A 72089-nucleotide genomic window follows, 5' to 3' on the forward strand; every position below is an offset into this window, starting at 1 on the left:
TCCAACACCAGAGTCACCAATCAGGAGCAGCTTGAATAAATAGTCACTGTGAGGGAAAGATACAAATGTTTTTAACTATAGTTAGAGGAGATTCAGAAATTGTTAACCAAGTGAGTGAGTTACAGAATTGAATTTGACACAGAAAATCCAAGAATTTGCCAAAATGAGGATACAATTTAGAAATATCAGGGTACAGAAAAACTATGCAACTATGTTTTGGCGTCATTAACAGCCGCACTGCTTCTGCTTCTTTGTCTGTAACGAGAGCAGGGCTCAGCTCCTTCTCCACACACACTAGTGCTCCCCCTGAACCTCAACACAACTCCCACCCCCCACCTCCAAGCCACTCACTTTATCGTCACCAGCATGAAGTCCTCAACCTGTCCTCTCGACCCTATCGAGACCTACTCTACCTTTCTTGTCAAGACCTGCCTCCCCTCATCACCAACATAATCAACTCTTCCTTGGCCACTGGCCTCGTCCCCTCATCCCTCAAGCTCGCCGCTGATATTCCTAACAACTACCGGCCCATCTCCAAACTCCCCTTTCTGTCCAAAATCCTCGAGCGAGTTGTCCGGCTTCCGTTCCAAACACAGCACAGAAACTATCCTACTGAAAATCACGGCATACTTCTATCCGCAGACAGCGGCTTCATCACCATCCTCATCAACCTCAAACAACTGCAAATCCTCCACCACCCCATTCACTCACGGTGTCCCTTAGGGTCCAGTACTCGGTCTCCTCCTCTGTACTCTGTACATCCTTCGCCTCAAACTAATTCTGCGCCAACATGGCCTCCATTTCTACTGCTATGCCGATGACACTCAAGTTTACCTCTTCTCCAAGACCATCACACCAACCACCCACTCAACCCTCACTACACGTCTTACTGAAATTAAATTATAGATGCAACAAAAGTTTCTTCAACTGAAATAGAAAATACTTTACGGCTCACCCAACAAAATCCCAAATAAACTTCAATACATCCAGAATTCCGCTGCCCGCCTGCTAACCGCCGCCAAGACCACATCACCCCGCCCTCCACAAACTCCACTGGCTCCTTGTCAAATACAGAATTGACTTCAAAATACAACTCACCCCCTACAAAGCCTTAAACAACCTGGCCCCTCCCTACCTCTTCAGACACTTCCCCCGCCACATCCCTATCCGCTGCCCTGAGGTGGTCTTTAGAGTGTTAGACCAAGATCCTGGGGTGACAGGTCCTTCTCAGTTGCTGCACCCTCCTTCAGGAATACCCTCCCCAACCACATAACCCACCTCTTCAAGATTACCTTCTCCTGCTAAACTCCTTCACCCATCTTATGACTCTACTACTTCCTACTTTTAAATGCCCTCTGTTCTGGTTTGGTTTTGTTCAGTTTTTTGTTTCATTTGTTTCTATTTTGTGTGTACGACTTTGTATGCATGTCTGTTTTTATGCTTTATCATTTTTCTCTATTGTAAAGCGTCTTTGTGTACCTTGAAAATAACTATATAAATGAAATGTATTATTATTTTTATCATTATAACTGTCGGCTACAGCACATTAGTTCCATATTTCACACCGTGAGTCTGCTTTATCATCCAGTCGCTGACAGTAGTCAAGAGCATGTATTTGCAGCGAGCATATGAAAGAAAAACACGGACATTCTTCCTGCAGCGATAGGAAGCTGAGCACTGCAGACACACCGTCGGAAATCGACGCAACTCTTGAATACGGCTCTTAATAAAACAACGTCATTCTTAAAGTATTATATACTTATACAATAATAAAATGGAGTATTGTACTGTTTTTAACTGCAGGGTATCGCCATACCTTTCTACTATCCATATAGATAGTGTGCAAACACGTGACAAAACTGTGTGACGTATGCGTGCAACGCCATGTTGGATGATATACAAATCAACAATGGCGTCTAAAGCGAACAGCAGCAGCAATACAACTCCGACTTCTTCAAAGTATTCTGACTCTCTGGAGTCAGAGGAAAAAGTCCAAATTTGCGGCCGTGACCCGTACACGCTAAAGCCGTCGGACTATATTGAGGATTTGGAGTCATTACCGCCGATTGAATATCCGGATATTGTGAACTACTTTGTGCTACAAATGTCGTGGGCAACCAACGCACAAATGAAGGCATACAAGAGCTTAGATGCTTATAATTTCTTTATTTCTGGCTGGGTTGGTAGTCTTCTTACCAAACCAGTGAAAGATGACAGGGTGCTCGTCCATGCCCGTGTAAATCACTCTCAAAGATCTTGAGATACACCGCTCAAGCCGTGGTTTGTGAGTGAGAAGAGCGGCGATGTTATCCTCGCACACTGTGATTGTATGGCTGGATTAAGCGAAGCATGTTCTCACATTGGTGCTTTGCTTTTCGCAAGTGAAGTAGTCTCAAGAATAAGCAAAACAAAAACATGCACAGAAGAAAAGAGCAAATGGCTGCCATCACATGTGAAGAAAGTTTATTTACCAGTCAGCGATATGGAGAAGGTAGGTCTTACAGTGTTCGGGTATATCATAAGCACAAATGTTTAACGTAAATATTGAAAACATAGCTTTAGCATGAGCCCTTACCAGATATAAAGTGGACGCCACACACACGGGTGAATTGTGCTTTTTCTTCTGTTAAATCCTTACGAGTTATGTTGCTAATCCACAGCTTACGGCGTTCGGTAGACAGCAATTCATCCCTCTTTTGTGGATCGTTGTTTTTGATGATCTTAGGAAATCTAAAGAACCGTTTCTCTGGGTCACAAGTAGCGTTATTACCACAATTATACACTGCGCACATGATTGGCATTTTCTTTCAATCTTAGACGTTTAAATACAGAGAAAATAAATAAATAACTCCCACGCGAACGGGCGCCGTCTTGGTTGTGTATATCATCCAACATGGCTGATTTACGGGTTGGGACGTAAGCGTGACGTCACATGCACACGATCTATACCCTACCACACACATGTGCGCATTAGCTCTGCGCTTGTAAACTTGCATTCAGATGGAAAACTGGGTTAGTCACTCACAAAAAGTGAGCTATTCCACACTAACAGCTAAATTTAGAGCACTTAATTTTACAAAAGGATGGAATGTTTTTGTTCTATAACTGTATTGTAGCACTATCTTTGATTAAAAAATAAATAAAGTGTAATGTTGTGTTCCATCAAATTATTGATTATTATTCAATTAAAACAATTGTTTTTATTGAATTGTTGAAATTGTATTCATCCACCACATGATTAGACACTCTTTCTGATGACAAAATGTGCTTGAATCATAAAACAGAATTCAGAAAGTTTAAAAGCGTAAATAAACACAGAATTTCGAGGAAAATAAAACAGAATCGGGGGAAAATAAATATGGATTTCATAGGGCCCTACATTTAACTACATAAATATATTTGATGTAGAGGCTGCCATATTAAGGGCCTTGGAACAAGATAATTCAAGATCTCACACTGCTCATTCATAGAGGCCCATTTACTTCTAAAATATTCAAGCTCTTTGGTTTAATGTCTCTTTCATTTAGATGCAAATATGGTCATCAGCATTAGTGTCATTGCATAATTTGGCAGAGTGGCTGAAAAGTCTGCCTTTTACAAGCAAAGGAAACATTCAGGACAATGAACCTGCTGAGCTTAGGCCTTTTTTCAGAAAGAAGAGCAGGAAACCCCCATGGGTTTGGACATGAAGCCAGCTGTGACACGTGTTGTACCTCTACTCCCTATAGGTAGTGTGCAAACACGTGACAAAACTGTGTGACGTATGCGTGCGACGCCATGTTGGTTGGAAAACAAATCAACAATGCCGTCTAAATCGAACAACAACAGCTCCGACTTCTTCAAAGTATTTTGACAATGGAGTCCTCTGCAAAGGCAAGATTCAGAGAAAAAGTCAAAATTTGCGGCCTTGACCCGTACACGCAAAAGCCGTCGGACTATATTGAGGATTTGGAGTTATTACCGCCGATTGAATATCCGGATATTGTGAACTACCTTGTGCTACAAACGTCGTGGGCAACCAACACACAAATGAAGGCATACAAGCGCTTAGATGCTTATAATTTCTTTGTTTCTGGCTGGGTTGGTAGTCTTCTTAACAAACCACTGAAAGATGACAGGGTGCTCGTCCATGCCCGTGTAAATCACTCTCAAAGAGCTCGAGATACACCGCTCAAGCCGTGGTTTGTGAGTGAGAAGAGCGGCGATGATAAGCCATAAAGCTTTGCCGCTTCTCCTAGTGACGAGAAGGTCTTACAGTGTTCGGGTATATCATAAGCACAAATGTTTAACGAAAACATAGCTTTAGCATGAACTCTTACCAGATATGAAGTGGACGCCACACACACACGGGTGAATTGTGCTTTTTCTTCTGTTAAATCCTTACGAGTTATGTTGCTAAACCACAGCTTACGGCGTTCGGTAGACAGTAATTCATCTCTCTTTTGTGGATCGTTGTTTTTGATGATTGTAGGAAATCTAAAGAACCGTTTCTCTGGGTCACGAGTAGCGTTATTACCATAATTATACACTGCGCACACGATTGGCATTTTCTTTCAATCTTAGACGTTTAAATACAAAGAAAATTACGAAGCGTTGCAGCAACTTACACGCGAACAGCCGCCGTCTTAGTTGTATATACCGTCCAACATGGCTGAATTTGACTAATCTTTCAAAAAAGGGGGTGAGTCAGCAAGAGAACTGGGGAAAGAAACTCCTCAAACTAAGTTTACTGATTGTTTCAGAATGGTAACTTACCTTCCACATGATCTTTACATCAGGCACACAAAAGCTGCTGCTTTTTAATGCATTACCAGTCTACTATGCTTAATCTTAAAACTGTTTTCAAGATTTAGAGTGATGGTATTTTCGGTTCCTAAAAGTATGTAGTCAACTGTGGGATGTGACTGACAGATGCTCAGTTTTCCTTCTCAAAGAGCATTGTTGAGGCATATGACAACTTGCATACTTAAGCTGCCTTCACATGATCAGCTGTAAATCCACTCACGGCTGGCTGTGCCATCATTTTCCTATGGATGGGGTTTGGCAAAAAATTGCCACTGTGCACTGCGTTCAAATTATTTAAACTTTGACCTTGGATGTCGCTGAACTTTCAAAGCGCAACCAGTTGTATGTGGCATAGCCCGAAGCAACGCAGGGGAGGTAACCATAGAAACAAAACCGAATAGCAGCTCTGCACCCTACCTTGCTGTGAGTGAAGGTCATGTGAAGGCAGCTTAAGGGTAGAGCGTTCTACTATTACATTAAAATTACCCAATCCAATGACCACCCTAAATACTGTTGATGCGCAAGGCGGGTCCAAAGAGCTAGCAGCCAACATACAAGTTTTTAACTACACCATGCATCACATACAATTACACCAATATAAAATTGGGCAAAATAATGATAAGCAATTTCTGAGTTTGCAAGTATATAAATGTCAAACAGACTGTTTGCCTGTCTAATATATGGCTTGTCAACAAGTCAACCTGCTAGTGTTCAGTCTTTTTCTGCTTCTTCCCTTTCCTACTGATCCTCTGCATTAGGAGATCCCCTCTTAAAAAGCCCAAGATATCCAGTACCCTGGTGAAATAACAAATGCAACTCTTTTCTTTCCATTTCAAGGAAATCTCATGCATGTTATGACCCCCCAGTATGAACCCTGCGCAAGTACATGGACTCCTTGAGTTGCATTAAAGGAGAATGTGCTGCTTCTTGGTTTGAATAGGATGCTGGTGTCCTGGTTACAAATAAATCCCAGCAAATAAGCTTGATCGGTTTGTATTTTTCACACACAGGCTAATGACAGCCTGTGTGATACTGGGAATAACCCAAAACTAACAATCAAATTATGTAGTAAAAGCAGCAACTGGCACTTGGCAGTGAACCTACTGATGTTGGTGGTGCAAAGGAAGAAAGGAGGAAAAGCAGTAATGTACAACTCAATTCTTTTAGCTATATTTATTCAGGGGGAGGTTACTGAGAGCAACCCTCTCTTTTTCATGGATGCGCTGATCACATTCGCATAGCTACACATTCACACCTGGTACAACCTCAGTGTGGTCTGCTGCTACTGAGCAGCTCCACCGGAGCGGTCGGGGTTAAGAGCCTTGCTCAAGGGTACATTAGCCGAGCCTGGTTGTCTGAGTATTATCCTGCCTCCATGGACTCTCTCAGTTCCTCTCCAACTCATTTTAATACATTTTGGTCAATCCCTTTTCAAAAAGCCTGTCACTGTGTACAATGCAAGGCGGACATCTCACTGCTCAGCTAAACACTTACAATGATTACAATAACATGTGTTTGAACTAGGCAAGGATTCAACTTTGCAACCTCACTAAAGGTTTCTCTGGTCTGTCAATTCCAATTACCACTCTCCTAACTCTGGTATATTCACCATGGCACCCACTTTAACAGAAACATCCAAAATATGCAATTGACAAGACCTGTAGGCCCACAATTGCTTGTTTATCATGTGTTTTATTAAGTGTTGTATATAAACATACTGAATTTTATTTAAACCCTAATATGGGCTAAATATGCCTCCTTTCCATTTTGACAATGAGACTCATTGAGTAAGAAGGTATTGGACCTTGCCTTGGAGTATACCAAGGAGGTGAATCATTAATACAAGATCAAGCAGCCCAAAGAGGGGAATATGGATCGAATAGGACAAGATACAAAAAAAAAAGCATTTTTAGATTTAAGAGTGGTACTGTGTAACAGCTTGTCAAACAAGGAAAAACTACTCTATTCTACACTCCATCCATATCAACATTTATGCATTAATGCAAAACCAAAGCCAGCTGAAATAACTGATTGCTCAACGTTGCTGTGGTGAAATCGAGGGCTTGTCCCAGTGGCATAGCTAGGCCTATTTTAGGTGGGCTTCAGCTAAAACACTATAAAGATATTTTAAAATATTGTTTCCAAATCGCCCCAAAACTCCCTTTCATACTTTACAATGTAATAAATCATTGTTTAAACTTATTTTAAGGGTCATGCAGAAGGAGAGGCAGACATATTTTTGAGAGTTGTGCCCCCTCCCCTTACCAAGACCACAAAGTTCTATTAGATCTAGCATCTTAATTTTGCTCTCAAGTGCACCAGATGCATACAATTCACTTTAAAATGTTAAAATAATTCTGCCGACCCCCCTAAAAGATGTGAAGTTCACCCTACTCCTAAGACATGTCAACATGACTAAGGCCAGGTAACATGGACCTGGTTAACATGACTAATATATTGACGACGCAACCAGCACATAACACTATGGGTGTGTAGTGGTTTTGCTCAGTGCAAAACTCCCAGACTTACTTATCCATCATCATGCCATCTGAGTTCCTTTAATGGTAATTGTACTACCATGCAGCTCCACCTCACTTCTGGGCTAAGCCCACCTAAACTTGAAAACCTAGCTACACCCCTGGCTTGTCCTATAGCATGTGACCTACACATGACTGAGAGGCTGCTTTCATCACTACTAGAGCACATGACTGAAAACTGAGTCATGCTCAACTCCAGTCAATGTAACAGGGGAAAAACAATTACCTGGATGCAGGGTGCAACATTTACTTTTTTGTCCATCGGCCAAATGGCTAATGCATGTTCAAAAATGTCACCAGCCACTCAATAGATTATATTTTGGGCTGGTGAGTGACTCAATCTACTAACCACTTGGATTTGCTCAGCATGTGGCTGGTAAATGGTAACGTTAATAATGCTGTGCCCTGCTGGGCGTAAACAACAGATACTGCTGCTACAGTATGTTAGCTCATAGTGGCCAGGAAATAGTAACGTTGGATTATCACAATGACACACACCGACTGAAGTAAAACCATCAGCAAAAAGGCATTTTCATTATGGTTGTATGCATTCAATTAACTCATTCTAGCTATCTGATAGTTTCATGTTAATCTGTAACATGAAAACAACTGTTAAACACTAGTGTTATAATTCAACAAGGCGCCTTGTCATGCAACCTTAACGTTACATATGAGCGTGAAACCTGTCACCAGAGTTGCTGCCGCTGGCCGGGCAGCTGGATACTAATGTTAATAAGCACATAGCTTTTACACATATCTATCCACTGATTCGTGTTTAACACCAACATCCCACCGACATCCCTGGAAATGTTTACAGTATCTCAGGTAAGCACAGGTGGATATTATGGCTAATGTCAGCTGATGTTAGTTCAACTGCTAATATTAAGTTATTTGCAAACGCTAACTTACTTGTTAGCACATAGCTTTAGTTTAGCCTTAGTTAGCTGGACAAAATGTAAAACAGCGTTCTCGAGTAAGATACTTACTATTCAGGATTCATTGTTGACTCGTTGTTTAATGTATTCCCTCTATTGAAACGTCTCCTTTCCCGTCTGCAGATAAACAGCGGTGTAGTTAGTGACTAGCTTACACTGCTCCCAAAATCACGACCGGCTAATTATTTCTCGGTAAAAATCCAAAATGGCTGCACCTCCAACCAGGAAACAGCTACCATTAGCCAGCTGGTAAACCAAGTCAGGAATAACACAAGTGCTTTAACGACTGCCTTGTCTGTTAAATGAGATTGTTAACCGGTCTACAGCCGACTAACATATCTCTCTCTCTCTCTCTCTCTCTCTCTCTCTCTCTCTCTCTCTCTCTCTCTCTCTCTCTCTCTCTCTCTCTCTCTCTCTCTCTCTCTCTCTCTGTCGTTACCGCAACAGAGCTGTCACTGGGATTACGTCATTAGTGAAACGTGGCAAAGAGCAGTCAGCTAGTGCTCGTGGTGTCAAACTACACGTTATACACAACTTCCGGTCAAACCCTTCAACATAAACCTAAATAAACAAAAGTGTTATTTCCGGTCATTTAGTGTACATCCAGTTCACTGCAGGCTACACTTTGGTTCCCTGTTGATAACATCCCAGATTGACATATTTATTGACACCGCAGTGTTTATTAGTGAAAATAAATGACCACAATAGAAGTGATTTCATTAATAATAATGTAGATTTGTATAGCACTTTTCTAGAAACTCAAAGACACTTGAGCATTACAGGTTATTTAGCAGACACTCTTATCCAGAGTGACTTACAGTGAACTAACTACAGGCAAGGGTTAAGTACCTTGCTCAGGGGTACAATGGAGGCATTGAACTCACAACCATCTGATGTTGTAATTGGAAGCCATACCACTAGACCACTAGGCCATCACCACCAAGTGATGAATATAATGTAATAGCTCTGATGACTGTAGCTGTAGGCTACACAGAACATGATCCAACTAATAAATCAAACAAAGGAAAGGGCAGGTAAATCAAACACTGAGGAGGATTGTGACTCTCCTCACGTCTCCCTCCAGCTCTTCTTTGCTGGGTTTTTAAATTGTAACTAATCTATTTCCATTTAAAACTATTTCTCACCTTCATTCTCAGTCATCTTGATTGATGCCTAATTATGTTGCAAATTGTCGAAGAACTGATGACACTCGACGGGCATGACATGTTTCATGGACTGAAGGTCCTGGAACTTCCTCTCCTTGATTGGCAGAGCGTGTGGAAACATTCCGATCCATGCCAGCAGCTTATTTGGCACCTGTAACCTCTGTGACAGTGCATCCCACGCAGAGTTCTCCGAAAAGGTGGTAAGGTCCATTGACCTTACCACCTTTTCGGAATTCATCATGCTTGACCACCTTCACATAGTAGTGTGATGGTCTGATTCTTGCAGTGTGGAGTATGATCATGTAGTCTCTCGGGGTGATGATATCCGTTACCATTTTGCATTCAATGGTACTATGCATGCTGTCACCCTCAATGTGTGTGTGACCTGCAACAAGGTACTTCTGTGTTATAAGTACCCCATATTTCCTGGCAAGCTCACAAAATGCATTTGCCACATTTGCATTGCGTTTCTGATAACTGCAACCATCGCTCCACACTACTATTTCCTTGATTTGTGGATGGTCTTTGATCACACCTTCAAAATGGCGATATTTAAGGTGTGCTAATACCTCGCTACTGAGGTCGCCCTCTGACCAAATATAGCACTACCCTTCCTTTGATTTCAAGTCGAAGAGGGTAAAGTTAGGGACCTGCAGTTTCGTTTTGTAATACAGGCAGCTGGCTTGGGTTTTTGGATACATCAGCACGGCTTGCAAGTCCATTGTCCAAACGGACTTCTCATTGTTCGCAGAATCCTTGTTGTGGGATTTCTCTTGCCTCGCTTCATCTTTCTGCATCACATGTGCATCATATTCGGCCTAACTGATATTCCCATGTCTGATCTTTTCGCGGAATGAATACAGAATACTTTCCTTCATGGAATACGTGTGTGAAATGTTGTATCCCAACGGCCCTCACTCCAGCAGTTGCAGCTGCTTGTTGATATTCCCAATGTCGAAGAAAGGTGACAATAAGTGTGGATTAAATATAGTTTGAAGAGACAAAATATTAAGAATTGAAGCCGACAAACGCAAAAGTTACTTTTCTTATTAAAATTAGAATTATATAGAAAATATGCAGTAATTGTTAAGTAACTGTTACTTTTTGAAAGATTAGATTAGTTTTTAGATTAGTTTTTATTGTCCCAGATGGAAATGTGTTCATGCTTCATGGAGCTACAGGAGCTATTTAGTGTCTGTAACCCACTGGGATAATTAAACTATAACTTGTGAAAGTAAAACACAAAATAACTACACAACATTTATAGCCTAGACTATATTACAGTAAACATTATCACTTACCAATAGGGGACGAGCCCTGAACCATGGAAATAACTTCATTTATCTGGTAGTTTTTCTTTCTTCTTGATGCAACAAACAAAGACATTCAATGAACAACTGGAACACCAAATGATCAAACATATCGATCCTCTAAAAACATAGCAAGGAAACACCCAGCCATGCACAAAACAAAACCATAGGCCATCACGGGTCACCCTCGACCCATGCCGCGTGCCAGAAGGGGTTTGCATAGCTTGTGTATCAAAGGGTTAAAATAAAATTATTAAAAACTATCCAATAAGAACTTGTGTAAAGTGTAATTCGTCATCACTGATGGAACAGATAATATTTTCTAAACACCAACATTGTTTAAAAGTGTCTATGTCTCCTATATGTTTATAAAACCTGAACTCGAGCCATAGTCTTGCTCTAATGTTGCACAGCCCCTTCTCTGTTTTCCACTCTGTTCTCTGTAAAATCTTCCACTGAAGGTCGGCAGTCTGCTTTTTGAGGGGAGGTTTGTATAAAATCCTCCACTGTGGGCCTGGTCCGCTTTCTCCACCTAGTCTGTTGCTCCACACCAGTGATCTGCACTATTGATAGGACAAGTCAAGATTCAAGATTTTTATTGCCATATGCACAGATAACAGACAGTTATACTGTACAATGAAAAACTTACTTTACTAATCCTCCAACAACAACATTTTGAAATTAGAACTAAAAGTAAGAGATATACACAATATACAATATAAAAATAAATAAATAAAGAGGTAAAAAGGTATTGCACATACCTATGTGCAATACCTTTTTACCTCTTTATTTATTTATTTTTATATTGTAAATAAATAAGGCGGACACTTTGTTGTTGTCCGCCTTATTTGTGCAATATTTCAAATTTCACAGTACTAACACTGTACTGTGAACCACAGTACAGTGTTAGTGTTAATACACAAATATTGCACAAATAAGGCGGACAACAACAAAGTGCACCATGCATAGTTCAAGTTGTGTTGTGTTCACAGTTCAATCAGTTGGGGTGGGGGTGGGGGGAGCATATTCACAAGCCTGATGGCCTGCGGGTAGAAACTGTTCGTTAGTCTCGTAGTCCTGGATTTTAGACTCCTGAAGCGTCTGCCTGATGGCAGGAGAGTGAAGAGTCTGTGCTGGGTGATGGGTATTGTCCCTGATAATGTTTTGGGCTCTCCTGGTGACCCTGGTAGTGTAAATGTCATGAAGTGAGAGGAATGCTGCTCCTGCGATGTACTGTACAGTTTTTATCACATGCTGGAGTGCCTTCCTGTCCCGGGCAGTGCAGTTTCCATACCAGACCTTGATGGCACTGGTAAGGACGCTCTCAACTGTACATTTGTAGAAGTTGCTGAGAATTTTGGATGACATGCCAAATTTTCTCAGCCTCCTTAGGAAATACAGTCGCTGCTGGGATTTGGGCCGAGGAATTTAAAGGTTTTCACCCTGTCCATCTCAGTCTCGCCTCAAAAGTGCTGTGTGCTGCACACTCTTCCTCCGTGGATCAATAATCATCTCCTTGGTTTTTTCTGCGTTCAGGGAGTGATTATTATCCTGACACCAGGTCACCAGGTCCGCCACCTCTCTTATAGGAGAGCCACTTTCATAAAAAGCATGTCTGTTTATTAATCTGTCATCCCACCCGAAACATACAATATGCAATGTAGTCAACCAATAAATTAATTAAAAGCAGGATTACCTTAATAATAATAATAATAATAACCTTAAAAAAATATTTTTGCTGAGGCCAAAAAGCAGTCTTTCACAATTTCTGAGTCTGAGAAGGTTCTTTTTTTTTTTGCCCCAGCCAAAATCCATGCGATCTCAAAAGATGTCTCAGTTAATTGTTCAGCTGTATTAATTGTCGTGTGTATGAGCCTTTGTTGTCCAGAAAGAGAAGTGGAAAGCTGCTCTAGTCTTCCTAATTTCCCTTCCAGGTGCGTAAATATCGTTGAATTTTGGATGCGTTGTTTGGAAATGCCGTTCCAAATTACTTCGCTTGAAACCAGAGTGGGTTTTTTTTGCATATTAAGCACAAAGGGTTCGACTCGTGGAGGACAAAGAAAGATTCCTGTCCACTTTTCTTGAATGTTCCTATGCTCGTCTTGTATGGTTCGTACCTTTCTTTTTTTTTTAACGGGAGTAGCCAAGCTAAGGCAAGTATGAAGTGTCAGGTTGGTCGTAGTATCCTCCAATTTAAATGCTCCAATTTAGCGATATAAATAAGTTTTTAGCAAATGTCCATATTCATAAGCACGTTTATGATAACATATTTTTAATGACTGCAAGTTAATTTTTTTCTATACTAGACCACCATTAGCAATCGTCCAATAGCACATTCACCATTGTAGTGCTGGATAGACCGCCAAAACTGGCAACTCTGCAGTGAGTCAGTGTAGGGCCAAGCAAGTTTAAATATCTTGTTTCTAGTCTTTATTTCCATCTTTTATCAATCATTATTATATATTATTTGTAGGCTAATAGAGCAGACACTTTCAGTGTTTTAATGGGTTGTATGTAATAGCCCTGCTTGTTTTTAGTGTTTTTATGAAATCTGTATTGACTACATAATCATATCTATCACCCCTTTATTTAGCCTCCTGCTTGCGAGGCGCGCAATGAGTAACACTGCTCCACACAGCCTTTTCTATTGATGCTTTTTATACAGTTCGCATAGAAAGTTGTTTTGTCCGGTCTGTGCAGCGACAGTTTTGCCGGGTTAGTGACCTAGAGCAGGGGGCCGATCATTTCCCCCATCCCTGGGCTCAGGTAGATTTTTGGAAACGGGTCTGCTGGGTCTGGAACAGTCTTTCCCTGACTGTATTTGATGAGGAGGCTCCTCTCCTCTCCTGAGACTCTCTGGATCCTCTGAGCCACCCGGCTAGAGGTTAGACCCAGCAGAGAGCCCAGGGCCCGGGCATCGTTCAGCGCCGGCCCCACTGCATCCACCAGCTGTTGTAAGCACAGGGTCCTTGACCTGCACAGCGCCACCATCAGGCCGGCTGCTGCTGTTGTCCAGCCTGGCCCTGTGAATGTCACGGTGGGGAAAAGGTGAGGACCCAAATGCAGTACACTGGACGAGGTTATAACAAAAAGAGAGCTTTATTTTATAAAAGCTGGCAAAAATACAAAGTAACAAATAAAACTGAAAACACAAAACAGGATGACACGAGGAGCACGAGGAGACATCAACAACAGGGGTGACACTTCGATGACGAACAGACAAGGAACACTGGAACAGACAGGGATATATACACACCGACACTAAACGAGGGGAACGAGACACAGCTGGGGAGAGAAGCAAAAACACAAGGGCAAGGTGAACGGACACATGAGGAACAAATCAACAATCACAGACAGGGAAAACACACAGACAGGAAGTACAACTAGACACGACACAAGGGGGAGTGCACATTACAAAATAAAACAGGAAATATATACAAGATCGTGACAGTGAATTGGAGGCTTCATCAACAACTAGTGCAGAGAGTCAGAATTTGGGCACCTTTTATGGTTAAAAAGGGCCAAACACTTAAAAACACTCTGATAAAACGGAGGCAGATCACTTACCCTTACAACATTTGAGTATCCAGCCTCAGGTTACTCACGCGTCTGAGGATACAGCTGGCCACGTCTCTCCACACCAAATCAGCCGGACATTTCTGTAAAAACTGGAGTCTAAACGTGGCTGTTCGGCTGGCCAGGTGGACTAGGCCCTGTCCCCCCTCCTCTCTGGATAAAAACAGCACCTCTTGTGGCACCCAGTGTAGACCATCCCAAAATAAATCTACCATTTCTTTCTGTATTTTAGCTAAAAGGTCTGAGGGAGGGTCTACACAAGTCAAATGGTGCCACAGTTGGGACGCCACAAGGTTGTTTAAAACCAAAACCCTGCCTTTAAAAGACATCTGAGGGAGCAACCATTTCCATTTGGAAATCCTTCCCTCATTCTTTTCAGTGATGTTCTCCCGGTTCTTCTGGACTATATTTCATTTTAGAAATCTTAAAAACATCAACACAGACATCATGACATTGGACCTCCAGCAAATCCCCTCTGCAAATTTCACAACAGTCAGTGAATCAGTGGATTTCTACAATAGAACACAGCAATATCCAGGATTTCCACGCTCCGGTGAAAACTTGGACAGTCACCTTCTCACGCTCAGCCCCCTGGTTCACTTCAGAGCTATGGAACATGAAGGCAGCTGGGCTTGTACTGGAGAGGCGTTTCTCAAAATCTGGACTCAGTGTTCATAGATTAGCCTATCCAGAACACCAAAAAACTCAGAGTCACTCAGAAACGCATGGACACAGTTCTACTCCAATATCATCAATAAAAACCCTAGAAAATCCAAGCAGTTGTTCTCCACCATAAATCATCTCCTCAGGCCACAAACTCTTTCACACACCGATACCACAGAAGAGCAGTGCAATAGCTTTATTACTTTTTTCAAAGCTAAAGTCGACACCATCCGCTCTTTTCTCTCAGCTCCTCCGCTCGGTCTATCCCTACTGTCAACCCACAGCCTGGAATTTTCCCGCCTCTTCGCGTCTTGGAGATCTCTCAGCAAGACATCATCATCCGTAAGATGAAACCTTCCACCTGCGCACTGGACCCTTTTCCCACAGCCCTGGTAAAATCCAACATTTATGCTCTAAGCCCCCTGATCACCCAAGTCATCAGCCACTCGCTCCAGACTGGTCATGTCCCATCTGCTCTAAAAACTGCCGTCATCAGACCACTTCTCAAAAAACCCACCTTAGACCCGGATGTCCTCACCAACTACATGCCCATTTCCAACCTGCCATTTGTATCAAAGGTATTCTAAAAAATAGTTGCAGCCCAGCTTCAGGACCATCTCAAGCCAACTGAAATTCCAGTCCAGTTTCCTTTCCGCCCACAGCTCTGGTCAGGGTCACAAACGACCTGCTGATGGTGGCTGACACTGGCTCCCCATCTCTACTCATCTTCCTGGATCTGACTGCAGCGTTCGACACGGTTGACCATCAGATCCTCCTTCAGCGCCTCCACTACACCATCGGACTCTCTGACTCCGCCCTGAGCTGGTTCCAGTCCTACCTCTCTGGAAGAACAGAATATGTATCCTTGGGAGGTGCAAGTTCCCAGATACTCCCAGTAACCTATGGTGTCCCTCAAGGGTCGGTTCTCGGTCCCACTCTGTTCACCCTCTACACTCTGCCCCTTGGCCGTGTCATCAGCCAGCATGGGATACCATTCCATTGCTACGCTGATGACACACAGCTATATATAAAAACCGACCCGATGCCACTGTCGACATCTTCATCATCATCATCATCATCAATAAACACCTGCCTTGAGGAGATAAAGGCTTGGATGAAAGAAAATTTCCTTCAACTAAATAGCTCCAAAACAGAGGTTATTTTAGTTGGCACACCATACCAGGTCCCCCCATAACCCATATCACTTGTTCTGCCCAAAACATCCTCCTATCACCATCAGTTACCAACCTGGGTGTAAGATTTGACCCTCATCTGACCTTTGACACCCACATTAGACATACATGGAAATGCTCCTCCGTACCTCAAGGAACTCCTCCCTCAACAAACCTCCACATGCAACCTACGCTCCTCTAAAAAAACTTTGCTCCACCCCCCGAGGACCAGGCTCCACCGACTCACCGGCCTAAAAACCTTTCTTTTCAAAAAAGCCTTTCCGTAAAATCTTAGATCTTTTTGTGTTGTTGTTGTTGTTGTTGTTGTTGTTGTTGTTGTCGTCCTGCATTGTAGTGCCTTGAGATTGCTTTTAGCTTGGAAAGGCGTTTACAAATAAAATGTATTATTATTATTATTATTATTATTATTATTATTATTATTATTATTATTATTATTATTATTATTATTATTATTATTATTATTATTATTATTTTCTTTTCCAAAAACACACCTAGATATTTTATTCCATCTCTTCTCCAGGTGAGGCTCTGGGGAAGAACTGGGAGACTGCCATGTTACTCCCCGACAGCAAGGGCTTCACCTTTCTTCCAATTCACCCTTGCTGCCGATGCCGTGCTAAAATCTTTTACAATATTGGTTAAAATATCTGCTTCCTTCTGGCTTCCAATGACAACAATGACTTCATCCGCATAAGCTGATAAAACAATGCTGCTACTAAAACCAGGTAAAAACAGACCCTGTAGGTTGGAGCATATTTTCCTGAGGAGAGGTTCAAGGGAGAGCACATAGAGCATTCCTGACAGAGCACAGCCCTGCCTGACCCCTCTACACACTCTAAAAGGAGCACACAGACTACCATTAAACTTCAGCATACTCTCAACTTCACTGTACAACACCTTGATCTTAGCTATGAAACCAGGGCTGAACCCAAACTTCTCCGTCACTTTCCAGAGGAAGTGTTCAAACCGGTCAAAAGCCTTTTCCTGATCTAGGGAAATCAGACCAATATTAATGCCCAGGGCCTTGGTCAGAAGCTTGTAATCCACACACAGCAAAGACACAGGACGCCAATTACAGATGTCCTGCGGGTTTTCCTTCTTAGGCAGAAGTGTTATTACGACATCGGCATGGAACCAGAGGCCAAGCTTTCATTAAAAACATCTAAAAGATAATTTGCTAAATTGTCCCAGAAGGCTTTAAAAAACTCGACTGTGAGGCCGTCCCTACATGGCGTGTAAAGCTACCTGCAGCTCCCGCATAGTCAACGGCCCCTTGAGCTGTGAGTTGGTCTCCTCAGAGACCTGAGGTAGTGCACCACAGAACCCTCCGAGGAGTGTTTCATCTCCCTCATACTCACTGGAGTAGAGGGAAGAATAAAAACTCACTGGTCGCTTTCTTATCTGGCTTGGTTCAGTTATTTCTTGTCCTGTATCTGAGAGAAGTGAATGGATTACACTCTTCTGTCCGTTCTTTTTCTCCAGACCGAAGAAGAAGCTAGAGGGAGCATCCAACTCGGTGGCGTTTTGAAACCGGGACCGGATCAGTGCACCCTGTACTTTAACGTTGAGCAGGTTAGCTAAAGTCATTTTCTTAACTTTGAGGATTTCAATATATCCTCGATCTCCTGCGGACGCACTGATTTTTTTCTAGTTCCACTATATCACCCTCCAGGTCTTTCATAGATCTGGTGATGTCTTGTGTGACATGAGAGTGTGCTGTTGACAAAGCATTTTTATTTCAGTCTTACCATGGTCCCACCACTGCCTAAAATCCCCCTTCCTCTGTTTAAAAACACTCCAGAAATAAATAAGGACTGTCCCTGCCTTCTCAGTCTGTCCCTCTTCCCCAACTTTACTGTTTTTCGCATCACTGGATGCTTTCTTTGGCTTAATTCTCCTACGTTTAGTAGCAAACTTATGCTGTACTGTCTCCAGTGATGCTGCTGCCTCTTCCTCCTCCATCTCCGCTTCCTCTACCTGCTCACTCCATGTTACCATTGTAGCTCACCATGTAACTCCCTTATGTCTGTTTCTGTTTAATACTGTGGATAAGTATCCGGTCAATAACTATATCATTGTATACCCTGAATATTAGGTCTCGGCCTGTTCGTTAGATGTTTTGTGTTGTGTTTGTACTTCCTGTTTTATTTTGTTAATTACCTGTTCTCTGTTGTTTCTACTTCCTACCCCCAGGTGTTCCCAATCTGTTTGTTAGTGTCCTCACCTGTGTCTCGTTCCCTCTCACTTCTTGGTGTGTATATAGAGTCTGTTTTGTTTGTCTCTCGTTGCCAGTTCGTCTTTGTACTTTGATGTCAAGAGTTCCAGCATTAGTCCTGTCTTCCTGTTTCCCAAGCGTTTGATTCCCTGGCTTCCTCGACCTTGTTTCTGTGACTCGATTCTGCCCTTGCCTGATCCTTGTCTGCTGTGCTGTTACGCTGAGTGTCTGCTGTGCTGTTACACTGAGTATCTGCCCGTGTACCAAACCTGTTTCCGTGACCCGACTCTGCTCCTGGATTACCCCTTGATACTTTGTATGTTCAACTGTCTATGCGTGTACCATAGCAACTGCAAAGTTTTCAGTAAAGACCAGTTCTATTCAACATTTATCTGCCTCTGTGTCGTGCAATTAAGTCCCACCTCCCTTCTGTCTTGACCGTACCGTTACACTGAAACCCTACTCCCAGTGGTGACTTGACCTTGGATGCTGAGACGTCAGAGGGAAATGAAAAAACCCAATCCTATCGGTACTGTACTGGTCTAGCGGCAGTACAAACATTTAGGCTAAAATGCAGGCTGTACTCTGAAGCATTTGAAATCTTAAAGTAGTCTGACCTGATCTCCTCTAAATGTTCATACCAGAGAGCACACACACACCATAATAGTTTGAAAATGACATTTAATATTCAAACAGACATTACAAGTGACAGATCAATACAATGGTGACAGTAATTATGAGTATAAAAATCATAATAGAAAATGTAGGTAATGTATATTCAATGTGATCAGTTGAGTTTAGACACTCAACTATTTCCAAACATACCTAGCTGATACACATGACACCAACATGTTCAAATTGTATCATAACATATCATCATCAACATAACACATCAACATATCATCAGCCTTGTATCATAAAACAGAATTGTTGGAAAAAAGTACGTTAAATAAATCCTATGACAGCGTGGAGGCCAGCGGCTCCTCTCGGCTCTGCTGGTTCTGCAGGCTGAGGCTGTCCATGGCAGACAGGATGGAGCATAAATGGTGTTGCGAGTGGCTCTCCAGAACTCCACACTGCCTCTCTATCAACTGCAGGGTGTCTCTTAAAACTGGAAACACAGAGAGGGAGGGAGAGCCACTCAGTGATAAAAGATGAGAAGAAGTCTTAGTTCAGAGTGTTGCATGTTACAGACTTACGTGGAGACATGGTGTTGATGCAGCTGAGGAGAAGCTGGCCGCTGTGCAGAACTCTGGAGGTCAGGGGCTGCTGGATGCTCATTGCTCTCTGAAAACTCTGACAAGAGCATCACGTTACACAAGGAGCAAGAAACACTGCTTTCCATTGTAATGAACATCTCTCTCACACACACACACTAAAAGAGAAGTAATCGAAATTAACTTTATGTGTGCCAGAGATCAGATGGTTGTGTAGACTGCCATAACTCAAATCCATGCAATTGTCCTGGATTCTCAAACAAATGTTTTTTTATGTAAGTTTCCTCTCCCATTTTTCTGTTCATCTACACTTCGTCACCTGCAGCCGACTATGAAAAACCAAGTGTACGCTGGTCTGAAGCATACAATCTGACTTTAGTTTCCATAAATACCAGTATACAGCGGATAAAATAAGTATTGAACACGTCAGCATTTTTCTAATAGGTGCTATTGACATGAAATTTTTACCAGATGTCGGTAATAACCCATGCAATCCACACATGCAAAGAAACCAAGACAAATAAGTTCAGAAATTAAGTTATGTGTAATAAAATGGAATGACACAGGAAAAAGGTATTGAACACGCTTACTGAAATGTATTTAATACTTTGTACAAAAGCATTTGTTGGTAATGACAGCTTCAAGACGCCTCCTGTATGGAGAAACTAGTCGCATGCATTGCTCAGGTGTGATTTTGGCTCATTCTTCCACACAAACAGTCTTCAAATCTTGAAGGTTCCATGGGCCTCTTCTATTAACTCTGATCTTTACTTCTTTCCATAGATGTTCTATTGGATTCAAGTCAGGTGATTGGCTGGGCCAATCTAGGAGCTTTATTTTCTTTCTCTGAAACCATCTGAGTTTCCTTGGCTGTGTGTTTGAGATCATTGTCTTGCTGAAATGTCCACCCTCGTTTCATCTTCATCATCCTGGTAGATGGCAGCAGATTTTTATCAAGAATGTCTTGGTACATTTTTCCATTCATCTTTCCTTCAATTATATGAAATTTGCCAGTGCCGTATGCTGAACAACAGCCCCACACCAGGATGTTCCCACCTCCAGACTTCACTGTTGGTATGGTGTTTTTGGACGGATGTGCAGTGCCATTTGACATCCAAACATGGTGCGTATTATGGCATCCAAAGAGTTCAATTTTGGTCTTATCTGACCAGACTATATTCTCCCAGTATTTCACAGGCTTGTCTAAATGTTGTGCAGCAAACTTTAAACGAGCTTCAACATGCTTTTTCTTCAGCAATGTAGTCTTGCATGGTGAGCGTGCATACAGGCCATGGCGGTTGAGTGCATTACTTATTGTTTTCTTTGAACAATTGTACCTGCTAGGTCTTTTTTTAGCCTTTATTTATACAGGTAACATCTCATTGAGACACAGGGTCTCATTCTCAAGAGAGACTAAGAGAGACTATTAAAAAATTGCTTCATCTACAAACAATTTCACAACCCCCCTGCAGTACCTCTGCGGACCACCTGGGTCGTGGACCCCCTGTTGAAGACCTATGAACTAGAGCAGGTCTTTTGGGCCAAGGACCCCCAAACTGGTGTAGCGTGGTGCAGGGACCCCCTACTGCAGTGGTTCTCAACCTTTTTTGGGCCAGCACCCCCCTATCCATTATCCAGGTCGCTTAACGCCCCCCTCTCAAAAAAGATTTTTGGGGGATGTTGTTGTTTTTACCTTCAATTTCCCTAATATGCCATGTACCCCGGGAGCAAAGAAAAGTTAAAGTGTTAAATGCAATGGTAAAAGTTTGAGATTCAAACTTTAATCGGTGTCATAGACTGCAGCCAATCAATGGGTCAGACATTCAAATTTGAATTGGTGTTAAAAACAGCAGTCTCAGAAATGCGACACAATTTGCACACTTAAGCGGAAAACGAGCCACCAACAAAGGAACAATTCTGAGGGTACTGCACAATAGCAAGGATTCCTCTTAACTTTAAAAAGAATAAGCGAACTTGCTTTCATAGTTAGTGTGAGCCCTGCACTTGGTGTTTCTCAGCCAGTTTCTTCACTGCAGAGAAGTTAGTTTCAGCCGTAGTGCGCCGGAGGCCATCAAGTCCAAGCGATTTCGGTACTTGGACTGCATGTGGAGGACCTGGCTGAATCCCTGTTCAACCAGATATGTTGTGGGAAAGGAAAGAAGAAGCAGGTTGATCTTCTCCCAGAGAGCCGGGTAAAGCTCAGCATATTTGATCCACATGCTGCCCTAGCCAGAGGTGAGGAAAGTAGCCTGGGCCTCATGGTTGCATTGAATGTCGATAAGATGCTCCTGGATTGCGGGCTCGCATTTGTTTACGTCTGCCTGAAAGGGCTGCACCACCCAGATGGGAACATCGAGGTCCAGGAGGTCCTTGAAGCGGATCTCCATGTCCACCTTAACCATCCTCAGGTGGTCAATGTAAATGAGGAGGTGGTCATCGGTAAGTGCCTCAAACACCTGCAATGAGTATAACCAGCAAACTTTTCTTTATGGAGACCATATGATTAAATTGTATTGTATTGTATTGCTTGTTCTTTGTATTTGTAGTGCATATATAGGCCTATACAGGGTGCAATTTCTAAACTATTTTTAACAAACTTTTGTCAAAGCTGTCACTGTCGTGATTGTGCAACAATAGAGCTGAGTGTTTTAGCACGCCTGGCCGAGTGTTGCTTTCCATGTGACTGAAATGGTTATTTAATTCTTGCATGTTTTGTTTTGCATGACTTCAGTCCATATGTTTCCACATGAGGAAAGGGTAAGCCAGTGAAAATATCACACTAGAATACTTGATGAGTTAAATAAGAAATTATTATAAAATATTTGTTAATTATGTTCCGAAATTGTAGATTCCTTTTCCTGAATAAAAACATTTCATGATTTTTTCACATATTACACCCTGGGCCCATATTTTAGACAAGTCAATATAATAAACATTACAACATAATGTATTCAAAGACATAAAATATATTAGCCTAATTGTAATAACATTGGGCCTATTATATAGAGCTGAACGTTGGTTACGTGGTTACGGTAAGCGCGTCATTTCCGGTTGTTAATGTTTCTGTGTTGCTGGTAGCATACTTCGGCAGCTCCAGCTTGACCCAGTTAATGTTGTTATATTCTTGATTACATCGGCTAATTACCTGTCATCTATCTAAACCTATACTTGTACTTCCTAAGCACTTACAACTCTCTCCTTATCCTCCTTCTCTTAGCGACTCTCGCTAAATCCTCAATTCTTTACGCTCCGTTCGGCTCTGCTAACGTTAGCTGCTGCAGCTCGGCAGCTAGCGATGGCATCTCCCTCTTCTGCTCTCTCCTGCTCGGTGTGTTTCATGTTTAGCTATTGCTCGGCCTCCTTTAGTGATAATGGTACGTGTATTAAATGTAGTTTATACGCAGGGTTGGAGGCGAGTTTTAGAGGGATAGATGAGCGGCTCCGCACCATGGCTAGTCAGCGGTTAGCAAGTGTAGCTGTTAGCAAGCCCCCTATAGTCGGTGCGGGCCGACCAGTGGTATCTCCTGTTAGCCGTCCCCCGGCGGGACCCGAGCAGCCGGGAGACTGGGTGACTGTCCGAAAGAAGTGTTATCAGAAGCCCACGGTTCACCACCAACCGCTTGCTGTTTCTAACAGATTCTCCCCACTCAGTGACACACCAGCTGAGAAGCAAACTCTGGTTATCGGTAGCTCAATTTTGAGATACGTTCATTTTGAGACACCAGCGACGACAGTCACGTGCATTCCGGGGGCCAGAGCGGGCGACATAGAAGCACATTTGAAACTGCTGGCTAAGGCTAAACGTAAATACAGTAAGATTGTTATTCACGTCGGCGGTAATGACACGCGATTGCGTCAATCGGAGTGTACTAAAGTTAATGTGCGGTCGGTGTGTACATTTGCCAAAACAATGTCGGACTCCGTAGTTTTCTCTGGTCCTCTGTCAAATCTTTTGAATGATGACATGTTTAGCCGCATGTCATCATTCCGTCGCTGGCTCTCACGGTGGTGTCCAGATAATGATGTGGGCTTCGTAGACAATTGGCGGACTTTCTGGGGAAGACCTGGTCTGATTAGGAGTGACGGCATCCATCCTACTTTGGCTGAAGCAGATCTCATATCCAATAATATTACACAGTCTATTAGTGGACCTAATCCACGACAACCCAGAGTTGAGACCAGGACAAAGAGTTGCAGTCTTACACACTTCTCTGTGCTTCTTTCCGGGCAGTCACCCACTCAAATCCCCATAATGACTGTGTCTGCCCCACGACCACTGAAACTAATCAAGTCTATGGTTAACAGAAGAGGAGTTATACATGAAAACCTAATTAAAATAAACACAACCGCTGCAAAAGTACAACTAAATCGAAAAATTAAATGTGGGCTCTTAAACATCAGATCTTTATCAACGAAAGCTGAATTGGTAAATGATTTAATATCAGATAATAAGATTGATTTATTTTGTCTCACTGAAACCTGGCTGAGACATGAAGAATATGTCAGTCTAAATGAATCTACTCCACCTGGTCATATTAATACTCACATTCCTCGAGGTACTGGCCGAGGAGGTGGAGTTGCGGCCATATTTGACTCAAACCTCTTGATCAATCCTAAGCCTAAACTAAACTAACTCTTTTGAAAGCCTTTTTCTTACGCTCTCAAACCCAACATGGAAAACAATAAAGCCAGTTTTATTTGTTACTGTGTACCGCCCTCCTGGTCTGTATTCTGAATTTCTATCTGAATTCTCAGAATTTTTATCAAATTTAGTCCTTAAAACAGATAAAGTAATTATTGTAGGTGACTTTAATATTCATGTGGATGTTGATAGTGACAGCCTTAATAATGCATTTATCTCAATATTAGATTCAATTGGGTTCAGTCAAAATGTACATGAACCAACTCACTGTTTAAACCACACTCTGGACCTTGTTCTGGGATATGGTGTTGAAATTGAAAGTTTATTAGTGTGTCCACATAATCCTCTTTTATCAGACCATTTTTTAATAACTTTTGAAGTCCTGTTACTGGACTACAAGCCAGTAGGCAAAATATCCTACGCTCGATGTTTATCTGAAAGTGCTGTGACTAAATTTAAGGAAGTGATTCCATCAGCACTTAATTCAATACCAGGACTCAATATCAATATAACAGAGGACTCCAATGCTAACTTTAGTCCCTCCCAAATTAATCATCTTGTTGATAGCGCTGCAGCCTCACTGCGAATAACACTCGACTCTGTCGCTCCTCTAAAGAAGAAGATCATAAAACAGAAAAAGAAAGCTCCATGGCTTAATTTACAAATCCGCAAACTAAAACAAAAGTCGAGAAATCTTGAAAGTAAATGGCGTTCCACTAAATTGGAAGAATCTCGTTTAGTCTGGTTAGATCATCTTAAAACGTATAAGAAGGCTCTCCGTAATGCCAGAGCAGCTTATTACTCTTCCTTAATAGAAGAAAATAAGAACAACCCCAGGTTTCTTTTCAGCACTGTAGCCAGGCTGACAGAGAGCCACAGCTCTACAGAGCCTTCTGTTCCTATATCTCTCAGTAGTGCCGACTTCATGAGTTTCTTTAACGATAAAATTATAATTATTAGAGACAAAATTAATCTCCTCCTGACCTCAATTGGTAATGACTTAACTTCAACTGTTGGAATTTTAAAAACATCTGTAACTCCTGAAATATATCTAGACTGTTTTACTCCAATCAACCTTAACCAACTAACTTCAACAATCTCATCGTCTAAACCATCAACCTGTCTTTTAGACCCGATTCCAACTAAACTGTTTAAAGAAGTTTTACCCTTAATTAACACTTCGTTATTAAATATGATCAACCTGTCTCTATTATCTGGCTACGTACCAAAATCCTTTAAAGTAGCTGTAATAAAACCACTTCTTAAAAAGCCTAGTCTTGATCCAGAGGTTTTAGCCAACTATAGGCCGATATCTAACCTACCCTTTCTCGCTAAAATCCTCGAGAAAGCAGTCGCAAAACAGTTTTGTGACTTTTTACATAATAATAGTTTATTTGAGGTTTTTCAATCTGGATTTAGAGTTCATCATAGCACAGAGACGGCACTGTTGAAAGTTACCAATGACCTTCTATTGGCATCAGACAAAGGACTTGTCTCTGTTCTTGTCTTGTTAGACCTCAGTGCTGCTTTCGACACTGTTGATCATGACATTCTACTACAGAGACTGGAACATTGTGTTGGCATAAAAGGAACCGCACTAAGCTGGTTCAAGTCCTATTTATCTGAGCGATCTCAATTTGTACTTGTTAACGATAAATCCTCCATGACAGCCAAAGTCAGTCTTGGAGTTCCGCAGGGTTCTGTACTTGGACCGATTCTATTCACCTTATATATGCTTCCTTTGGGCAATATTATAAGGAACCACTCTATAAACTTTCATTGTTATGCGGATGATACCCAATTATATCTATCAATTAAACCAGATGAAACCAATCAATTGGCTAAACTTCAAGCATGCCTTAAGGACATAAAAACTTGGATGTCTAGCAACTTTTTGATGTTAAACACAGACAAAACTGAAGTTATTATTCTAAACGCCCCCGAAACGCTTTTTCTAATGACATAGAAGCTCTGGATGGCATTAACTTGGCCTCCAGCACCACTGTAAGGAATCTTGGCATCATCTTTGATCAAGATCTGTCGTTTAACTCCCACATAAAACAAATCTTAAGGACTGCCTTCTTTCATCTACGTAACATTGCAAAAATAAGACACATCCTGTCTCAAAATGATGCAGAAAAACTAGTCCATGCATTTGTTACTTCAAGGCTGGATTACTGCAACTCATTGTTATCAGGTTGTCCCAAAAAGTCGCTTAAAACTCTTCAGTTGATCCAAAATGCAGCGGCACGTGTATTGACTAGAACAAGGAAACGGGATCATATTACTCCTGTATTAGCTGCACTGCACTGGCTCCCGGTAAAATACAGAATAGAATTCAAAATCCTTCTCCTGACTTACAAATCAATTAATGGTCAGGCTCCAGCATATCTTAAAGATCTCATAGTACCTTATAAACCAACTAGAGCATTACGCTCCCAGACTGCAGGGTTACTTGTGGTTCCTAGAGTCTCTAAGAGTACAATGGGAGCCAGAGCCTTCAGCTATCAAGCTCCAGTGGAACCAGCTTCCAGTTTGTGTTCGGGAGGCAGACACACTCTCCACATTTAAGAGTAGGCTAAAGACTTTCCTTTTTGATAAAGCTTATAGTTAGGGCTGGCTCAGGTTTGCCCTGGATCAGCCCCTAGTTATGCTGCTATAGGCTTAGACTGCCGGGGGACACCTCCCTGCTCTCTTCCTTCTCTTCCTCTCTCCTCCCCTCCCTCTCTCGTCTTCCCCCTCTCTATCTGTATGCATTTATGTAAATGTATGTTACTAACTCACCATCCGGGGTATCATCCCCGGAGTGTCTGTCTCTCATGTGGCAGGTTGCCACTGATAAGGTTTACGTCAGGATCATGAATCGTGACAGCGCCTGCTGGACACCGGGAAGCCTTATTGACATTTTCCTGGATTCATCCATACTTTCTATTTCTTTTTTTTCCAACACAACATAATTTCTGTCAAATGTTGTATTTGTACTATGTTGTTTATCCTGTACACACGACATCTATTGCACGTCTGTCCGTCCTGGGAGAGGGATCCCTCCTCAGTTGCTCTCCCTGAGGTTTCTTCCATTTTTTCTCCTTTAATTTTGGAGTTTCTTTTAGGAAGTTTTTCCTTGTGCGATGCGAGGGTCTAAGGACAGAGGATGTCGTAACCTGTACAGTCTGTAAAGCACACTGAGACAAATGTATAATTTGTGATATTGGGCTATACAAATAAATTTGATTTGATTTGATATCTATTTAGTGATGAAATTAAGTATCACCTTGGTCAGCTGTGGGAAATGAGCAAACTGCCTCCTGCTCATGCTCTGCCTGTACAGATCCAGCCTGTAGGTGAGACTGTGGATGACTGCCTTGCACTGGACCAGGGTTATGCCATTTCCTTGCAGCTTTAGTGTGATTTTGTTCATTTTTTCAAAAAGGTCTGCAAGGTACATGATGTCGCGGCGGCTGGACATTACTTTTTCCCAGAGATCTGCATCAACCTGCCCCAGGAACTCCACGATGCTGTCAAACAGCTCACAAAAACGAGCAAGGCAGTTTCCTTTTGAGAGCCAGCGGATATCAGTGTGGAGAAGAAGACGCTCAAATGTCTCATAATTTTCCTGACACAGCTGTCGGAACAGTCTGTCATTCAGGGCACGGGCTTTTATTTTGTTTATTGCCTTGACTGCTATATTAAGTGATTCGTGAAGAGCTGGACTTTTAGATTTGGCCACAAGGTTGTGAAGTGGTGAAGCCACGGTACCTGCCAACCATGGAGGGAGCACCATCGGTGACGCATGCCAGGATGTTGCTAATGGGAATTGACTTCTCCTCCAGATACGCATGAAGCGCATTAAAAATGATCTGGCCCTGGGTGTCGGTTTTGAGATATTTAGAAAACAAAAATTCCTCAGCCATCTCCTTACTGTTGGAGGCCCTATAGCGGACATAGGCCATCAGCAGGGCGTTGTTGTCTGAGGTGGTTGTCTCATCCAGCTGAATGCTGAAATAAGAGTCCCGCAGGATGACACACAGCTGCTCCTCTGTATCAGCGCCTATTTCATTAATCCTGCGTGCCACGGTGTCATTGCTGAGTGGGAGCAATTTCAGCACCTGTGTGGGATCACGCTCCATCACCGTAGAGATGACCTCTTTGATGGCAGGGAGCACCAACTTCTCTCCGATTGTGAACGGCTGTCCACATTTAGCTATGAGCAGGGAGATGTTGTATGACGCCAGTAACCCACTATCACTCTGGCTGGTCTTCCTAGAGAAGAGACTGCTGATGGTGCTCCTACCATGCATATCTGGAAAAAGGGATGCTCCTTGTCTGCTTTCTCCGGGTGCATCTTGATAAGGTGGTCCTGGAGACGTGAGGGTTTCATGGCCTCATTTGAGAAAACCTTTTCGCACAATAAGCACATCGGAAGTTGTGCATTGGTGGGGGAAGGCACAAATCCATAATTGAGATACTCAACAGAATACTGGCGGCATTTCATTTTACTCTATGCCATTTCAAAGATAAGCTTTGTAGTTTGCTTCTGGGAAAAAGAAAGCCACGCAAATGTATCTTTTTACTTTTGCCCAGCAACACGTCACGTACCTTAAGGTCACATGTCACTTTTTGGCATATAAAAAAAGTTTTCATTCATTTTCATTTATAGTTCATGGAAAATAAATACACAATATTCATCATTATAAATATTATTTATTTCAATTAATTTACATTTAATTTGTCAACAAGTTTCTCCAGCAGAGAGAAGAGTTTGTCCATCCTCTCCCTGCTCTCCTCTCTTCTGCCTCCGTCTCCTTCTCCCTGAAACAAAATAAAATGTTCGAGCAAGTTTATCTATACACCACTAAACAAAAGAAGATTAAGTTGCAAAATAAGTACACATATTATAAATAATAAAATATGTATAATCAACCAACAATTGCACTGGACTTTTAAAGTGATATTTAACTGTCAGAAAACCAAGCGGGTAATATGAAGTATAAATGATCTCTATACAATGGCCACAATCTGTGAAATATAAATCAAACTCGTAACTCTTAGGTTTGAAAGTTAAGGTCTTAAAAGTTCTACCTTCAAAGGCTCATTTAGGTCGGATGCCAGCAGCCAACCTGCACAGTACAGCTGCTCCAAACAGCTAGCATCGCCGCTAACGTAACCTATCATTTTAGCGAACATTTTATGTTTTAAGGTCCTTTGATTTTACAACATTTGTTTCATTAGCTATTCGAGCGAGGCGAAATCCAATACTTACATTTAAAAGTATATCCATTTGCCGCTACTGCTGGTTCGAGGGGCGCCATCTTTCGTCAGAAAATTACTTCTCTGGGCGCATTGAGTCTCCGAAATGGGACGGCCCTGTTGCGGCTGCTGTGACGTAATCGGTCTACAGCCCCTGAATTGAGACACAGCTACTGTGTGTCTGGATGCTGGACGCACGGTGCTTTCAGGGGAACACCCCTCTTGTAAATATGTAACCAAGTCAATAACACGACGTTCATGGTGAAATTTTCACATGCAAGGACTTTGCCTTGCTCTTTTTTTCAAATATTAGATTCAACAACATAGCATAGCCTACAAACGCCCCCATTGAGAATCCCCTGCCCTACTGTATATATTGTATAAGAGGCTTGAAGAGGTCTGTGTTACTTCTTCTCCTCTCTGACTGTCGGTGTGTGTCGCCGCCCTTCACGAAGTACAGCGGAGGAGGGAATGTGAATGCACAAAGCAAAAAAAAACTGCACAGAAAGTATAAAGTAAAAAGTAAAATATTTTACTTTGAAAGAGGTTTTATTTTGAAAAATCGGATAAATCTGTCTGTGCGTCTGTGTCTCTTGACACATGTCAAGACGATCGTCTCAGTCAAGTGATACTTTACTTGAAGAAATTAAGCCCACAAGCAACAATGAGTGGAAAACGTCTTTAAAGAGCTTTTTTGGAAAAGGGAAAATACCCAATGAGGAGGCATTTAAAAGACAATATCAGGAGTCCTACTTAAAATACGTGTTTATCGCTACAGGTGATTCTCATGCGTCGCTCTGCATAATATACAGGCTCGCAAATGAGGCAACGAAGCCGGCACCCGGCGTTAACAGATAAGCTCTTGGAGTTTTTTGAAAGAAAAAAAACATTAACAAGAAGGACATAAACAATTACTGATGACCACCACATCAACAAATGCGAGTGCACGGAGAGCATCATACTTAGTGACTAACTGTATTCTTCGTGTGCAAACACGTGACAAAACTGTGTGACGTATGCGTGCGACGCCATGTTGGTTGGTATACAAATCAACAATGGCGTCTAAAGCAACAACAATAACAATACAACTCCGACTTCTTCAAAGTATTCTGACTCTCTGGAGTCCTCTGCAAAGGCAAGATTCAGAGAAAAAGTCAAAATTTGCGGCCTTTATTCGAATACGCTAAAGCCGTCAGATTATATTGAGGATTTAGAGTAATTACCGCCGATTGAATATCCGGATATTGTGAACTACCTTGTGCTACAAACGTTGTGGGCAACCAACTCACAAATGAAGGCATACAAGCGCTAAGATGCTTATAATTTCTTTGTTTCTGGCTGGGTTGGTAGTCTTCTTACCAAACCACTGAAAGATGACAGGGTGCTCTCGTCCATGCCCGTGTAAATCACTCTCAAAGAGCTTGAGATACACCGCTCAAGCCGTGGTTTGTGAGTGAGAAGAGCGGCGATGTTATCCTCGCACACTGTGATTGTATGGCTGGATTAAGCGAAGCATGTTCTCACATTGGTGCTTTGCTTTTCGCAAGTGAAGTAGGCTCAAGAATAAGCAAAACAAAAACATGCACAGAAGAAAAGAGCAAATGGCTGCTATCATAAAGTTTTGCCGCTTCTCCTAGTTACGAGAAGTAAGGTCTTACAGTGTTCGGGTATATCATAAGCACAAATGTTTAACGTAAACATAGCTTTAGCATGAGCTCTTACCAGATATAAAGTGGACGCCACACACACGGGTGAATTGTGCTTTTTCTTCTGTTAAATCCACAGTTTACGGCATTCAGTAGACAGTAATTCATCCCTCTTTTGTGGATCGTTGTTTTTGATGATTTTAGGAAATCTAAAGAACCGTTTCTCTGGGTCACGAGTAGCGTTATTACCATAATTATACACTGAGCACAAGATTGGCATTTTCTTTCAATCTTAGACGTTTAAATACAAAGAAAATTATGAAGCGTTGCAGCAACTCACACGTGAACGGCCGCCATCTTGGTTGTGTATACCAACCAACATGGTTGACTTCTGGGTTGGGAAATAAGCGTGATGTCACATGCACACGATCTATTGCTAAGGCGAAAAAACCTTTTACCATTGGTGAAGAATTTATACCCCTATTGGACCGGCTCATTGCAGAGACAAAAGCTCAGGGCTCCCACTAATTCAGCGTAATGGTGAGTTTTTTATGCACTTTATATTTGTTTTTATGCCAGCCGTATAGATGAAGATATTTTCTTACATGAAACCGGTCCGTGCGCAATAAAGGTTGGGGACTGCTGAATTAGAGCATTGAGCTCCCAGAATGCAGGGTTACTTGTAGTTCCTAGAGTCTCTAAAAGTAGAATGTGAGCAAGAGCCTTCAGCTATCAAGCTCCTCTCCCGCGGAACCAGCTCCCAGTTTGTGTTAGAAAAGGTCCTGGCTAATGTGTGCCCATCTATGCAGACAGCCAGTGGAAACAGAAGCACATGTGGAGCAGGCTCAGTCCTCACCTGGTACTCAGCCAGAGATGACTTGACACTGTCAATGTCCACAGTGGGTGCAGCCAGCACCTCCATCTTCTCTGACACTGCACGTAGCTGCTGGATGAGCTGCTCCAGCTGCAAGCAGAAGACCTGAAACATGAAGCATGCAGTCAAAACACTGTTTGTCACCATGACGGCAGTGTTTTTAGAAATATTACCTGGATGTGCTGCATCAGGGAGTCACTGTGCTCCCGCTGCTCCTGGCTGCTAGTTAGGTTGAGGCCACACACTAGAACCTCCACCCCCCTGACTCTGGATGGACTCAGTCCCCCACCCCCTCCTGCAGGCTCCACCCATGCTCCAGAACTCCTCCTCACTGCCGCAGAGTCCCTGTGATCAGCTGCTGATGGACACAAGATGGATTTCAGAAGTTTTGAGATGTAATGGTTCAGTGCTAGAAGCAACACAAGCTAAACTCCATTCACCTCTATTGTGTTCAAGTGGAGGAAGAAATCTCAGAGACAAACTAGAGTCCATCTTGCAATGGGACCCACCAGCCGCTAGGACATATTGGGCCAGGAGCATTCAGAGGGGGGGTGATTAATGGTCCATTTTGATCTCAACTACACATCTGACTGCATCTTGCACGGTTGCAATGCTACCGCAGTGACAAAATCTGTCTACAGACAAACAAACACAGAGAGAGACAGACAGAATGCCAGACAGACAGAAATATAAACACATGGCAAAGTACATACACACAGACTCACAAGGAGAAAACAGTAGCAGTGTCACTGTTGCTGCTGGTAATAACATCTAGACAGTTTAGAAGTTGTTACCAGCCGTGACAGTACACTGCTGGACAGATATCAACAGAAAGCAAGAGAGGAAAAATGTTCGGCTCTAATGTGTCACCCTAGCAGTGTCAGTACTGGACTGAAGCTGCGGTGTTCAACTGACTGCAGATGGGGTGCATGTGTATGCATGCATAAAACAATACATTTGTCTTTATCATTGTTAAGTGGCTATATTGTTATGTCCCAATATTTTATTATTATTCTATATTTATCCTGCACCAATGTTTAGCCAATATAGGGCAGCACAAGCAACTGGCACATTTATTACATGTGTTGTGATGTAACTGGAATAAAGTCCAGTCATACCTGTATGAGCGGCTCTCCACTCCTCTCTACCAGTCTCCTCTTTTCCTTCATGTGTGTCCTGATCGGCTTCCTGTTTCTCAGGCAGGGTGACGGAGGAGAGGATGGACCTTGTGCCTGGCTGCAGAGACTCCCTGCTGGCTGTGATGGGCCAGCTCAGCTGGGCCGTCACCTTCCTCACCTGAACACAAGGACCAAATAAAGAGGGTGTTTGTGCTTTACAGTAAGCGCGTCATTTCCGGTTGTTAATGTTTCTGTGTTGCTGGTAGCATACTTCGGCAGCTCCAGCTCAACTCAGTTATGGTTAGTCAACGGTTAGCAACTGTAGCTGTTAGCAAGCCCCCTGTAGCCGGTGCGGGCCGACCAGTGGTATCTCCTGTTAGCTGTCCCCCAGCGGGGCCCGAGCAGCCGGGAGACTGGGTGACTGTCCAAAAGAAGTGTTATCAGAAGCCCACGGTTCACCACCAAACTCTTGCTGTTTCTAACAGATTCTCCCCACTCTCGGACTCCATAGTTTTCTCTGGTCCTCTGCCAAATCTTTCGAATGATGACATGTTTAGCCTGTATGTCATCATTCCGTCGCTGGCTCTCATGGTGGTGTCCAGATAATGATGTGGGCTTCGTAGACAATTGGCGGACTTTCTGGGGAAGACCTGGTCTGATTCGGAGTGATGGCATCCATCCTACTTTGGATGGAGCAGATCTCATATCCAATAATATTACAAAGTTTATTAGTGGACCTAATCCATGACAACCCGGAGTTGAGACCAGGCGACAGAGTTGCAGTCTTACACACTTCTCTGTGCTTATTTCCGGGCAGTCACCCACTCAAATCCCCATAGTGACTGTGTCTGCCTCACGACCATTGAAATGAATAAAATCTATGGTTAACAGAAGAGGAGTTATACATGAAAACCTAATAAAAATAAACACAACCGCTGCAAAAACTAAATCGAAAAATGTAATGTGGGTTCTTAAACATCAGATTGGTAAATGATTTAATATCAGATAATAAGATTGATTTATTTTGTCTCACTGAAACCTGGCTGAGACATGAAGAATATGTCAGTCTAAATTAATCCACTCCTCTTGGTCATATTAATACTCACATATCTCGAAGCATTGACTGAGGAGGTGGAGTTGCGGCCATATTTGACTCAAAACTCTTGATCAATCCTAAACCTAAACGAAACTATAACTCTTTTGAAAGCCTTGTTCTTACGCTCTCAAACCCAACATGGAAAACAATAAAGCCAATTTTATTTGTTACTGTGTACCGCCCTCCTGGTCTGTATTCTGAATTTTTATCTGAATTCTCAGAATTTTTATCAAGTTTAGTCCTTAAAACAGATAAAGTAATTATTGTAGGTGACTTTAATATTCATGTGGATGTTGATAGTGACAGCCTTAATAATGCATTTATCTCAATATTAGATTCAATTGGGTTCAAACAGAGTGTACATGAACCAACTCACTGTTTAAACCACACTCTGGACCTTGTTCTGGGATATGGTGTTGAAATTGAACGTTTATCAGTGTGTCCACATAATCCTCTTTTATCAGACTATTTTTTAATAACTTTTGAAGTCCTGTTACTGGACTGCAAGCCAGTAGGCAAAATATCCTACGCTCGATGTCTATCTGATAGTGCTGTGACTACATTTAAGGAAGTGATTCCATCAGCATTCAATACCAGGACTCAATATCAATATAACGGAGGACTCCAATGCTAACTTTAGTCCCTCCCAAATTAATCATCTTGTTGATAGCGCTACAGCTTCACTGTGAATAACACTCGACTCTGTCGCTCCTCTAAAGAAGAAGATCATAAAACAGAAAAAGAAAGCTCCATGGCTTAATTTACAAATCCACAAACTAAAACAAAAGTCGAGAAATCTTGAAAGTAAATGGCGTTCCACTAAATTGGAAGAATCTCGTTTAGTCTGGTTAGATCATCTTAAAACGTATAAGAAAGCTTCTTTAACAATAAAATTATAATTATTAGAGACAAAATTAATCTCCTCCTGACCTCAATTGGTAATGACTTAACTTCAACCTCCGGAATTTCAAAAACATCTGTAACTCCTGAAATATATCTAAACTGTTTTACTCCAATCAACCTTAACCAACTAACTTCAACAATCTCGTCGTCTAAGCCATCAACCTGTCTTTTAGACCAGATTCCAACTAAACTGTTTGGTAAAAGAACTTTTACCCTTAACTCTTAACAGGTGGGTGAATTTACCTGAAAATACCTACAAACGACATACCCAAAGTAAATTGAAAGCTCCTCTTCAACCATTTGCACCAGCTGCATGATTTTGGTCTCATTGAAAATATAACTCTCTTATTGTTCTTGCAAACCAGTTAATAATCACTCCAAGTGCTGCTGGCACTGAGTAATAGTGGTCTGAATATACTGAATTTGAAGAAAATACACTCCGCCAGAATTTCGTTGTTGAAAAAGATGCCTGAAGATGGGTATAGCTGGTAGTCCCGAGCTGAAATACACAATAGAAACATAGAACCAAGTGTTATCAAGTTCACCACCAAATTTCAGATAAAAAGGGATAAAAACATAATTTATTAGACAGGCTTTTCTAAGAGTAACACTAGGCGTACACAAATATTTATTAATAAATATTATTTTTATTTATTTATAAATAACTATTATATACCCATATTCCCTGTTAGTAGTAATCACACAGAGTAAGTGAAGTATAAACTCATTTTTTTCTAATATATTTATGTTTTTCTTGTATTTTCTTCTGACATAATAAATATAATTTTGAAAATAAATACAATTTATAAAAAATAAACCCACAGGATATGACGTATCAAACGGATGAGCCGTTCATTAGCATTACGATGCGCGCGTCTCCGGGAGTCTGAGCTGATCCTGGGTCAGCCTGTCAATGAAAGAAGAGGGCGGGCACTTTCTTATCAAGTTAATTGGCTCATGAAGTTTGTAAACTCATCTAAGCTCCGATTGGCTCAAATTAAGTGTCAATATAATGCTAAACTTCCGCCTAACATTCAGGAAGTAACTGGACAGCGCTGAATGCACGAGATATTACGTTATGAAAGTTTATGATAAAAAAATGTAAAAAACGATCAGCTGATTTCACAGATTGCAACAGCTGTTCATGGGCTTTTATGATGTGACGATAGTTCACAGTGGATATCTTTTTACTGGAGACAAACGTGTGGACATCTGGCAATGGCTTATGAGCGTCTTTTTTTTAAATATTGCTGAAAAGAGGATATTTATGAGGCTTTATAGGTAAGTGGGCTCAAAGCTATGATTTTGAATTTTAATTGTGCTTGCTAGTTTGAGGAGCTGATTGTACCTGCTGTTGTGGCACTGGTGAAAGTTACCAATGACCTTCTATTGGCATCAGACAAAGGACTTGTCTCTGTTCTTGTCTTGTTAGACCTCAGTGCTGCTTTCGACATGACAGTCTGTTGATCATGACATTCTACTACAGAGACTAGAACATTGTGTTGGCATAAACCGCACTAAGCTGGTTCAAGTCCTATTTATCTGAGCGATCTCAATTTGTATGTGTTAACGATAAATCCTCCATGACTGCCAAAGTCAGTCTTGGAGTTCCGCAGGGTTCTGTACTTGGACCGATTCTATTCACCTCATATGCTTCCTTTGGGCAATATTATAAGAAACCACTCTATAAACTTTCATTGTTATGCGGATGATACCCAATTATATCTATCAATTAAACCAGACGGAACCAATCAATTGGCTAAACTTCAAGCATGCCTTAAGGACATAAAAACTTGGATGTCTAGCAAGTTTTTGATGTTAAAAGGCCTACAAAATGATATGTCGTCAGTGTTATTGGGCTTGGTATATGATAGAGGTTGCATATCTATTGTGAAATGTGCCATATATATATATTTTATATTGATGTATTCATAATAAATCACGATCATAACAGCATAAAAATGACTTCTGCTAACAACAATCGGTCGCTGCGCTGGGAGCATCCACTTCGGTAATGTTCGGGTGATGACATCACAAGTAAAACACAGCTGCCAGTGTTTGTCTGCGTTGAAGCGTCCAGAAAAGAGTGATGTCAATTATTATTATGATAAAGAATGGACAACAATCGATCGTCAAGGATAATTGGCAAGCGATGTGTTGTATGGGGATGTGGGGCCATCTCCAAATCTAGCTTTCTGTTGCCAAAAGATGATAAAATGTCGCGTTTATGGACAAGACAAGTGCGTCGATCAAACCGATGATTTGTGGGCAGCACTTTGAGAGACCGTGTTTCAAACAAACTATGCCCGCCAAGGAAATTAGATTCAAAAAGAATTTAAAACTGAACGCAGAAGCTATGCCTACAATACTGCCGAGACCCCAGCCAGCACGCCGACTCAAACACGTCCACCGGTGCAGAGTCCTCCACCAAAGAGACGACAAAATGCCTTCGCCAAAAGGGAGAGAGCAAAGGTAAGCCGTGCTACTTGTTTAAATTATTTATTGTTACAAGCATAAAGCCATAATCGGTCTAGGCCTACTGTATGTAACGAGTTTACACCAGGCCCTAGCCAATATCTGTGTGTTATTGTTTGTAGTATTAATAACTTTAGCTAATTACACTTCATTAGCTTAATTAAGTATAGATTCAATGTTTATAACAGGCTTCCCCATTTTATTCTGTAGTTTGAGTAAAAGCGTGAGTCTATTTAACTTTTAACTATCACCCTATTATTACTTTGGTATTGAAACATTGGTGAATGAAGCCACTGACAGAACTGAGGATACCTTTATGATCAGCGACCATCTATTGGACATCCAGACTGGGGAGGAAGCTGTGTGTACACTAGTAAGTATAAAGACTGTACGTCATCTGCACATTACAGATGTAGCACCAGTAGACCTGCACATGACGTGTTAAAAATACAATCACCACATGCATGTACATAATTCATATATTTGTTTAATTTGATATCATTGCTCTCTCAATCAATTAAACCACATCTTTTATTATGAATGTTATTAGATATTTTTTTTACGCAGACATGTATAAACATGCAATACAATTTCAAGCTGGTTTGAAAGATTGTGTTTTGTACATATCAGACATGTCATAAAGAAATTGCTGTGCAGACGGTATATGTATATATATTTGTATTGTACGTTTACAGTGTCAACCTCTTTATTGACCTTTTTTACGTATAAAACACAGACGTTTCAGAGTCCAGATTCTTTTGGCAAAATCTTGGTTAAAGCCTGCTTCATAAACAAACCCCTGTTTGTTAAGTTTTATGAAACCTATCGGTTAAAGCCAGTTTTTCTCCAATATATTCTTTAATCTTTCACTTTTCCACTAATTGTGTAGAGAACATGTAAACACATTTATCAGAGAAACTTCCTCTTTTTCCTGTGGTAAAACAGTCTATTTGATCTCAAGTTTTTCAAAAATACACACTCTGAAATGTATCTCAGTTACCTTTACACATTCAATGTTAAACCAGTAATAATTCACCATTAAAAGGCTAAGATAAAAATATATGAAATATCACCATTAAAAGGCTAAAGTAAAGAGATATAAAATATCACTATTAAAAGGCTAAAGTAAAAAGATATGTTTTTAGCTTACTTTTGAAGATATTGAGCGAGCTTGCCTCCCTAATGTCTGCAGGTAAAGTGTTCCATAGCTTTGGTGCATAATTGCTAAAGGCTGCATCCCCAATTTTCTTTTGGATGTTTCTGGGAACATTTAATAAACCAGTAGTGGATGATCGTAATGTTCTTGGGGGCACATAGTTTATTAGAGAGTTGGCAGTGTAACTTGGTGCGGTTCCGTTTAGGGCTTTGTATACAAGAAGGAGGACCTTAAAATCAATTCTAAAAGTTACTGGAAGCCAGTGTAGAGTGGCTAACACTGGTCTCTCCTCTTGGTTCTAGTCAGCAGCCTCGCTGCAGCGTTTTGGATGAGCTGAAGTCTCTCCGTTGTTTTTTTTGGAAGGCCGGTAAAGAGTGCATTACAGTAATCGAGTCGGCTTGAGATAAAAGCATGGATTAGTTTTTCAGTATCCTTTTGATTTATAAATTGTCTGATTTTAGCTATATTTCTAAGGTGGAAGAATTATGTTTTTGTCACCTTGTTTATGTGGGATTTAAAGCTTAGATCTAAGTCTATAATAACACCAAGACTTGTAACTTCAGGTTTAATCAAAGGAGTAAGTTTCCCCATGTTATTCAGCATCATCTCTCTTTTTGCTACAGGACCTACTAGTAGGATTTCAGTTTTGTTCTTATTTAATTTTAAGAAATTATTGCTCATCCATTTATTTATTGCTGACAGACAGGTGGTAATGGAGTTAATAGCTGTAGTATCATTTGGTTCAGCAGAGATGTACAGTTGCGTGTCATCCGCGTAGCTATGAGAGCACACATTGTATTCTCTAATGATGTCCCCCCCAGTGGTAGCATGCATAGGGAGAACAGTAATGGACCGAGGTAGTTCCCTTGTGGAACTTCAAAGTGGGCATCATGCTTCTCTGACACATGATCTCCGAGCCTGACAAAATACTTTCTCCCTTTGATATATGTTCTGAACCAGTTTAATACACAGTCAGAAAGACCAACCAGTTTTTCTAGACGATTAATTAGGATGTCATAGTCGATCGTGTCAAATGCTGCGCTCAGGTCTAGCAGGATAAGAATTGAGACCTTGTTTGTATCAGAGTTTAGTCTGAGGTCACTTAGTCAGAGCAATTTCTGTACTGTGGCATGCTCTGAAGCCTGATTGAAATTCCTCCAGGATGTTGTTTTCTTTAAGAAAGGAGTTTATTTGGACAGAGACTTTTCTAGTATTTTGCTGATGAATAGAAGGTTAGATATTGGCTTGTAATTGGTCAGCGTATTACTGTCTAGGTTAGGTTTCTTTAGCAAGGGTTTTTATAACGGCTGTTTTGAAGACGTCTGGGAAGATGCCCATTAGAAGAGACGTGTTTATAATATATAGGACGTGACTTGAAATGTGTATATATATATATATATATATATATATATATATATATATATATATATATATATATATATATATATATATATACATACATATATATGTGTATATATCTATGTGTGTATATATGTGTATATATCTATGTGGTATACTATGGTGTATATATATGGAGAGAGAGAGAGAGATAGAGAGCGAGATAATTATATATATATATATATTAATATACACACACATATATATATATATACACACACACATATATATATTATACATACATAATATATATATATACATTATATATATACATACATATATATATATATATATATACATATATATATTATATACATATATATATATATTATATCTATATATATATATATCTATATATATATCTATATATATATATATAATATATATATATATATCTATATTTCTATATCTCTATAATATATATCTCTCTCTCTCTGTCTCTGTATATATATACCTCTACCATCTCTCTCTCTATATTTCATATCTATCCTATATCTTCTATATATCTATGTATATGTATATACATATACATATATATTATATATATATACACATTATATATATATATACATATATATACACATATATATACACACATTATATATATATATATATATATATATATATATATATATACACATATACATATACATATACATATACATATATATATATATATATATATATATATATATATATATATATATATATATATGTATGTAGGCTACATATACATAGAACTGAAAACATTTATTTGTTCTCACTTGGCCAGAATGACCAAACTAAAACATTCTGCAGAGTGAATAAAGTGCTGAGATTGTACATTATGAAAGGAGCATTTGACTTCAGTGTCGGCCATGTTCCAAGGCCTGTGCTGTTTAAAAAAGATTGACCCTCCAGTTATTCATGATATCAGTACTATGTTCTGTTGCAGTATGGGACTGTAATTACAAATTATACTGTTAGTATATAATGCAGATGTTCAGTATATGCATGTGCACTGTGAGGAAACACCTACTTAAACCAGAGTTAGGCTCTGCAGGTGGAGTTTCAGACCATGGTGAAATGAATGGAATGTAAAAACTTACTTTTGGAAAATTATCATCAGTAATGCAGAGTGAGTGTGGGTCCTTACCTGTCTGGACAGCAGCTGCAGCTCCTCCAGCTGCTCTGGAAGAGGCCAGAGGTCCTCGTCCAGCTCCCCACATACACACCTGGACTGTGCATGGTGCCGATGATGACTGCAATCCAAAGCCACAGGGTCTGCCAGGGAGAGCAAGGTCTCGGAGGATCTGAGCCCCTGCAGGTCAGGTGACAGGCTGCCGGAGCTACAGAGGTGGTCCAGTTCAATCCCTGAGTCCTGCAGGTTGAGAGAGTGTCCTCGCAGCTCAAGGCTGTCTCCCTCACAGAGCAGCTGTCTTGCTTTCAGAGGGTAGCTGTAGTCCAGCAGCACCTGGTACTCCCTGTTGTGGTCCCAGACTGCAAACTGCCTGTCAGGAGATGGAGGCAAAGCTTTGGGGATGGCACAGGCCCAGTAGTTTGCCTGATAGGGAGACGTTGGATGTCGCGAGTGTCCTCCAGAAGAGCACAGTTTGGTCTCTCCCCCACCTCTCCCCTTGGAGTTCCCTGAGCGTGGGCTGTAGGTAGGATACAGTACAGTGGAGGTCAGCTGCAGTCTCACAGGGGGGTTTAGTCTCTGGACTTCCAGGTTGGAGCTCAAGAGGCTTCGTTGAGCTGATCTGCTGCCAGGGAAAAGTGACAGTCTGGCCCTGAGCTCTGAGGGAAGGGACATGTCACTGTGAGAGAGGCTGAAGCTCTCCGGACTCAGCTCCTCTCTTGCTCTGCTCAGGAAAGTAATGTCAGTGTGTTGCTGCTTTTCTTCTCTTCTGCTAACATCCAACTGTTTCTCCTACAAGGCAGAAATGGACAGATTTCAGACATGGCTTCATCTGTCAGTTAAAGCAAAGCAGTCTCTCTGTTATGTTTAAGTTCTATAATGGCGGTTTTCAGATATATGCAAGAAGAAGAGTGTTCCCACTTTTAAACCGACTTTGTCTTCATAGTGAATCCTTTTATACATTTTATCATCCATGTCATGGAAGATAGGTAGAAGGTGACAAGTACAGTGTTTTATATCAACACAAGACGGAAAGAAAGAATATTTAGGGACAGATTATACAACATAATACTACTGTGAATAAAAAGAAGACAGAAAAAATATAAAACGATTTTAAGAATAAAATTTAAATATTTAAAGAAACTTTTTATGTTTCATAAGACAAAGTCGTTATTTTACAAGAAAAACTGTAATCACGAGAAAGTTTTAATTTTATATGAAAACATTCTAATCTATAAGATGTTAATTGAGTGAGATGTTAACTGTGTGAGAGCAATTTCATTCGTATAAAAGTTACAGTACAGTACAGTACAGTATATATGAAACAAGTTTGCGCATTTAAACTAGAAATTTTAGCTGACTTTTAGATTCATACAGGAGACCACATGACATTTATAATCCTCATAATGAAGCACACGTCTGTAATGCTCCTGTTGTTCCATGCAGTTTCACTTCCTCTTGAAACTAAAGGGATACATGAAGTCTATACTCCACTGTGTGTCATCCTCACCTTCTCTGTGTGTTTCTTTAAGATGGATGGATGTTGTTCTGCAGAGAACAGAGGCGTTCTCATGACATACTGTCTGTCTGTCAGATACCTGCAGGTGGGAGCCAGAGTAACACTTTTGTCCCTTGCAGTCGGAATGGAGCATTTCCTGCTCTGTTTAAACTCTGGGAGATGCATCTTCCACCTCTGGATGCATCCCTCGGCTTCCATTGGAAAGAAGAAATGTAGGAAGGTCCTGTCAACTAAAGGAATATACCAATTTAGTAACTTTCAGAAGAAAGGTTAAATGTGTAGCTGTATTGGATTCTTTGGGTTTCATTCATGCAGAGTTTTTGTCTGGTGTCATGTTGCTTGAGGCTTGATGTAGTTGAGACCCACAAGAGCACAGTAGTGACACAGGAGAGAAGAACAGAAACACATCATTATATGGCGACCGCATCTGACATATTAGCACCTTATAAAGTGGCCTATTTACAGACTGAAGCTCTGCACAGGTCTAAAACTGAGAGCCAAGGCGACTGCCAACAATTCTGATCAATAATGAACTAATAAATAAAATAATCAATTAGAGACAATATGCTTTACTTATGATGATAGCTTTAAATAAATAATGCAATCCTTGTAAACATTTGTTCCGGATTAACATGCACACTTCCAGTTGTTAGTGAGGCTCCGGGCAGTGAACTGTACCTGTCACCTGACTCACCTCATTAAGACTGCATGCTCACACCTGACTGCATTTGCGCTTACGAATATATATATATATATATATATATATATATATATATTATATTAGAGATAGAGATTATATATATATATATATATATATATATATATATATATATATATATATATATATATATATATATATATATATAGAGATAGATAGAGAGATATATATATATATATATATATATATATATATATATATATATATATATATATATATAAAAATATAAATAAATATCTGTAATGTATGTTCAACTTTAGCGTCAGTCAATTGTCCTCCTGTTCATGTGTCTGTTCACTTTGTCTAGAGAAGAAAGAAGAAATACAGGACATGTCCTCATTGTTGGCTGTATCCCTGAGTTAGAGCTCGGATATCCTGGCAACAGCAAACGTATCATCAGTGTGTGACATGAAACATAAGAGCTAAACATTAGCCATGAGGCCTGAAACACAGAGGCAGTGAAAGACAGACACTTTGTCTACAGTCACATCTCAGTGCCCACATGCATGCTACCTATATACTACTGTAGGCCTGAGAAGGAAACCATGGAAACAAGCTGCGACACCAACACAACACAATTACAAAGTTATATGACCGGAAGCTACACGCGTTACTGCTGGTTTGAGATTTCACCAAGATGAAAAATGTGCAACACGTAGGCTTGCTTAACGAAATGAATCAATCCAACACGATTGTTCCGCTTCTTCTGCTCCCCCTAGCTGTGCTTCCTTTACATTAAAGTATTTTATTACTAACTTAATGCACTTTTTCCAGCCGGCCGGTGGAAGTCAGAATAAACAGAAACTAATGGAAAACCAAGCAGTGCGAGTAATAACCCGTGTCAGTGTGAGATCAACACAGAAAGACTTCTTACCACATTTAGCACTAACGTTAATTCAGCTAGCAGCGTCCAGTTGTTGAAGCTTCACCATTGTTACCGCAGTCTCCTCCTCCGTGCTGCCTTCACGTGCTTCTCCTGAATACAGATCCCGTCCTTTACGCGATATTATTTTCACTGGGATGGCTGTACACGCAGTCAATCAGCAAGAGTATTTTCTTTACTGCTAATTAAACTTGCCCTGTCATAAAGCAGAGCATGTTATTAGTTGCTTATTCGCTTTCAGCTTTCAGTCTTTCTATTAAAGAAGAGTGATTTATGTGTGGGATAGACCTAAATCTAAAGGTAACAAGTAATAATTTACATTTGTATTGATTGTATTGGTGTGAAAATATCATATTTACAATAATATATGTACTGCCTTTTAGCGGACATAGTTATGTTACTTCTTGTATTCTCAGTGGTTGGAAGGCTACTTTTTAAATGGAATACCCTGTTACAAATGTAAAAAGTAATATCACTATTTTGATTACTTCAACCAAAGTAATGCAACTTATTAAATTTGATTACTTTTCTAAAAATAAATAAAGCTAAAAGACCTAAAACACAAAGGTAAACCTGACAACAGTACTCAACACTGATTACTGTCAAAATGTTATTAAAGGTTATTCAATATAATTTGAATTAAAATGATTACTGTCAAACTTTGAATAAACTTTTTACTGAAAACAATATATTTGGATGTAACCCCTTTGTAATCTTCAATATTTTGATTAAATTGTCATTTAATTAGACATTATTTTCTCAGTAATCAGTTGATTACAATTCCATTTATTTTGTAATTTAATTACATAACTGTTACATGTACCTAGTTACAACCCAACACTATGTATCGTCTACCAACACTGCCTTCTACTAATGAGGGTGACAGAAGGATAAGTGATATTACAATAGGCTGCATCTAAAAGTGTTTCTTATCTTTTTCTTTGGAAAAAACATATTCAAAAGGAGGCAGCAGACATGTTTCATAACTTATTGTTTTAATTTATACATAATTAGCCCACACAGTCAGATTTCCAGGTGTAGCTGTAATAGACATACAGGACTTGTAGAATTGATACTAGAAGACAGAACACAGGCATATTACAGGACCAGCCTCACTCTCACCTGCAGCAACACATATTCAACTCACTTTGTGTTTGTTTTGAACAGAATGCACACCTTTAACACATAATGTCTACTCAAAGTTGTTCCCTGGAAGTACTCACACAGTTAGTTTATCTCCTTCAATATTCTCACCTTCTGACCTGAAACTCAAATCAGTCAACACTTTGAAAAAAGTGCCACTGACTATACAGATGTGATATAATATCAGACGTATGAGTGTTGAACTAGAAGTCCACACAGCGGCCCTTTCTCTCCCAGTCTCCGTAGCGGGTGGGCTCCGGACCCCGTGGGCCCCCCTTCTCCTTGGTTACAGGGTTCACATCATCAGGGAACTCTGCAGGACACCAGGGGACAGACGCTGCTTTAGTCATAACAGCCAGAATACACAGTATCCACTTAGTGTTGTTGGAGCTCTGACTGCAATATTTCTTAACTCAACATTCAAGCCTCTCCCTGAGCTTTAACCACTTCACATCTCCCTCAGCTGATGCAGTTTAAACAGAAGTGCAAACAGTAAACAGTAGCCTGTAAAATAGTTTCAACACAAACTGAATATTAGAAGAATCATGAAGGGAAGCTGCAGGCCTGTTGTATCAGTTTCAGCTAGGTGTCCCTAATATACCTGCAACTGAGAGTATTTACTGTGAAGCCGTTATCTAGGGGGCAATGTGAACCATACGTGTCTGTTCTTTGTTTTCTTTAATGGGATAATTCAGCCAAAGGTAGACAGGAAAGGGGGAGAAAAAGAGGTCGAGATGCAGCACCGGTCTTCAGCATTAGTACCCGTTGAATATCTTTGTTTCTCAGAAAGGTTCATAACGGAGTGAAATTAAGTAATAAGGGTCAGCCATGATAAGAGCTGCCCTAAATGCTAAGGAAATGTCTTCAATGCTACAGATATAGCCTACTGTGCGTCCCTAATTTGTATCATTATATTATATTATTACTATTATTATGTTTTGGTTTTCAGATCATTGAGGGCTGTCTGAGCCCAGAACAAAGACATAAAGTCATCTGCTGCATAACTCACTTTGCAGAACAGCTTTGCTCTCCTCCTCGGGGCTGTCAAAGTGACCCTGCGGGGTTTTAGCTTTCTTCAGCGGCTGCTTGTCCTTTACCGCTCCGCTGACTGCCCGGGAACAGCCTGAACACACCGGAAACACGAGCGTAACATAGCGGGGATTAGAGCACCATGTGGGACATACAGTCAGGCATTCATGGTGGACCTCCAGCTCTTATTACACCATCGCTATCGTTACACACACACTGACCTGTGAAGACAGACACAGGTCTGCTGGCTGGAGCACAGAGCCGCAAGATAGACATCATATCTGCAGCTGAAGAGTATGTCTCTACTCTGCTCGGACACTTACACAATGATGGTGTGTTTGTCGCGCTTCATTTACGCACATTTCATCATTACCTAGCGACGGAAAATGGCGTCAAACCAGAATACAATGTTTATTGGAGGCCAGTAGGGGGAGACACAGCTGTAAATATCAATACAATGATCTACAACAGCCCTCACATACCTTGCATCTATTACTGGTATAACAGGGTATTTTATTTAACCGTCGACATTTAGGTCGGTTTGGTCAGCAATCGTACAGCTACTGCAGGGAGTGAAGCTGACAGTTTCTAATCTTTCTCCATTACTTTGAAATAACAGTTGAAACTGTTTAACCATGACTTTGAGCAAACTACTTCAACTTCACTTCATACATTACTTTTATCTACTTCAAACATTTATGCATACTTTTAGACAATTATTTTAACTGTTTAGTCAGTCATTTTAGCTATTTCTTTCTTTATGTATTCATTACTTTTAGCTACCAGTTTGAACATCTGCAGCTGATTCTTCAAACCAAATCACAATTTCTATTTGTTGAAATTAGTTGAGCTACTCTGCAATGTAGTTTACTTCTGCATGTACCAGGGGGTCCTGGTACATGCAGAAGTAAGCTACACCTGATATACAGTATTATTATTAAACATAGCTTCACATGTATAAACTTGGCATGAAGACCTGCAGGTACTTTGTGATGTTGTAGAAATAAAAAAGACAGCGATAGTAATAATGCATTAGATAAGTGGGACAGTTACTACATTGAGTTACAGACACACAGGGATTCAAAATACTTTATTGCTCTTTGGTTAATAGACAAAAAATAGCATCTAGTTTAAATAACTTACACACAAATATGATTTATTTGATGGAATAATTCATAATTTATGGAAGTATAAATAATTTTCCAGAGGGATATCAATCTTATGTCTGTGTAAGTACAGAGCTGCAGTCCGGATGTGGTTAGCCTAGCTTAGCATAAAGACTGGAAACAGCTAGCTGGGCTCCATCTCTGAAGCTCATTGATGAACAAATTGTATCTTATTTGATTAATCTGTACACAAACAGAAATGTAAAAAATACGTTATCCTGGCAGACTGTCCCAGCACCTGAATTACACCAAAAGTGAAGATGAGTCCAGCCCCCACATGTTATAATACTATAGAACTATAATACTATAAAACTAAAATACTACAATACTATAATACTATTGTATTCCACTGAAGAGTAACCAACTGCGGTCAGACAGAGAGAGGACGCTGGCGCAGCTTGTTCGCCGCTTCTCCTCCTGCTAGTTCTAGTTTAAGTCTGTTGTTGTTAGATGTTACCTTTAAACATCTAACTTATATCTTCTGCTGACTGCATTTCTACTTGGATTCTACTGAATTACAAACCGTGTTTGGATAACCGCTGCTACCTCTTGCTGGCACTTTCCACTGCTATCGACAGCTCCCGGACAACTAACGCTAGCTGGCTAGCTAGCAGTCTGTCGGCTTCCAACGAGCCAGTCAGCTCCTACGGTCAGCTTCCTGTTACCAGTGGGCCACAATACGTCCACCACTGCATCACCATCGCTACTGTGAGGCATCCCCTGGACAGCCCTTCAGCTGTCCCGGTGCGATTAGCCCTTGTTGGCTAGGACCGCTGCCTCCACACCTAGCCGCCAACTAGCTTGTCGGCTAAACTGCTGCTTGGACACGGACTTCTTTTCCCTGCTTCATCTCCCCCTGCCATGCTACGGATAACCATCTTGCCTTGCCTAACAGTTCTCCATCTCTGTCCATGGCTAACGGCTAGCCCCAGACTAAAACCTGTGGCTACCGGCATGATGTCCAAGTATTCCATCCCGCAACTGCTGAGTCTCAACAACTACACAACTCCAACGTGCATCTCAGCCATCACACAACTTGGACTCCTACGCAGACCTCGTTACACTCACAGAGGCTCCCGTAGAAAGTTTGTTTACCACCAGCCTGGCCCGCCTGTGTCGACCATTCCTTCCATCTGGACCACTGTCGCACGTCTGCCGCGTCATCAGAGGACTGACGCTCTCGGTGTTAATAGAACGGGAAACACCGCGAGATCGCTACACATTGAGCAGAGCGGAAAACGTGGAGTGGATTTCAGTCTACTCCGGACCCTACAGAAATCCACGATTTCATCCAGAGTCAAAATATAACTTTTGAATGCACAATCCCTTACCAACAAATCATCTTTCATACAAGACCACATCATGGATAGACTTTATGTGCCTTACGAAAACGTGGCAACAGCCAGAGGTTTACTCTGCCCTAAATGAAGTCTGTCCCCCTGGCTACAGCTACCTAGAAAAGGTCTACAGCACTGGTCGTGGTGGCGGCTTAGCAATAATACACAGAAAAGAACTGAAACTGTCTCCCTTGCCTCTGCCTGTACTATCCTAATTTGAATGCCTTGGATTTAAATTTAAACCACCCTTCACCCTGACAATACCGACCACAGAAACCCAACTCAGCTTTCATCCCAGAGATGCACAACCTTCTAACTACACTCTGCACTACTTCTGGAAATATTATAATACTTGGAGATATAAATATTCACGTTGACACCCCCTCCTATGCAGCCAAGTTCCTACACCTTCTGAACTGCCTCAACCTCATTCAACATGTTGATGTCCCCACACACACTAGGGGACACACACTTGACCTAGTCATCACAAACTCTGCCCCCATCCGTAATCTATCTGTTTACGATCTGGGTATGTCGGATCACAATGTCATCACAATGGATCTGCCACTCCTGCTTCCCTACACCAAACCAAAACGTCAAATCCATTTCAGAAATCTGAAAAACATCAACCCGGACACCATGACCTCGGATCTCTAGCATCTCTCCGCTATAAATTTCACATCAGTCAATGACTCTGTGTACTTTTACAACAAATCTCTGAGCAGTCTCCTGGATCTCCCTGTCAAAACCAGAACAGTCAAATTCTCACGCTCAGCCTCCTGGTACACCTGCGAGCTGCAGAAGATGAAGACAGCGGGGTGTGTCCTCGAGCGGCGCCTCAAGGCTTCAGGACTCACTGTTCACAGACAGGCATACCGAGACCACCAAAAGGCCTACGCAAAGTCCCTCAGAGATACACGGTCACTTTTCTACTCCAACATCATCAACAATAGCTCTGGCAACTCCAAGCAACTTTTTTCCAGAGTAAATCATCTCCTCAAACCTCAAACTCCCTTACACCAAGACACCACAGACAAGTGTGACAATTTCATCGCATTTTTTAGAAAAAAAGTAGATACCATCCGCTCTCTCCTCTCCAACTCCGCTGCTCTGCCAGTCCCGACTGTCAACCCCCAGCCCAGACCTACCCAGCCTCTTTGCCGCTTCACTGACATCTCGCAGCAAGAGGTTGAGGCCATCATCAAAAAGATGAAACCCTCCACCTGTGCCCTGGACCCCTTTCCCACAGCCCTGGTCAAATCTAACATTTGTGCCATAAGTCCCCTCATCACTACAGTGATAAACCACTCCCTCCAGTCTAGTCATGTTCCATCCCCTTTAAAAACTGCTGTCATCAAACCACTCCTCAAAAAACCCACCTTAGACCCAGATGTCCTTACCAACTACAGACCCATCTCCAAACTGCCATTTCTATCCAAGGTGCTGGAAAAAGTAGTTGCCACTCAGATTCAGGACCATCTCAACTTCAATAACCTCTTTGAAAAATTCCAGTCTGGTTTTCGCCCTGGCCACAGTACAGAAACTGCCCTGGTTAGGGTCACAAACGATCTGCTGATGACAGCTGACGCCGCATCTCCATCTCTCCTCATCCTCCTTGATCTAACTGCAGCATTTGATACCGTTGATAATGACATCCTCCTCAACCGTCTTCACTCCACAATCGGACTCTCTCACTCGGCCCTAAACTGGTTCAACTCATATCTCACTGGAAGGACAGAGCATGTCACCTTGGGAGTGTCAAAATCACAAACACACTCTGTCACCTGTGGTGTCCCTCAAGGATCTGTCCTGGGCCCCACTCTTTTCACCATCTACATGTCCCCTCTTGGTCGTGTCATCAACCGGCATGGAATATCGTTCCATTGCTATGCTGATGACACACAACTCTACATCAGTACTAACCCAGCCCCCTCCGCACCTCTGCCATCATCCACATTAACTACCTGCCTGGAGGAGATAGAGGCGTGGATGAAGCACAATTTCCTGCAATTAAACAGCTCTAAAACCGAAGCACTTCTAGCGCCCCACATCATGTCGAGTCCTCCTCCATAACCTGCATCACCTTCTCCGGTCAGAACATTCCACTCTCATCAACAGTCACCAATCTGGGTGTTAAAATGGATCCTTACCTGACCTTTGAGGCCCACATCAGACAAACATGCAAGAACTCCTTCTACCACCTCAAAAATATTGCCAAACTCCACCCCACACTCTCTCTGTTAGATGCTGAAAAGCTTGTCCATACATTTGTCTCCTCCAGACTTGACTACTGCAACGCACTTCTCATCGGGATTCCTAGCAAAAACATCCAGAATCTACAATACATCCAGAAGTGTGCGAAAGTACGAACACATCACACCCATCCTCAAATCACTGCACTGGCTCCCGGTCTCACTCAGGATTGATTATAAAATCTCCCTTTACACCCATCAGTGCATTCACGGAAATGCTCCATCCTACCTCAGAGAACTGCTCACCCCACAAACCTCCACAAGAAACCTCCATTCTGTAAAGGCTAACCTCCTCCTTCCCCCCTTGACCAAGCTCAAAACCATGGGAGATCGCGCCTTCTGCTCTGCCGCTCCCAGACTGTGGAATGCTCTCCCTGAACATCTGAGGACGCCACAGACTGTGGATGCTTCTAAAACAGGCCTAAAAACGCATCTTTTTAACAGAGCATTTTGCTAGACTTTAACCATTTTAAAGTGTTGTCTTGTCTGTCTATCAAATGTTTATATTTTATTTTTTTAAATGTATATTTTGCTAATCGTTTTTACTCTATAGCACTTTGAGTTTTGTTTACGCAAATGAAAAGTGCGCTTATAAATAAAATTTATTATTATTATTATTATTATTATTATTATTATTATTATTATTATTATTATTATTACTGTAATACTTTAAAACTAAAATACTACAATACTATAAAACTATAATACTATAAAATTATAAAAATATAATATTATAATACTATAATACTATAAAATTATAAAAATATAATACTATAAAACTATAAATATATAATACTATAATACTATAAAACTACAACTATAATACTAAACAGTTATAATAATATTATAAAACTTTAATACTATAATTCTATAATACTATAATACTATAAATCTCATAATACTATAATACTATAAAACTACAACTATAATACTATAATATTACTATACAACTATAATACTAAAATATTATAATACTGTAAATCTATAAATCTATAATACTATAAAACTATAAAACTATAAATCTATAATACTATATAACTATACAACTATACAACTATAAAACTATAATACTATACAATTATAATAATATAATATTCTAAAACTTTAATACTATAATAGTATAAAACTATAATACCATAAAACTATAAAACTATAAAAATGTAATACTATAAAACTATAAAACTATAATACAATAATACTATATTATACCGTAAATACGGTAAGCTCGTCATTTCCGTTTTTTTAATGTTTCTGTGTTGCTGGTAGCGTACTTCAGCTGCTCTAGCTCGACTCAGTTAATGTTGCTTTATTCTTGATCACATCAGCTAATTACCTGTCATTCATTGAAACCTACTCTTGTACTTCCTAAGCACTTACTACTCTCTTATCTCTTATCCTTCTTCTCTTAAATCCTCAATTCTTTACTTTCCTTTCGGCTCTGCTAACGTTAGCTACTGTAGCTCGGCAGCTAGTGATGGCATCTCCCTCTTCCTTTTCTGCTCTCTCCTGCTTGATGTGTTTCATGTTTCGCTATTGCTCTGCCTCCTTTAGTGATAATCCATCCATTGTCTACCGCTTATCCGGGGTCGGGTCGCGGGGGCAGCAGCTCCAGTAAGGAACCCCAATCTTCCATTCTCTGGGCCACATCTTCCAGCTCCGACTGGGGGATCCTGAGGCGTTCCCAGGCCAGTGAGGAGATATAATCTCTCCACCGAGTCCTGGGTCTACCCCGGGGTCTGGACGTGCCTGGAACACCTCCCTAGGGAGGCGCCCAGGTGGCATCCTTACTAGATGCCCGAACCACCTCAACTGGGTCCTTTCAATGTAAAGGAGCAGCGGCTCTACTCCGAGTCTCTCACGGATGGCTGAGCTTCTCACCCTATCTCTAAGGGAGACGCCAGCCACCCGTCTGAGAAAACCCATTTCGGCCGCTTGTACCCATGATCTCGTTCTTTCGTTCATGACCCAATCGGAGTGTACTAAAGTTAATGTAGAGTCGGTGTGTACATATGCAAAGACAATCTTGGACTCCGTAGTTTTCTCTGGTCCTCTGCCAAATCTAATGAATGATGACATGTTTAGCCGCATGTCATTATTCCGTCGCTGGCTCTCGTGGTGGTGTCCAGATAATGATGTGGGCTTCGTAGATAATTGGCGGACTTTATGGCGAAGACCTGCTCTGATTAGGAGTGACGGCATCCATCCTACTTTAGATGGAGTGGATCTCATATCCAATCATATTACAAAGTTTGTTAGTGGACCTAATCCATGACAACCCGGAGTTGAGACCAGGAGGCAGAGTTGCAGTCTCTGGGCAGTCACCCACTCAAATCCACATAGTGACTGTGTCTGCCCCACGACCACTAAAATGGATAAGATCAATGGTAAACAGAAGAGGAGTTATACATGAAAACCTAATAAAAATAAACACCACTACTGCAAAAGTGCAACTAAATCGAAAAATGTAATGTGGGCTCTTAAACATCAGATCTTTATCATCGAAAGCTGGATTGGTAAATGATTTAATATCAGATAATAAGATCGATTTATTTTGTCTCACTGAAACCTGACATATTATTCATGTCTAATACCATAATACTATAAAACTATAAAACTATAATACTATAATACTATAAAACTATAAAACCATAAAACTATAATACTACAATATTATAATATTATAATACTATAAAACTACTATACTATATTACTATAAAACTATAATACTACAATACTATAATATTATAATACTATAAAACTATAAATCTATAATTCTATAATACTATAAAACTATAATACTATACAATTATAATACTATAAAACTACAACACTATAAAATTATAATACTATAACACTGTAATACAATAAGACTATACAATTATAATACTATACTAACACTAGCTATACAGGCCTAACTTGATGGGAGGTCATTGTTGAATGTATATCTACGTGACTGCCGCAGTTCATCTTCCACTGTCTGTTTGTAGCCTCATCATAATTTATTCATAAAGCACTTTTCAAAAACAAGATACTAAGTGCTTTACAAACACAAAAACAAGAGAGAAATAGTTACGGAAACAAAGAACCAAATAAAAGGGGAGTTATTTTATGGTGTACACAATACATTTATTGAACATTGGAGACAGAGCAGTTTGTGGTTTGCTTTGCTGGTGTGAAATTAATAAGAAATGAGAGAGCTGTAGCTCTCTTTATGTATCAGAGAGGAGTATACATTATTATTTTATCAACCAATATAATTATTCTACAGAATGTCATTCAGGGTACTTACACATCGAGTCCCCAGTGCTGGTCTGCGAGGCACACTGGCCCAAAAAGAGATGACTCTTTCTATCAACAAATGTCCGGAGAAAGCTGCTGAGATTCATCGTGTGTGTTCAGTAGAGAGTTTGACAACTGTGCAAACATCCACTGGTGAAAAGCTTTTTTGTGACTGTATGTGTATGAACATTAAACATGAATGTGCCTCCACTCTTCTTTCAGGCTCCCCACCACATGTGGAACCTGCTGAAGGGATTCACAACAGTGAGTCCAACACTGATGCTGCTGATCCAGTTCATGCCAAAGGCGGTGCATGGAGTGGAGGGCAGGGTCCTTTCTTTAGCTTCATGTTGAAACAGTCGTGTAAAACTGCTGCAGCATTAACATTTCTCTTCATTTGAACTAAGGGGCCCACAAACAGATGCATACCAAATACAGAGAACAGAACACGCTGTTTGCTCTGAAGCTCATCGGCTTTGTGTCAAATACTGAGAAAGAAAGACAAAAACAACAAGAAAATATTAAAAGTGATATTTTTCTTCTTAACTTGCTTCACCTTTATCAGATCTGGTGAGTGACCACCTTTTCTCCCCAGGGTAAAATCATGTGTGTGTGTGTGTGTGTGTGTGTGTGTGTGTGTGTGTGTGTGTGTGTGTGTGTGTGTGTGTGTGTGTGAGAGAGTGGTTGATGAAATTTTCCTTTACATTCCTATTTTAAACCTTTTAGAAAGCAGTCCTGGAGAATGTCACATCACACACGCACGCACACACACGCACACGCACACGCACACACACACTCAAAGTAGGCTACATTTATATATTACTTTCTTGCATCAAATCATCATCAAAATATGTGTAAAGTGGGATGTCTGTTTAAAATAAATGAATAAATAAGACATGAGAGTTTTAGGTGTTGTATTCTGGTGAAACAAAAAGGAAACATAGTCACATGGTAATCTGAAAAATCTTCAGGTTTTCTTTCACACTTCTGCCTTATAGGTGGGAGTATACAGTGAGAGCAGAGCGATCACTTTCTCCTCATCTTCCCCCAATGTTTGTTCTGCCATCTGCAGTCTGCAAAACTTACATACATATATACATGGGATAATCACTTGATATACAAAATGGCGTTTACATGAGTACATGAGTGGCCTATGATGAGGAAACACAATAAGACTTTCAGAACTGAGGAGCAGTATTTGTACAAAAAGAGGAGCAAACATTAGAGATACATTAGAGAGTTAGAGGTTAGGTGTGAAGGAGGTCGGTGTCAGCCCTGTAATGGACTGGTGTCTTCGCAGAAGCTCTACAGCTAATGGATGGAAGAACTTTCACTGTGCCGCCATGAACCTTCTCTTTGCATTGTTCCCAGTATACGTGATGGAATAACTAGCTCCAGGTTGGCTGTGTGATCCCCGTTTTATATGGAACATGTGCTCAGTATTCACAAAATCAGCTGAAATCCATTCTACTTAAAGGTTTTGATATGTAGTTCTCCAAGTGGACAAACATTTGTTATTGCAGGTTCCAGCCTCCCATCAAGACATTTAATATTGTGCTTTAGTGCTGCATATTTCTATATTTCAAAATAAAGTTGTACAATATGTGAATATGCAGTAAGCCGGCCCTGTTTATCATATGGGTTTGCTTCCCAGTAGTTACCACCTATGGCTGTTACTATCTTGTTGTCTCAATATGAACACATAGCTACCTGGTGTTGTAAGCGAGGGTCTTCAACATTGGACACATGTGGCTTACTGTCATTATTTTAAATGAAGCTTTTCATGTGTAGAGCTATGTTTCATGATGATCCAAACATTGTAGAGCATCAGTGAAGTACAAGAAGGCTTTAAACTTAAGTTACAAAATCTATATGTGGCATCAAAATCCACTAAGCAAAATAAAAGTTACATATGGATGAAAATGTAGAAGATATTCATACTAAAATACATTTTGAATTAATTGTAATGTTAACTCTGCAGACAGAAAATAATTTATTTCAGTGTCCAAATATATTACTGTCATCACACACACACACACACACACACACACACACACACACACACACACACACACACACACACACACACACACACACACACACACACTGTGAGAGGTTGAGGCAGTGTGAAAAGTGGTAAATGCTGGTGAAGCTTGTTGATCTTCCTAAATTATAAAATAACAGATATCCTGGTTTGTTGCTGTGAGTCAATCCATACTAAGTTCTAAAACAAGTGCTCTGTTATTTTGCAGTTGTGTAAAAGTCCATTAACAGGACAGATACAAAGAGATGGACACACAAATATGAAAATATGCTGTTCGTGAAACATCAAGTCCCGTATAGCTCCACTATAATACATCTCACTGATGCCAGTCTGTCCTGCTCATCTCGTGGACTTTTATGGAGCACAGTGTTCATCATGATGCCTCTAAAATATTTCCAAAATGTCAATGTAGTCTCTGCAGGGCTGAGCAGGCCAAATAAGTCCGAAGCAGGCCAGACTGTGATAGGAGTAGTGCTGTGAACTGCAGACAGGCAGCACACTGTCTGTCTGACAAGGAGATGACCTGACTGACTGTGTGAATGAGAGTCAGTCAGTCGGCAGATCTGGCTCTACTCGCAGGTCGACACGCTGCTGATCTTGGCGGTGTTCTCGGTCCATGGCTGCAGGTTCTGCAGGGCATACAGAGAGCTGTTCTGCAGGCACAGCGGGTCCGGGGTCACCGGCTGGTTGATGGTCTTCTGAAAGGCCTCCTGCTGCAGTTGCATGAGGATCCGGTTGGCCTGCTGCCGCTCCGCCTCCCGCTCCTCCGCCGTCTGCCGCCTGCAACAGCAACAAGGAGACATCGCGGAGTGTTCACACGCGAGCCACAACGTAGCTATACACGCTGTTTAATTTTCCTATTATTATTATCTTTATACACACTGTTTAATATTCCTATTATTATCTTTATATACGCTGTTTAATATCCCTATTATTATTATTATTATTATTATTATTATTATTATTATTATTATTATTATTATTATTATTATTATTATTATCTTTATACTATATATATTATTATTATATTATAATATATATATATATATATTTTATATTACCATCTATAAACAGGCAGTATAATATTCCTATTACTATCTATATACAGGCAGTATAATATTATTATTACTATCTATATACAGGCAGTATAATATTCCTATTATTATAGCCCAACAATCTGCAACAGTGTCCCGCGCTGTGTGTTCTGTAGGGTCTCTACAGTTTGGGTTTGCCAGCAGTTTATTGAAGGTGGATTTCGTCTTTCAGAGCTCAGGTCATTAAGTGAGTGTGTGCTGAGAGAAAGTGCAGATACTGATGAAGATACAAATACACGAATGCACCACTAAATGACCTCAATATTAACATTCATTTATTCCAGTTTGACGGTGCGGTGCACACAATAAAATGATTTTACAATCTGTGAATCATTACAAAATCCAAAGCTTTATCATTTTCAACGAAAAATAAAATAATACAAACACAGCCAAAGAAAAACAGTAGGCTACATAATTGTTGTGAACATTTAGAATTCCAATTATTCCAATAATTGTATATCAGTTCACGAGAGTGGAGGTAGTGTGAAAAATACGCTGCTCAATTCCTTAATTAAATAATTCACTTTGTTCGCTTTCATGCCATGTAAACGACGATTATTTCTGCATATTGAAGAAATAATGCGCAATATTTAAAATGAGTGCCATTGTTTTGTTTATGTCCACATAATATATTTTTTAAATCATTTTGAAACTATGAAGAATCTCAACAATGAAAATAAATTAAATAAAATAGCATTCTTATTAAATCGATCGTTATCAACAACAAAACATATTCTATAGTTTAAGACATATTTACGGAATATGTTGAATCCATTAAGGATTTAAAATGAATTTGTATGATATTACCTCAAAGTGTATAATGTATATTTTATATATTTAATACGAATGTTGGTAGTCCTTTAACCTAAGATGATTTGCCGAAAATAAAAGTTAGTTTTTTTTGTTTTATTTCTGCCTCACAGACAGAAACACTTAGAGGAGCACTGAGAGGCTTTTTCTCTTCAGCGCTGCGGAGGCAGTCAGCAAATATGTTCACACAGAGTCCATTTTATACAGTCACTGTTTAGTTTATTCGACACACCTGTAGCTAAAACGTATGCAGTCTAATACAATAAATCCTACCTTCATGACAGCCGTTCCCTTTTTGTCCATCCCATTTCTATCATTGGGGATAGACTAAAAAGCAGAAACTCTCAAAATAATGCAGGATAAACTGCAGAAATCAACATGTGGAAACATTTTGAACTCAAAAATCTTCATGAAGATTTATTGCAGGACCAACTGGAGCCCTTTAAAACCCAGTGGAGGAGCCCTGGCAGCACTCAGGGGCCCTCCTTAAAGAATGTGAATATTCAAAAAAATCTACTCAGTAGAGATAACAATGCATAAGTAAAAGGTTAAAAACAAGTCTTGTCAAATTAAATATGAGTTCACCTCCATTTGGTGCGTCTGTTTTGGAACCAGGTCTTGACCTGAGCATCGGTCATCTTCAGGGCTTTAGCGAGCGCGGCCCGCTCAGCAGATGCCAGGTACTTCTGCCGGTGGAAGCGTTTCTCCAGCTCACAGATCTGCAGCCGGCTGAACGACGTCCGAGGCTTTTTCTTCTTAGGAGGAGTCCGGTTCTGGTACGGGTGACCTACACGACGTGCTACAGTAAGGGGGGACAGGGACACTGACAGGACAGCAGGACAGGAGGACACAAGGACAGGGCAGGAAATTAGGAGGACAGGGAAGGAGGACAGGAAGGCAGGAGCGCAGGACAGGAAGACAGCAGGACAAAAGGGCAGTAGGACAGGACAGGAGGAGAGGAGGACAGGTTAAGAAAAGACAGGGCAGGACAGGTCAAAGCAGAGAATTCAGAAAACGAGTGAGAGAGACACTTGATAAAGCGTTATATATCACTTTAACATCAAATATAGACTGTTATTTTTTAAGGTCTGCCAGTGCTCAGGAAAGTCACATTGCAAAATTCAGTCTTTTCACGTGTTAATCATTATTATTATTATTGTTTTACCACAATGTCTTTGCATGTGTTTTCTATGTATTTCTTACACCATAACCAAATAACCTTTGGGGTCATTGGGTGAACTTGATTTAAATTAAAATGTATGCATTTATTTATTGAAGCCATAACCAAAAACTTTTACAGCAATTCTGTTTATATAAGTATTGATATTTAACACATTATCCAAAGACCTTTGGATAACTGGTGACATTTTGGTAAAAATAATTTAGCCGTCTATACATTAAATTAGTAATAATAATAATAATAATAATAATAATAATAATAATAATAATAATACACAAGAGAGAGTTTCGATGCAGTCAATTTATACAATATAAATATATTATGTTTTGCCTCTCTATTGCCGCTCATTGAATCATATTGAACGTAAACTTATAGCAGTTTATTTTCTGTTGAGTTTCTTATTGTAAAAATATTTTTGTAATTCTTGTTTGTATTGAAAACATTTTATCAATAAAAAAAGAAAATAACCTTCTTTAGTTTTTAACGTTTGGGTTAGTGCCATTAGAGTAATTTCATCACTGATTCACTAGGGAAGGGAAATGGTGTCCAGGGTACACACAATCAGATAAATGATGAGGATATCCACAGGGACTTTTTTTATTTATGATTTATTTATTATTAGTTATGTCGGTTGTGTTAAATGTAGGGGAAATGATGTGTAACAAAAATATTCAAATTATTATTATTTTTAAATAAATGTTTATGTCTTTAAATTATTACATTGCATTTAATTGTATTATTTTCGTTAGATTATGTTATGTTATGTTGCATTACGCTATATTATATTATGATATATTAGATTATATGATGTTATATTATATAATGTTATATTATATTATATAATGTTATATTATATTATATAATGTTATATAATGTTAGGGGTATACCTGTGAACCTATCTTTGGTGTAGCGCCGGTTGCTCTCCATCCAGGGGAAGGTGAGCGCGCTCAGGTGGTTGATGTTCCCGCTCCCCGACGGCACAGACACTGAGGAGTTCCCGCAGCTCAGAGGCCGGTGTGCGGGGACACGGATGACCCCGGACCCGGCGGAGCTCAAGTTAGTCCCGTTCGCATTCACGCCCACATTCATGTGATAAGGCCCGCCGATGGAAGCCATCTCGCACGAGCTGGTGGTGCCATTATACCCGGTGTTACCGTACGTATAGCCACAGTTAACGCCGCTGCTCGCGCCACCGTTGTTGTAGGCCCCGTGTCCATAGTCCTGCTCGTGCATCCTTGCGCTCAGCATGCAGCTCTGCTCCACGTTACTGAGGATCTGGTCGATGCCGAAGCTAATGGGCTCCACCTGCGTGTGCTGCTGCAGATGCGACCCCTGTATCCCGATGTGATCCATGGCCTCCGCTCGGCAAGCCCCCAGCTCCGGCGCGAGGAACAGAATTTGCTCCACGCGCCGCTCCCCGGACTCAACGTCTGGGCTTCTTCTGCACGAGCTCCTGTCGTTATCTAGTGAGTGTATGTGTGTGTGTGCGTGCAGGAGAGCGAGGCTGGACTGTTGGTCCACCCTTCTGCTGCGCGAGGACATCAATCAAAGTGCCAAATAGACAGCGCGAGATTAAGACTCGATACGTTTTCGGCCTGAACTCAACCTGCTAAAGACTGCAAGTTCTGTAGAGGCGCGCTCATAAAACACTGATTAACAGCTGGACACACACACACGCGCACACACGCGCACGCGCACACACTCTATCTGATTCTAATGCTTTAGTTGAGGTTTATTTTCCGATCATGCTTGTTGTATCGTTGAGAATATTTGTAAAATGCTCACACAGTTCCGTCATATTAGGGCGCAACAGAGATTAAACTATGGGTCGATCATAAATATTAATATATAATTTTCCTTCAGCTGCACAGTGTTTCCTGTAATATGTTATAGTGGCAGGAAGGGCCCGTTGTCGCAGTCCGTCCATCAATGATCTCTTCGGTAAGACGTCTAAACGTCACACACAGATGACATTAATGACATTATTCAGCTGAAGCAAAAAAATACCATTCATTAATAAAAGCTCCTCCACTACAAACATTTTATGTTAAAGGATAATAAATACACCGTTGAACTAATGACTTCAAATGATGCAGCATAAATCACAGAAAAATTATTGATGTGTAATGTAGGCTCCTCAGTTATTGTTATGGAGCTGTCACCATTATTAATTCATGTTCATAGTAATGACATTGCTGCAAACACGGAAGCCTTTTCATTTGTTTTTGTGGGAACACTACAGAGCTGCACACACACACACACACACACACACACACACGCACGCACGCACGCACGCACGCACACACACACACACACACACACACACACACACACACACACACACACACACACACACACACACACACACACATATATTAATATTATTAACATGTTGCATCTTTCCAGGACAAAAAAAAAGCTCTAGAGTTTAAGTGAAATTTCAATAATACAAATAAAGGATAGGTCATTTGGTATTAGGCTACATTAATTTAAATATTAATGCAGTGGGTTTAAATTAGTGGGATGTTCATTGTGCCATAATAAATGGATGCAACTTTGTTTAATCGTAGATCATAAATAACGATAGTGTGCCCCTGCTGTTCCACAAAAACACACCAACTGCGCAACATTAAAATGAAAAATGTAACCATGTAACATTGATTTTCTCTTCTTGTAAAAACCACTGGGAATTAATTACTTAACATGGGACATTAAGGTATTAATATTTGATCTGCTTTGAGCAGCTCTCATTGGCCAATTGACTAACATCAAATTTTAATGCACGCAGAAGCCTATATCCGCACATTGAGGCACGTTTATTCGTTTAAATGTGGACCAATAGTGAACATTAGGGACTACAAACTGCGGCTACATTACTCAGATGAAATACAATAGTGGACTAATGCAGCAGACATTTTATATGGAACATATGCTGTTTTATTTTCAATCACATGGCAAACACATGTTTTTAAAATATTGTTGTTGGAATGTGAAACTAAAGATATGACTCAATAATCTTGTTTAAACAAACTGAAGGACATAACAGATACAAATACTTTTATTATAATTGAATGCTAAATTATTTGTGAGTTTTCAGATTTGCAGGTGGAGGTTTGTGCCACAGTATGAAAGTGTAATGAATGTGTGAGTGTTGTCTGCCTCGCAGTTACACTGCAGTAACACGGCAGTAACACAAGCAGTGACACTGCAGTAATACTGGCAGTAACACAAGCAGTAAAACTGACAGTAACACAAGCAGTAACACTAACAGTTACACTGCAGTAGCACTGGCTGAAATAATGGTAGTTACACAGTAATGATACTGTCAATAACACTGCAGTAACACTGGCAGTGACATCTTTTCAAGCTTAATTATCAAGTATAATAATATAATACTCGTCGGAGATGTCTATGTCGGCCTCCTCTTCCTCAGCTTTTTGGACGGCTGGGCAGGGTAGCGACGGTGGAACTCCCTGATGAGCCGGACATCCAGGATGTGTCGAGCTGGGAACCGGGACCTCTCTTCTGGACCGTATCCCTCCCAGTCGACCAGGTATTGTAGGCCTCTCCGACGGCGGCGGGAACGAAGCAGACGGCGAAACGTGTAGGCAGGACCTCCATAATATGGGCTCTCTTGACCTTGGAAATGTGGAATGTCGGGTGGATCCGCATGGTTGACAACCTTCTGGATCTTGGATGGGCTGATGAATCTGGTTGTCAACTTCTTGGACTCTATCCGCAAGGGTATGTAACCACACCCTCTGGCCAACTTGGTAGGTGAGGGCTTTGGTGCAGCGGGGTTTGGCAGCCATGGCGTAACAGTCGGCTTAGCGGAGGAGAGCTGTTCCACATCGGTGACTAGACCATGAAACCGGAAGTCGTGATGCATAATCAGTTATGCTGTCTCTTTGGCCGATGGGAGTTTGGGCAGGGGCATGAAGTGGGCATATTGCTGAACCGATCTACCACTCAGCGTGGTGGTGTGTCTGTTGCATGGTGGCAGACTGGTAACAAAGTCCAAGTAGATGTGGGACCAGGCACGATGGGGCACAGGCAGAGGACGCAGGAGACCATCGGGGGCTTGGTGGGATGGCTTGTGCTGGTTAATGCCAGGACAGGTATTAACAAACTCCAGGGTGTCCTCCTCCAGGGTGGCCCACCAGAACCTCTGCTGCTGGACCTCCCTGGTATGCTGGATCCCGGGGTGGCAGGTGAGTCTGGAGCTGTGAGCCCATTGAAGGACGTCTGACCTCAGGGTCTGAGGGACAAACAGGCGTTCAGGAGGACAAGAGCTAGAACTGGGCTGGTCCTCCAGGCTGGCCTTGATAACTCAGCTGATAAAACCATCGCTCTCTTCCCCTCACTGTTACTATCCACTTTGGCTGGTGGCATAACCCCAGGTGGAGCGGAAAGACCCCGGCCGTTTTCTAAAGCCTGGAAACACACTGCGGGGAGAAGGCTACCAGCCAGCTGAGCTGGGGAGCTCGCCTCACGGCGGTGCAAGTATGTCGTCTCCCAAAGGTGTGCTCAGTGGGCCCGGCAGCCGTCTCCCCTGTTAGTTAGTTAGTTAGTTAGTTAGTTAGTTAAGGGTAGGCTACACTACTAATAAGAAGCACTTTGTGACTCTTACCCACCTGAATTAATAAATGAAAAATAAATAATGAGTTTGCTGGCCCTCAATGGCCAAATAACTGCCAATTGGCAGCTCACAAGCCCAAGCATCCTCCTGCCTTTTAATAGTCATACAATATATACAGCAATGTATATGAAAGTGTGTGCTAGATTATTACAGGTCATTATTTATTTATTTTGATAACAAACATAGCGAAAATGACGTCATCAACAGGCGATCATGTGCTATCCAAAAATGAAGTGACTCAAGTGGATTTTTGTTCCGACCGGCAGAAAGTTTGTCTCAAAATTCTGTGTGTGAGCGATCATCCTGTTTGTTTAGTAACGCAGGAAGGGAACCTGCGCTGTGAATACTCCAAGAGCCCAATAGCAGGAGGAAACTCACACACAAACACAATATGTACATCTTTGCATTTCTGCAGATCTTGCTTCAACCATTCATTGTCGATTGTTTGTCATGAAAGAGCACACACACACACACACACACACACACACACACACACACACACACACACACACACACACACACACACGTGGTCATGCTGTAGGCTTACATACATAGGTGTACACGATGTCAGGGAAACGGGCTCTTTTGGTTGTCCGCTGCAGGCCTTCAGTGTTCAGCCGTCAGACTTCACTCTTCTTTGGTGTCATATCAGTGACAAGACAGTGCTTGATCTCCTGGCCATCAAAGTGTAATCCTTGACAGAGCAAGTAATACTCCTTTAAAAGAGTGAAGCACCCATTCTTGCTATATCCAGTTTATAAATACTTTATCTTTTCCATGCTTTGTAACAGTTTGACATGTGTGTGTGTGTGTGTGTGTGTGGCAAATTCGCGCTTGAGTTTTGTGCATTCTGTCAGAAAGTGCAGCTCTACCAACATTCCCAGTTAGAGAAAGGGTGAAAAATAAATCCAGACAGAATTTTCTCTATCAGTATTCAGTATATACAGCATCGCTGTAACGTTACTATATCCAGCATCCATGTAAAGTTAGTTATCCAGCATCTAATTAACGTTAGTTATCCAGCATCCACGTAACGTTAGTTATCAAGCAGCTAATTAACGTTAGATGTATGTTTACGATTATGACAACTTCTCATTGGTGTCCGAAACATCAGTGTCAGCAGCAGGACGTGTATGGCTGCCGCTGCCTGTCTGCCCTTTGCTTCCACCAAAGTCGGTGAGCCATCTCCGCAGGGGCGTAGCTAGGTTTTCAAGTTTGGGTGGGCTTAGCCCAGAGGTGAGGTGGAGCTGTGTGCACCTGCATGGTAGTACAATTACCATTAAAGGAACTCAGATGGCATGATGATGGATAAGTAAGTCTGGGAGTTTTGCACTGAGCAAAGCCACTACACACCCACAGTGTTTTGTGCTGGTTGCGTCGTCAATATATTAGTCATGTTAACCAGGTCCATGTTACCTGGCCTTAGTCATGTTGACATGTCTTAGGAGTAGGGTGGACTTCACATCTTCTAGGGGGGTCCGGGGGCATGCTCCCCATGGCAAAATCTTTAAAACATTTTAAAGTGAATTGTATGCATCTGGTGCATTTTGAGAGCACAATTAAGATGCTAGATCTAATAGAACTTTGTGGTCTTGGTAAGGGGAGGGGGCACAACTCTCAACATTAATATGAAAATTATATCTGCCTCTCCTTCTGCATGACCCTTTAAAATAAGTTTAAACAATGATTTATTAACTGATCGAGACACTAAAGTAAATTCCAACATCCAAACGTCATGTTCAAAATGCAAACTGGTGGCATGTATGGTGTAAGTGTGTTCACTGTCATGTATGTTAAACAAGTGCATTATTCTCTGGAACTTCAGGCTATGTGTTTTCATTAATGATTTATTTAGCTAGTACTGTGGCCTATTACAGTCATTTAATCCAAAAATTGCTCATTTACTCCTAGACCTGAACTAACCTCCATCACACTTTTGGTTCCAAAATCACTTGTTCTTTTCTGCTGCTTCCCTGTGGCAGAGCTGCCACCTTTCCTTAGGACTCTTCTTATATCCATCTGATCAATGAACATTGGCAGATTATGATAGTTAGAATAGCTATTCACACTTTCCTGCTTATAATTGTTTTCCATAGTGAACAAACGTTAGCTGTTCTGTAGCTAGCCAGTTACTATTGACTACTGACAGTACACCAACAAATATAGAGGACCTAATGTTACTACACTTTTCCCTTTCCTAGAGTTATTAAAAGTTAAGGAGCTAACACATATTAATAATTCTTACAATTTCACACAGTGCATCTTCCAAAATGTCAACCTCTCGTCTCCAGTATGACTCGTCAGAAGTTACAGATATCTATCATGATATATATACAGTCTATGTACGGGTGTACACGGACTGTACGGGTGTACATAGTGGCATAGTGTAGTGGCTTTGCCCTGGGGACACCTTTTTCCCCAGGGTCCTAGCGCCCTTGATTTACTCTGAGCCATCTCTCCCCTCGCCCAGGGTCTTAGTGCCCGGTAGATTACATTGTAAAGTATGAAAGGGAGTTTTCGGGCGATTTGGAAACAATATTTTAAAAATATCTTTATAGCGTTAACCCCTTTCCACACAAAAAGGAGCATGAGACGTGAATGCCCACCTAAAACAGGCCTAGCTACGCCACTGCGTCTCCGTGAGGGTTTTTACGGCCCAGTTCACCGTCTCAACCGACTTCCGTCTTGCCCCCACTCCCAAACATCTGGCAATGTGTCGAGGTGTCCTCGCAACAGCTGTTGAAAATGAGAGCAGTGGTTTGTAGGGCGGTTTGATTTCTTGAGGGTGCAGGGTCGCACGGAGACATCTTATTTGTTATTGTTATTAATAAAAGAGTTGATGTGTTAAAAATTTAAAAACTGTTTTAATTAAAACAAATTTGTATTCCTCAGAAAGGTTTCCTATGACGTCTTGTTGAATTCGGCTAGAAGCGTACCATATGGCGCTCCATGGCTGTCTAGTCATAAACAGTGGCATCACAGTGCTGTGCCCATTCATGAACGCTATAACTGATGTGTTGTCAGAAAGCACACCTCACCCGGTATAGTGGCTTTGAATAACTTATCTAACCCCTATTGTAAGCGGTGTTTTCATTCAACTGTGGATCGGTGCTCAAAACGCACTTCCTGGGTGAGCGGTAATCAGGTGGCATTACCTCCTGCTTTTGGAGTAATACACCGGCACCTGTGCACCTGTGTCTATTTCCCCCTTAACGGTCTCCGCACAAGACGAGAGGGATTATACACAATGACACGATGGCCACCACTGTATTTACAGGGCGCAGGTTCTGTTATGTGTCTTATGTACAGCTGGTTTTACATATACATTGATGTGATAGTGGGGTCTGTAGTTTCACAGTGAATGCTCTCTCTTTTCGTCTCTGTTTAGCTAACTTCTTCACTTTATATATTTGTGCAACTTGTCCTCCGTCACATGTGGAAAACACTGCTACTGTCTTCTTTTCTTCAGAGACAAAGGCTGCTGTTTTCCTTCCTGCTGTGTGATTGAAAGCTCCCTTATCTGTGCACTTATCATCTGAATGTCAAGGACTTCTAGAAAATCCCACTTTCAGGTGATTGATGGAAGCCAGTGAGTAAATGTAGAGGCAGAGAGTGAAAGAGAGAGTGGGTCAAAGAGAAAGTAAGAGCAGACAAACCTCACCAACACATGTGGGACCAGTGAAGCACTGATTAGTTTTTTTGAATGTATAAGTTGAACTCATAATTATTATTGTTATTACAACAGTATTTAAATGTGAGTCATGCACCAGCTACACCAACTTTATTTATTTAACCAGGAAGGTTAAATATTCTTTTTACAATTTGAGCTGAAGTAGTATGTTACTTAAACTTGCGCACAGAGGTAGGTGTTATGATACAAGCACTCAAAGGCTTCTTGTATATTAGACGGTAAAGAGGCAGACAGGGTATGACCCATCTATTTATGTGGTAACATTAACTGTTTGGCTTTCAGGACAGCCAGTACTTTGACATTTTGACATTTAACTTTGTATTGTACCAAATATCTATATTCTCACATTCATTGCTTGATTTTCTTGGGGAGTGCCTGTTACAGCAACCTTCTACATGTTGCATTGGTGTACAGTAAAACAGAACCCAAGCCAGGATTTCGTAATAGACCCACTGACCCACAACATGCAATACTTTCCCCTTATAAGGCCTCCCGTCAGGCAGGTTCATTGTTGTTAACCTCTTGAGGAGAATAGATGGAGTGGCTGATGGGAGGAAACTAACTGGTTTGCTTGATGGTTGGCCCAAGCGTTGAGAGCGGAAGACTTACCCCTAACCCTAACCTTAGATGAAGAAATCTTAATGTGGGATTACAGATGGTTGCTATGTGAAATGCTACAGAGGAAGATCCATGTTGGCATTAATCAATCAAATTGACTGAATTCTAAATGTGGATACCCGAGCATATGCTTTGAGGGAGTTCCTAGGAATATAAAAGGGGAGCCATGGTGCTCCTCTGGTGTGTCCCCACATGAACAATCTCAACATTTTCAAATAGTTGATCTATTTCAGTCATAGATGACATTATGTCATAACCCATGGGCTAACTGTCCGCCATCTTTCCTTATTGTTTACAATCACTACCTATGGGTAGCAGCTAGTTGTCAGTCGTGCATCAGCTTGTTACTTTAATAAAGGACCAAAGAGACCAGGAAGGCTGGCATCACATGTCAGTATACAGTAGATTTTCATATGGGTCAACGTAAACTACAAAAAGTTAGTGTACTATGTAACTTTACCGTTAGCTAGCGAGTAATGGACCAGTTATAGAACCTAGCTATCAACATCAAACATCAACATTGATTTGTTAGCTAAACAGATAAATTATCCAAGCAAACAATAATGTTATTTACCCTAAATTAGCTCAAAGGTAATGTTTAGTAACGTTATAATAAACCTATTTGTCATGATCTTGGTTTTCGTGTTTCATGTTTTATTTTGAAATGTTCACTTCCTGTTTTGTCATGCCTTGTTTTACTCCCTGTCCTTGTGTTTCTCCCTCCTTCTGTGATTGTTGATTTGATGCTCCTGTATCCATTCACCCTGCCCTTTTGTCTTTGCCTTTTCCCCCCAGCTGTGTCTCGTTCCCTTGATTAGTGTCTGTGTGTATATATCCTTAGCTGTGTCTCAATTCAGGGGCTGCAGCCCTCGGAGGACACAGCTTTTGCAGTCTTTGGAGGCCGGGTCCTGTTCACCAGCTGTTCATGGACCTACCTTTTGTCGCTCATGGACCTACCGTTTGCCGCTCCTGCTTACTTTAGCATTTTTTTCCCAGAGAATGGAGCCAGAGATAATACTTTTATTTATTAATTTTGAATCTTGATTGAAGATATGCTTTATCACCGGCGCATAATATATTTCCCTCGTTTGGTGTCTGTGTATTTAGCCCTGTCTGCCCCAGTGTGTTTTGTGGGATTGTATTCATGTTACATCGTGTCCTGCTCTGCTCATGTCCTGCTCGTGTCCTGCTCGTGTCCTGCTCGTGTCCTGCTTGTGTTCAGCTCGTCCCCTGATTGGTTTGTGTTTGTTTGTTACTTTATATTTTTGTACTTTGTCAGCTTTGGCTTTTTTTTCAATAAAGCTAGTTTTTTTGTTAACATCGTCATCCAGTGAGCTGCATTTGGGTCCTCACCTTCAACACACCGTGACAGTACAATCCCACCAAAAATGGACCCAGCAGTGATTGACAACGAGGATTATCTTTGTCTTTATGTCAAGTTAATATGTATTTTGCGGGAATGGAAAGAGGCCGTCTGTGGAAGGGAGGTAGCTAAGAAGCCCTGGCTGAGGAGTCTTCTGCCTGAGGTACTCAGGGATTTCCTCAATCTTGCCGATCAGTCTGCCGTTCCGTCAGCTCGGCAGACCTCCTTTACTGCAGCCGGACCTCTGCAGAGATTGGCCGTCCCCCTGCCGCCTCTGCAGACCCCGGCCGTCTACCTGCCGCCTCTGCAGACCCCGGCCGTCTCCCTGCCGCCTCTTGAGACCCCTGACGCCTCTCTGCCACCTCTGCAGACCCTGGACGTCTCCCTGCCGCCTCTGCAGACCCCGGCCCTCTCCCTGCCGCCTCTGCAGACTCCGGCCGTCTCCCTGCCGTCTCCCTGGCGCCTCTGCAGAGCCCGGCCGTCACCTTGCCGGCTCTGCTGACCCCAGCTGTTCCCCAGCTGCCCCTCGAGACCCCAGCCCCTGTGCTCCCTCCATCCCTCGAGACCCCAGCCCCTGTGCTCCCTCTGTTCCTTGAGACCCCAGCCTCTGTGTTCCCTCTGTCCCTCGATACCCCAGCCCCTGTGTACTTCCTTTCTGTGTCTTTACCCTCCCCTTCTGATTGTTAATGTGTTCCTCCTGTGTCCATTTACTCTGCCCTTGTGTTTCTGCCTTTCTCCCCAGCTGTGTCTTGTTCCCTCGTTTGGTGTCTTTGTATTTAGCCCTGTCTGCCCTAGTGTGTTTTGTGGGATTGTCATTCATGTTACGTCGTGTCCTGCTCGTGTCCTGCTCGTGTCCTGCTCGTGTCCTGCTCGTGTCCTGCTCGTGTCCTGCTCGTGTCCTGCTCGTCCCCTGATTGGTTTGTGTTTGTTTGTTACTTTATATTTTTGTACTTTGTAAAGCTAATTTTTTTGTTAACATCGTCGTCCAGTGAACTGCATTTGGGCCCTCACCTTCACCACACCATGACACAATCATTTGCTAAGTTGTAATTAATTTTAATTTATAATTCACGTAAATTAAATACACAATATATTTATCAATATATATATATTATTTATTTCAATTCATTTACATTTCATTGGTCAACAAGTTTCTCCAGCAGAGAGAAGAGTTTGTCTATCCTCTTCCTGCTCTCCATCCTCTCCCTGCTCTCCTCTCTTCTGCCTCCGTCTTCTTCTCCCTAAAACAAAACAAAATGTTTAGCTATAGTTAAGTCAGAAAACTAAGCAGGTAATATGAAGTATAAATTATTTATACAATCACCACAATCTGTGAAATATAAATCAACATTTAAAACTCTTAGGTTTGAAAGTTGAGGTCTTAAAAGTTCTACTTTCAAAGGCTAACTTAGGTTGGATGCCGGCAGCCAAGCTGCATCGTACAGCAGCTCCAAACAGCTAGCTTATACAGCTAGCATTGGCGCTAATGTCATGTCAATTAATTGCAATTGTAAATCTATCATTTTAGCAAAAATGTTATGTTTTAAGGTCCTTTGATTTTCTAACATTTGTATCGTTAGCTATTCGAGCGAGTTGAAACCCAAAACTTACATTTAACTTCTCTGGGCGCGGAATTTCTCCTGGGACACCTGCGGCCATGAAGGATACATCAGATATATCCTTATCAAGTCTGGGAAAGGAAGCCCGCATTTGTCGGCTGCATTTGAAGGAGTCTCCAAAATGGGACAGCCCTGTCGTGGCTGCTGTGACGTAATCGGTCTACAAATGCAGCCTCCGAAGGATGCCGCCCCTGAATTGAGACACAGCTCCTGTCTGTCCCATTGTTCCTTGTCTGTTTTTCACCCTTGTTGCATTGATGTTTTCTGGTGTGCTTCCACGTGCTTCCTCGTGCTTCCTCCTCGTGCTTCCTCCTCGTGCTTCCTCCTCGTGTCTTCCTCGTGTCTTTACTTTTTACCTTTTGTATTTTTCAGATTTTTTTCATTAAAGTTCATTTTTCGTTATTATCAAATTGTGTGTACTGCGTCCTCCCCTCTA

The 72089-nt window shown here is 41.2% G+C and overlaps 3 protein-coding genes across 6 annotated transcripts; all 3 read right to left on the bottom strand.

The window, feature by feature from the left end:
• Positions 1–19043: 19043 nt before the first annotated feature.
• cep68 (centrosomal protein 68) lies at positions 19044–44497 on the bottom strand. Of its 4 annotated transcripts, none has more exons than XM_029450449.1 (8): positions 44381–44497; positions 42780–43018; positions 41288–42061; positions 33125–33302; positions 32180–32361; positions 31989–32111; positions 19580–19676; positions 19044–19491 (listed from the first exon to the last, which is right to left on the bottom strand). In XM_029450449.1, the coding sequence occupies exons 2-8, from the start codon at positions 42984–42986 to the stop codon at positions 19337–19339; spliced, it is 1716 nt and encodes a 571-aa protein (XP_029306309.1). In that variant the 5' UTR covers positions 42987–43018; positions 44381–44497; the 3' UTR covers positions 19044–19336. The 4 variants fall into 4 exon arrangements, with proteins under 4 accessions (XP_029306309.1, XP_029306310.1, XP_029306308.1 ...); XM_029450450.1 differs by having other exon boundaries at positions 19580–19667; positions 32180–32364; XM_029450448.1 differs by having other exon boundaries at positions 32180–32364.
• Positions 44498–45363: 866 nt separating this feature from the next.
• Positions 45364–46941, bottom strand: sdhaf4 (succinate dehydrogenase complex assembly factor 4). Its single transcript, XM_029449143.1, has 3 exons — positions 46783–46941; positions 46542–46655; positions 45364–45845 (listed from the first exon to the last, which is right to left on the bottom strand). Exons 1-3 carry the CDS (start codon positions 46838–46840, stop codon positions 45736–45738), a joined length of 282 nt encoding a protein of 93 aa, XP_029305003.1. The 5' UTR covers positions 46841–46941; the 3' UTR covers positions 45364–45735.
• An 8553-nt stretch (positions 46942–55494) lies between these two features.
• Positions 55495–61351, bottom strand: tlx1 (T cell leukemia homeobox 1). The gene is made up of 3 exons (XM_029450593.1): positions 60611–61351; positions 59129–59366; positions 55495–57419 (listed from the first exon to the last, which is right to left on the bottom strand). The coding sequence occupies exons 1-3, from the start codon at positions 61263–61265 to the stop codon at positions 57209–57211; spliced, it is 1104 nt and encodes a 367-aa protein (XP_029306453.1). The 5' UTR covers positions 61266–61351; the 3' UTR covers positions 55495–57208.
• Between the last annotated feature and the right edge of the window lie 10738 nt (positions 61352–72089).

Source organism: Cottoperca gobio, chromosome 15 (genome assembly GCF_900634415.1).
Source record: "Cottoperca gobio chromosome 15, fCotGob3.1, whole genome shotgun sequence".
Classification (NCBI taxonomy): Eukaryota; Metazoa; Chordata; class Actinopteri; order Perciformes; family Bovichtidae; genus Cottoperca; species Cottoperca gobio.

Excerpts from the sequence above, each read along its gene's own strand:
- cep68 (XM_029450448.1), bottom strand. The coding sequence starts at position 42,986 with ATGGAAGCCGAGGGATGCATCCAGAGGTGGAAGATGCATCTCCCAGAG. Across the intron at positions 32,365-33,124 it reads GTGGAGAGCCGCTCATACAG|CAGCTGATCACAGGGACTCT; the intron begins GTATGACTGGAC and ends TGTGTCCATCAG. Across the intron at positions 19,492-19,579 it reads CATCAACACCATGTCTCCAC|TTTTAAGAGACACCCTGCAG; the intron begins GTAAGTCTGTAA and ends CTGTGTTTCCAG.
- sdhaf4 (XM_029449143.1), bottom strand. The coding sequence starts at position 46,840 with ATGATGTCTATCTTGCGGCTCTGTGCTCCAGCCAGCAGACCTGTGTCT. Across the intron at positions 46,656-46,782 it reads ACCTGTGTCTGTCTTCACAG|GCTGTTCCCGGGCAGTCAGC; the intron begins GTCAGTGTGTGT and ends CGGTGTGTTCAG. Across the intron at positions 45,846-46,541 it reads GAGCAAAGCTGTTCTGCAAA|AGTTCCCTGATGATGTGAAC; the intron begins GTGAGTTATGCA and ends GGTGTCCTGCAG.
- tlx1 (XM_029450593.1), bottom strand. The coding sequence starts at position 61,265 with ATGTCCTCGCGCAGCAGAAGGGTGGACCAACAGTCCAGCCTCGCTCTC. Across the intron at positions 59,367-60,610 it reads CACCAAAGATAGGTTCACAG|TGTCCCTGTCCCCCCTTACT; the intron begins GTATACCCCTAA and ends CTGTCCTGTCAG. Across the intron at positions 57,420-59,128 it reads AACAGACGCACCAAATGGAG|GCGGCAGACGGCGGAGGAGC; the intron begins GTGAACTCATAT and ends TTGCTGTTGCAG.